The sequence below is a fragment of the Nomascus leucogenys genome, chromosome 22a (assembly GCF_006542625.1).
Source record: "Nomascus leucogenys isolate Asia chromosome 22a, Asia_NLE_v1, whole genome shotgun sequence".
In the NCBI taxonomy this organism is placed as follows: Eukaryota; Metazoa; Chordata; class Mammalia; order Primates; family Hylobatidae; genus Nomascus; species Nomascus leucogenys.
In genome coordinates this window covers 89,778,382-89,850,470 of record NC_044402.1, presented here as the reverse complement: position 1 = coordinate 89,850,470, position 72,089 = coordinate 89,778,382, and the positions used below count along the sequence as shown (strand labels likewise).

At 38.5% G+C, this 72,089-nt stretch overlaps 1 protein-coding gene across 2 annotated transcripts; it reads right to left on the bottom strand.

Annotated features, from left to right (window-relative positions):
- Positions 1–16,666: 16,666 nt before the first annotated feature.
- On the bottom strand, positions 16,667–50,441 carry WDR75 (WD repeat domain 75). 2 transcript variants are annotated; one of them, XM_003253841.4, is made up of 21 exons: positions 50,296–50,441; positions 43,451–43,580; positions 40,979–41,044; positions 40,053–40,143; positions 36,763–36,887; positions 34,831–34,901; positions 33,344–33,463; positions 32,792–32,880; positions 29,547–29,705; positions 28,436–28,495; positions 28,228–28,343; positions 26,954–27,129; positions 25,627–25,784; positions 24,557–24,737; positions 23,632–23,726; positions 22,763–22,858; positions 21,973–22,142; positions 21,346–21,405; positions 17,899–18,045; positions 17,420–17,511; positions 16,667–17,015 (listed from the first exon to the last, which is right to left on the bottom strand). In XM_003253841.4, exons 1-21 carry the CDS (start codon positions 50,379–50,381, stop codon positions 16,811–16,813), a joined length of 2,493 nt encoding a protein of 830 aa, XP_003253889.2. In that variant the 5' UTR covers positions 50,382–50,441; the 3' UTR covers positions 16,667–16,810. The 2 variants fall into 2 exon arrangements, with proteins under 2 accessions (XP_003253889.2, XP_030658871.1); XM_030803011.1 differs by having other exon boundaries at positions 43,490–43,580; positions 50,296–50,382.
- Positions 50,442–72,089: the final 21,648 nt, after the last annotated feature.

Here is a 72,089-nt window from a genome sequence, read left to right as displayed (position 1 = left end):
ATATGCTTCCAAGATGCCTTATCAGGTGGCCCTTAGTGAGAGGACTCAATTCCTCACCATGTTGGACCTTCCACAGACCTGCTTACAACATGGCAATGGGTTTCTCTCAAACCGAGTCATCTGAGAGAGAAATCGAGGGGAGAGAGTAAGAGAGGGCTCAAGACAGAAGTAGCAGTGCCTTTTATAACCTAATCTCAGAGGTGACCTACTGTCGTTTCCGCTGTATACTGCTGTTCACACAGACCAAGTCTGGCACAATGTGGAAGGAGACTATGCAAGGATCTGAATACTAGGAAGAGAGGATCATTGGGGACCATGTTGGAGGCTGGCTCCCACTATAACCAGCACTGCTTCAGCACATTTAAAATATCTGCAAACTCTGGAAACTCTGGAGGGATTTGCATTTCTAACTTTTGATTTCTTTATTTCTCTCTTAGGTAGATAAACTCCAACTTTTTTTTTTTTTTTTTTTTTTTTTGAGACAGAGTCTCCCTGTGTCACCCAGGTTGGAGTGTATTGGCGCCAATCTCAGCTCACTGCAACCTCTGCCTCCCAGGTTCAGGCAATTCTCCTGCCTCAGCCTCCCAAGTAGCTGGGATTACAGGCACATGCCACAACGCCCAGCTAGTTTTTATAATTTTAGCAGAGAAGGGTTTTCACCATGTTGGCCAGGCTGGTCTAAAACTCTTGGCCTCAAGCCATCCACCCACCTCGACCTCCCAAATTGCTAGGATTACAGGCATAAGCAGCTGCACCCAACCAAATTACTTAAAAAAAAAAAAAAAAGTGAGATGGGAGAATTAGAGGGTATGTGAAAGCCTGACTTTAAAAAAATCGTAGAAAATGTTATGTTTGAGGCTCATGTTCTTCATGCTCAAAAAATACTTTTAATTCAACGTGGAGAGCATGCAGTTGAAGGTAGAAGGCTCTCAGAACTCTCACTCTCTGGGGTAGATACACCCAGCTCTGCACTCCTGAAGTCAGCATTAATGTGATAGCTGAAAACCTCTGCCCAGGAAAGCAATTTGTCACTCTACCATTTCCTTACTTTCTCCTTTTTCTCCTGCCAATTAAGTTCCTAAGGGTTTTTTCAACCACTCTAATGTGAAGATACAATTGCATGGCTAGCCAATAATCATTCCTTTCTTGCTTGCTGTCAGGGTACCAGTTTTGTTTGGAATTAGGTGATAGATTGGATCTATGTTCCCAATCCATTCCCATTCTACAACTGAATTATACATATACACCTCTTGACATGCGACTTTGTAGCACTTTCCAATGGCGTATACAGAGTATGTCTCCTCACCCCATTTATGTTGGACTTAGCCAGGTGATTTGTCTGGCAAAGGGAATGTTACTGGATATCACATGAACAGAGACTGTAAATGTATTTGTGTGCTTTTATCTGACTTCTTGCACATCTCCCATTTTCCATGAGAAGAACATGCTATGAGTGGCCAGTAGTGTCATAATGAACATATATGTGGAGTTGGCTGGGCATGGTGACTCCTGCCTGTAATCCCAGCACTTTGGGAAGCCAAGATGGGAGGATCTCTTGAGCCTAGGAGTTTGAGACCAGCCTGGGGAATAGAGCGAAACCCTGTTTCTACAAAAAGTACAAAAATTAGCCAGACATGATGGCTTGCACCTAAAGTCAAGTCCTAGCTACTTTGGAGGCTGAGATGAGAGAATTGCTTGAGCACAGGAGGTTGAGGCTGCAGTGAGCTGTGATCATGCCACTGCTCTCCAGCCTGGATGACAGAGCAAGACCATGTCTCAAAAAAAAAAAAAAAATATATATATATATATATATGCAGGGCAGACACAAAAACATACACATCTCATACATGTCCTGGATCCAAGCCCAGTCAGTCCTGACCAAACCTAGCAGAGTCATAAATGACCTACATGTCCATAAGCGGGGAACAAGTGCTTGTTCTTATAAACCACAAAGATTTTGGGGTTTACGAAGCACAGTATTACAGGCAGCAATCTGCCCAGTTCCAGAGGATGCACTATAACCAGTCTATAATCCTGTTGTTCTTTTTCTTTTCCAGACACTTGATTTCTAGATTATCTTGGCCAAATGACTCAATCTTAGCCAATGAATATATAAAGATTCTGCTGTAGACTTCCAGAAATGCTTTTGCTTCCCTGATAAAAATCTATCAGCACTATTTTCCAACAGAACGTGGCCACTTCATGTCTCTATGTCACATTTTGGTAATTCCCACAATATTTCAAATTTTTCATTATTATATGTATTATGATGATCTGTAATCAATGATCTTTGATGTTACTGTTGTAATAGTTTTTGGGTGCCATGAACCACGCTTATAGAAAAAGGTGAACTTAATCGGTAAATGTGTTCTGACTAATCTACCGACCAGACATTCCCCTGTCTGTACAGGTATGTACATTTTTATTAGGTGTAATATTATTGTGCACTTAATAGGTGACAGTAGAGTTTAAACATAACTTTTGTATGTACTGAGAAACCAAAAATATGTCTGACACACTTTATTGCAATAATTGATTTTATTGCAGTTGTCTGGAACTAAACCCTCAATATCTCTGAGGTATGCCTGTATACGGTATAACCTATTGCTCCTAGGATACAAACCTGTACAGCATGTTGCTGTACTTAATACTGTAAACAATTGTAACTCTATGCAAGGGTCTGTGATCTAAACATAGAAGAGGTACAGTTAAAATATGGTATAAAAGATTAGAAATATACTTTATTTATTTATTATTTTTTTGCGATGGAGTTTTGCTCTTGTTGCCCAGGCAGGAGTGCAATGGCTTGATCTTGGTTCACGGCAACCTCCACCTCCCAGGTTCAAGTGATTCTCCTGCCTCAGCCTCCTGAGTAGCTGGGATTACAGGCATGCGCCACCTTGCCCGGGTAATTTGGTATTTTTAGTAGAGACGGAGTTTCTCCATGCTGGTCAGGCTGATCTTGAACTCCTGACCTCAGGTGATGCACCTGCCTCGGCCTCCCAAAGTACTGGGATTACAGGTGTGAGCCACCACACCTGGCTAAAAGTACATTTTGTTAGACCAAGGTGGGAGGATCACTTGAGCCCAGGAGTTTGAGACCAGCCTGGACAACTTTAGTGAGACCCTGTCTCTACAAACAATTTTTTACAAAATTAACCAGGCCTGGTGGTGCATGCCTGGTGGTGTGCCTGTAGTCCCAGCTACTTGGGAGGCTGAAGTAGGAGGATTGCTTGAGGCTGGGAGATCAAGGCTGCAATGAACCATGATCACACCCCTGCACTCCAGCCCGACAGAGTGAGACCCTGTCTCAAAATAAATAAATGATAGATAGATAGATAGATAGATAGACAGACAGACAGATAGATAAAAAAATACTATACCTGTGGATAGGGCACTTACCATGAGTGGAGCTCACCCATTGGAAGTGCTCTGAGTGCATCAGTGAGTGAGTGGTGATTGAATTCGAAGGCCTAGGACATTACTATACACTACTGTAGACTTTACAAACACCGTACACTTAGGCTACACTAAATTCAAAAATTTTATCTTTCTCAATAATAAATTAACCTTAGCTTACTGTAACTTTTTCACTTTATAAACTTTTTAATTTTTTAACTTTTTGATTTTTTGTAATAGCACAGCTTAAAATGTAAACACATGCTACAAAAATATTTCCTTTATATTCTATTTTATAAGCTGTTTTCTACTTTTTTTTTTTTTTTTTTTTTTTTTTTGAGACGGAGTCTCGCTCTGTCGCCCAGGCTGGAGTGCAGTGGCGCAATCTCGGCTCACTGCAAGCTCCGCCTCCCGGGTTCACGCCATTCTCCTGCCTTAGCCTCTCCGAGTAGCTGGGACTACAGGCGCCCGCCACCACACCCGGCTAATTTTTTTGTATTTTTAGTAGAGACGGGGTTTCACGGTGGTCTCGATCTCCTGACCTCGTGATCCACCCGCCTCGGCCTCCCAAAGTGCTGGGATTACAAGCGTGAGCCACCGCGCCCGGCCGCTGTTTTCTACTTTTAAACTTTTAAAAACTCTTACTTTTTTGGTTAAAAACTAAGATATACACATTAGCCTAGGCCCACATATTGATGATGGGATCACCAATATTACTGTCTTCCACCTCTACATCTTGTCCCCCTGGAAGGTCTTCAGGGACAATAACATACATGGAGTTGTCATCTCCTGTGATAACAATGCTTTCTTTTTGAATACTTCCCAAAGGACCTTCCTGAGGCTTTTTTGTAGGAATTTTTTTTAAGTAAGTAGAAAAAGTATATTCTAAAATAACAAAACGTACACTATAGTAAATACATAAACCAGTAATGTAGTCGTTTATTATTATCAAATATAATTGCTATATGTAATAATTGTATTGCTATACTTTTAGATGACTGGTAGCACTGTCATATAAAAGTTTATATGATGATTCCTGGAAAATCTCTCCATGCTGTTGGAGACTGTTCGTTTTGTAAGAGCAAAATGTGGAATAAAGGCAGATTGTTTCTGTTCAAATAGGCAATCCAAGCTCTTAACAAAGCCAATCTCAAAGGAAGACATAAAGCAGACTTCCATAGTCGGAGAAAAACCTACTGTTGGTACAATGCTCCAGCAGAATTCCTCAGTGTTGGCACAGCAGCCATGGGCGGAGATGTAGCCTCCAAGCCAGCCAGAGGAACAAAGTCTGCCTGTCCAGCCAGCATATCTGCTTTAAACTGGCTGACTGACCTAACCGGTGGGAATGTCAACAAGACAAACAAAGACAGAAAATGGACTCAAGAATACACCAAAAATCCTTGATGACATCTGTGCTTCTTTAGTGGGAAACAAAATGTCCTCTGATTTAGCTAAGCAGCCTCAGGGACTGATGACAAGCCAGCATGCTGACACTCCTCATACCTGGCCATAAGATAATTGCCTGCTATGTTTGCAAGATCCCAACAGGAGCAATTGGAATGTGTTCAGGGAGTGATGGAAATAGGGCAGCCAGTGAGGGTTTGTGGGGTGCATCATCAATTAAATGGTGAACCTTGGAAGCCTAATCCTTCACCAAAGAGTTTGGGGATATGGAAGTCAACATAGTTAATGGCAGGACCTAATGAAATGATCACAGAAGCCACAGTAGACTTCTAGAGTGGGTTTGAAGTTATTCCAAATAGCTTTAAAATGAAAAATAATGATGTGGAAACTTAAGGACTAGCCACGAGGAGAAGATTTTAGATATATGATCCTTTCCAAGTTTGATGATCTGATTGCCAACATTCCATTGCCTGAGCACACTTGAGTACACAAAATGAGATGGCAAACTAAATTTGTTCTCTAGACTGCCAAACTACTTTGGCCAGATCTGGTTCTGAAGATATATAATGCTTACAGGCTAATTAGAGATTGGAAATATGGAGCCTCAAGTCTCTATTTAGATATATCTGGTGGAGCCAATGTTATGGTCTATGTGGAAATTTCCAAACGGTAGTGTGACCATGAAGAACTCCTTAAAACTATCCAAGATGGAATGCTGACGAACTCACAACAAACTCAAGAAAACCCAGCAGGCTGGGCGTGGTGGCTCACACCTGTAATCCCAGAACTTTGGGAAGCCAAGGTGGGTGGATGGCTGAGCCCAGGAATTCAAGACTAGTCTGGGCAAAACTCCATCGCTAACAAAAAATAACGAAATTAGCTGGGTGTGGTGGTGTGCATCTGTGGTCCCAGCTACTCGAGAGGCTGAAGCAGGATGGCTTGAGCCAAGGAGGTCGAGGCTGCAGCGAGCTGTGTTTGTGCCACTGCACTCCAGCCTGAGCAACAGAGTGAGACCCTTTCTCAAAAAAAAGAAAAGAAAAGAAAAGAAAGAAGGAAGGAAGGAAGAAAAGAAAAGAAAGAAAAAAGAAAATCCAGCAGACCATGATCTTATTTGTGATCAGAGCTGGCATTTAGACAGATCACTAAGAAAGCATCTTCATGAAGAGTATGGAGGTCAAGGCTGAGCTATTATATAATTTCTCAGAGCATCAGTGTTTATCACAGCAGGAACTCCACATCAGGCCCATAACTTATATAGTGGTATCAAAATGACTGAAAATTTTGTTTCTCTAGAGCACGTTAAACAATGCTCCTGGTTTACTCAGGAATTCCGTTATCTGTCACAGATTCATACCAATCGCAAAGATGTATTACAGGTGAAATATGTTATCTACCATGCATTGAAAGATGTTGCTGCTATACTAAAAACCAGTGGATCCAGTTTTGTTAAAGTCTGTCAGAGATGCCTCTACCCACACACAAATGGAAGTGAAATATTAGCAGCTACTCAAACTCTTCAGGCGAGATTCTGGTGGACTTCGAGAATCATGTTACCTCATCTTTTATTTTATTTTTCAACTGTATTGACTGGCAAGAGTACTCTGTTTAATAGATATTTATGGTGTTTACAGATAATAAGTATGTATAAGTAGTAACTACAGAATATGGAGCTTTAAATTGCGACTTCTCATCTAGTGCAGAACTTTTACTAAGCTCTAAAAACAAAACTTCTTTGCAGCTCTGGAACAATACCTGCAGTTAACCCCCAGCTATTTGGTTGGACAACTGAGTCAAAATGTACTTGCAACTATTAGGAGTCACTCTGGGCAATTAATTTGAGTTGCATTTTGTTTCGTGTTTGTCTAGTAGCCCTCTCCCACTCCTTTGGAACAGGTTCAGAAGAGCAATGGAGAAAATAAACAGCCATGATGCAGTTCTTATTGTATTGCATAGGCTCGACATTGTATAGCAGAAGTCAACTACTATACAATTCTCAGAGTTAACCATTTTTAGTTAAATGAAGTTTTAATTTAAATGAAATTTTGCTAATTTTAAGGGTTAAACATTTTGCACTCAAGCGTTCATATAATAAAGTGTTTATAAAATACCCTTGTTAAAACAAAGTGATATCATCTTAGATTATCACACAATTAGCCCACTTACTAACATCAGTTCCTAGTATTAGAGTTGTGACATATGGTAAAAAGTGGGGCTTCAATTTATGTACATATTTTTATGGCCAAAAATTCAATGCCATTCAATTCTCATACAATTTTTTAAGCTGGTCTGTTTTAAAAAGGTTTGACATCTTAATTTCCTAAGAAGTAGAATGAGAATAACAACTATTTCAATAATTAACCTTGTATTATTAACATTACTGAGGGTCTACATAGAACAAAGGAAGTGGAGAGAATTCTAGTTTTGTAGTCAAAAGGTCTGGATTAGGATTTGAATTCTATCAGTTATTCATCATTTGACTTTGGGGAAGTAACAGCTTCTGTGCTATGTAACTCTTCTCTCTATAGTTACTGAGATTGATGAGATATTCAATGCGCATTGCATTTTGTAAACTGCAGAGGAGTCTGGATAGACAAGTTTCTTTTAATAGTACACGCCCCCAGAACAGCTGGGCGCAGTGACAGTGAGGCAGCAATTTTCATGGGGTTATTTGAAGGCAGGACATCTGGTTAGAATCTTCTCTTGCTATTTAACATTAAGCCTGCCTATCTGTGATGATGGTGGGCCTACTCTGAAACTGAGGAAGGCATAGTTTCAGGTATCAGGGGCTTATAACCAATTGACCATATAGACTGTTGCAACTTAAGGATAGAAGCTGGATCTTGTGCACTTTTATGCAAAGTATAAACTCAAAAACTTGTTGAAAAAAATTGAACATTTGTATCCTAGAAATTTCTAGGCACTGCTTGGTATGATTAGGACGTTGTGGTTATTTGAGGGAAAAAAAAGCTTCCCTGGATTTCTTAATTTCCTGTAATAAACCCTAGCCTCCTGACACTCTTCACATATCATGAGAATTAGATCTATGTCCACTTGTCTAATTAACTGCTCCAATCTGGGCTGGCCCAGTGGCTCATGCCTGTAATCCCAGCACTTTGGGAGGCTGAGGCGGGTGGATCACGAGGTCAGGGTTTTGAGACCAGCCTGGCCAACATGGTGAAACCCCGTCTCTACTAAAAATACAAAAATTAGCTGGGTGTGGTGGCACACACCTGTAGTCCCAGCTATTTGGGAGGCTGAGGCAGGAGAATCACTTGAACTCGGGAGGCAGAGGTTGCAGTGAGCCTAGACTGCACATTGCACTCCAGCCTGGTGACAGAGCAAGACTCCGTCTCAAAAAAAAAAAAAACAAACATAACAACAACAAAAAAACTGCTCCTATTTGAACTGATTGTGCGATTTCTCTTATATCCTTCAGAGAGCCAAATAATACAGACAAGGTCCCTGAGTTAGTCTACCTTTAGAGAACCCTGACAAATACAGTTCCTAAATTAAGCCCGGAGGGGCCAGGAAGATGATAGTGCTGTCTCAGGATGAAACACAGGCCTGGGAGATATCTCTAGACCATAAAAGCTGAGCCGTGTGAGGCTATCTGGCCCCTGGAAACATTTTGTTTACATAAGGAGCAAGTAATCTGGGACTTCAAGCCCCAGATGACGATGAGGGCCATCCAGCAGGAAGGGATCAGAGTCAGTTCCGGGATGAGGAAGGTAATCCCGGAGATGAGCACCAGGTGAGTCCATGGACTCCTTGTCCTCCACACAGGTATTGTGCCAGGCTGTGCAGAGGCAGCCCAGCTGGTCCAGCAGTGCCACAGGGAGGGTGGTGATACAGGGTATAGGCAGCCTGCAGCTTCTTGGGCAGCACCGGCAGCAAGGCCTGCACTGCATTTGAATGGTGCTCTGTACCAGGCACATACCCACAGCCCTTTTCACACCAGCTGAGATGGCAGCAGTGCTGTTGCCCAGGCAGGCATTCACCTTCCACAGAGGAAGAGTCCAGGCTTTCATTCACCCACCTGAGCAGCTTCAGGATGATGCCTGGGATCTGCAGAGCAGCTGGGGCTGTGGTAAGATTGAGAGGAGGTACAAAGGAGACCAAACGGCCTCCAGTGGGTGGGGACGGTGGCGTAGGCAGACATCATTCAACGATGGCCCGAGGCCAGGTGGGGCAGAGACCGGTTCTACGTGGGTGTCACTGCAGTTCTATGCCGGGAGAAGATGTCCATGCCTCCCTTTTTAGTTGTATAAAAAATTTTGTGCAACATAATAAGATTCTCTATTCTATTACCATATTCTACAATGAATTATCATCAATGCATTAATTACTCTCTTCATTACAAAAAGTATTACGTAGTACACTTGCAATCAAGGACTATCAGAGTTGGAAGGCCCCTGAGGTGCCTCAGCCTCCTCTTGCTTCACTGATGAGGAAAGGGATGTCCATGGAAGTTTGAGTGTTTTTCCCAGTAAGTCAGCAGAGCCACTGTGGCTGAGGTGGGGTTGAGCTACATTTTCTTTGCACTCCAAAAGCACCCTGGGGGTAAATTCCATAACATCCTGAAGAGTAAATGTGGACCGAGTGACAGCTGTGCAAATTTCTTCTGCTGTAGATATTCTCCAAAAACAAGCAGACATTTTCAGAGTAGTCCAGTTTCCCACTAAAAGAGGAAGTTAGATGAGTCAGGAAGAAGGCAAAGGCAAATATAACACAGGAATTTCTTGTCCTTGTCTCAAGATATTCCCAATTCTGGCACATACCAACAAAGATGTGTTCTCTGAGTTGTTCAGTTTTCAGTAGCCAGTGATGCTTCTCTCTGCCCCTTTATCTAAAAGACCTGGACATATGTGGTATATCTTGTGGTGTTCAGTGTTCCCTTTAGCTTGTTTTACATAGTCAAGAGGATATTTTCTGCCAAGGTCATGAATTAGGGGGATGAGATAAGAGTGTTACACAGGTTGGACACAGCAGAGGGATGGAGTGGAATGAAGTCAGACATACTTAGTTGGCGGTTCCAAAAATCCCTTCACTGCCTAAAATTCATGAAATCCTTGCTCATGTTGCAGAATATATCACTCTTCAGTGGCTTAAGGGGGTACTTGGAGCCTGGGAAAAAGATTTGCGTATAAAGAGCAAGCGTTGGCCCTTCATTTCACCTTGACTGTTGAGTTTAACAAACCTAGCTGCTCTTATCTTGTTCATTCTATGGCCATCTTCATTCAACAAATAGGAGAGCTCCTTGTGTGTCCTACAGCCTGCTCCCCTATTTCATGTTTTATTAAGCCCTGTGGGGGCAGCCTGCCCCTGGGAGCTGTATTAAATACTTAGCTCATAGTTTCTCTGGAGATGTTGCTAATGGGAGTTCTGACTCCAAGCCTATTCTCTGGGGTAAAGTCTAAAGAGATTCAGGCAAAGGATACCTCAAGCCTTCTGTCGTTAGTGCAGGATCTTCTCTCTTATTCAGAAATGTAGTCTTTTCTCTTCTGTCCAGCACCAAGGTTGCAATTAAGTAGCAAGGCCCTACATATATTTTTGGATAGGGCTAACAGAGTTCTGGGCATTTTGGAGAATCACAATTTGAGAGTTAACAAAGGGGCTCAGAAGACCATCTAATGAAACCCAGGCTTCGTAGAGATTAAAACCATAAGACCTCAAATAACTTAAGAGAGGTTCAAATCTAGGCAGAGGCAGAACTGGAGCCAGTAATCTTCTGACTCCTAGACCAGTGCTCTTTCTAGCAGAGACACCAAATTGAGCTGGGCTAGTGGACTCAATTTCACAACTGCAGACAGGCATTTCCGAAAGAATACGAATTTAACTTACATTCCTATGTGAGCTAGAGCATAATATCAATATTTGCATTTAAAGTGCTTGTTTTCAGAACACTTATATTCATCCTTCCGTTAAAGTAGACAACCACTGAGTAACAAGGATTATCAAAACTCAACAAAACAATGACAGGAACTGGGGCACTTTCATGTCTGATTATTGCATTTTGTGAACCAAGTGCTCTGATCTCCCAGGGAGTTTCTAAGCCAGGGGTATGTCATGCCTGAAGATGGAAAACTAAGATAGCCATCTCTCCACCTATTTATATACATGCACCAAAAATGTAATACTTGCAAGACCAGTTTCTTGGCATTTTGAGGCATGGGATGGGATGTGGGGCCTATGCTGCAATATTCTGGTATCTAAGTTTTGATGTCACAGAATATCAGAGCTGGAAGGGTCACTTTGTCTAATTCTGCAATTTAGATGAAGGAACTGAGACTCAAGAGATTTCAGAGATTAAGTGGTTTGCTCATGGTTTTTGAAAAACAAAGCAATTTGCGCAACATAATTATTGACTGCATCTCTGTGCATCTGTGAGTGGTTCATTTTCATTCTAGTCTACTCACCTCCTGTTGTCATAGTATTACTACTATCAAATCCCAGTTACTTTCATTTCTATTTTGTTTTAATCTCAAAGGTATTCATCAGGAATAAATAAGCTACTTGGGATCCAAAATCCTTCCCAGGTCTTTTCCCATTTCTATGAAGATTGTGTGGTGACAGAATTATGACTTTGGTGTCTTAAGGTGATTTTGTCATTTTTGTTGCTATCGAGAAACACAACTAACAGAGGAAGCACAATTTCTAGAAGTAGTAGGTTAGATAGAGCAGCTTCAAAGAAAAATTGGTGCTATTTACAAGATTTAGTTAGTTTTAACCAGATAGTTATGTTAATAGGTTTCTGTTAAAGGCTCCATTATAGTCATAGTACAAAGAACTGAAATTATTTAAAACACATTATCGACAACATTTCAACATATTCTATCATTTCTATATTGGGTGCTAGTCTATGATAGGAGAAAAAAACCGAAGAGGAATGTTGTTTCAGCACATTAACAACGAAGCTATTTTAATCAATATGCATTCAATTAGTAGACTTTTCATTAAAATTTCATATATACTCAAGTGTATAATCTTGTACAATATTCAAAATTTACACACATTTTCTACGTGTGCAATATAATATTAGTTAGGTAAAAAAAAACCATTTGCATGGGCAAGAGCACATTTTACTGATGAGGGGATTTAAGCTCAGACAGTTTAAAGGATTATAGCCAGGTCACAGAGCTAGCTAGCTCATTTACAGCTGAGATTAGCTCTAGATCTGGGCTATTTTGATTCTTATCATAATTCCTCCCCAATTATAGATCCCTCTGTAATGCTAATTAGCTGCTTTAAGTGTCTGGTAGACAATATGTTATTCTAGAAGTGCATAAGATTTGGGATTTGATAGGCAGAGGTCCTGTTTTAGCCCCACCTGATAGCTCAGTGACCTAAATAGGATTTACTTAATCTCTCTGAAACCAGTTTCCTCATATGTTAAATTGGGGTAACACCTGACACATGATATTATAGACAAAGTATGATGTGTGTGAAATGCATAGCACATAGTTGGTGATTAACATGCGGTCCATTCCCCAGTGAAGTTGAGATTATGTATTTCCTGAATTATAGGCTATGCCTTTCATTATGGACATACCAGCGAGAGCACCAAGTGTAGCAGTTCATGTCTTGATAGATAAATGAAATGAACAATGAGGAAGGATAGAAGGTGAGTAGTCTTTATGGATTCATCTTCTATGACCGGACCAGTTTCCAGTAGGAAAGGAACTGAGGGACAGCATTATAGAACAGCTAGATGAAAGTCCAGGTTTTAAGAAATCAAGCAGCCATTTCCCTATTATTTGTATAGTATTCTTTGAAAAAAGAACTGTTAATATTGAAGGAGGAATTAAAATAATCTTCCCTGGCAACATTTTGGTGTAAGACTGATCAAAGTTTTAGAAAAAGTAATTAAGTCCACACTTACACAGTGATTTTTCAGGTTATATAGTAACCACTATTTTAAAAAGACATGTCTTGAATTTAAGTAATTTGATTTGAAAGTATAAAGTCTTTCATGTACAACTGCAAAAAATAAATATTTCTTGCACTTGGAAGTACCACGTCAGTGTCTGCATAGGGCAAAATAATAATAAAATTTATTTGTAATTATGTTAATATGCCCCACTCTCCTAAAGGAAGAGGGAGACGCTGAAAAGATCAAAATTAATGTTGACACAATCTTTCTTGTTTTACTTAAAATTTCCAAGTAAATCTGATCAAGCTTCCAGATTTGTGCTGTCCAAAACCACAGCCACTAGGTGCAGGTAGCTAATTGAGTACTGGCAATGTGGCTAGTTCAAATGGAAATGTGCTCTAAGTATAAAATACACACTGAGTTTTGAAGGTAATATGGAAAACAACATAAAATTTCCCAATAAATCATTTGAAACTTGGTTATAGGTTGAAATGTTTTAGATATATGGAATTTAATAAAACATATCATTTATTGTAGGGTTTTAGAAAATGTATCATTAACATTAATTTCATTTGGTTATTTTTACTTTTTTATTGTGACTATTAGAGAATTTAAAGTTATACATAGGACTTGCATTATAGTTCTATTGCATAGTGCTACTCTAGATACAACTACCAATATACAGAGGGTCATGTTAAAAGCCATGAAAGCAATCTGCAAAATCCGTGAGGAACTCACAGGGCAAACCTGGTTTTTTTCAACAAATTGTGTACAGAAAGAAATAAGAAAAAAAGGGAAAAAAAAGAAGAGGCAAAGAAGAAAATATAAACTGAGACTTGAGAGGTCTACTTCAATGGCAGTCTGAGATCCATGGACCTGCTCCTCAGAACAACTGTAATCAGTAAAAGTTACTTTAAAAACCCTAGCCATTTAAAGTCTCCAGAAATTGGCTGGGCGCAGTGGCTGAGGCCTGTAATCCCAGCACTTTGGGAGGCCCAGGTGGGCGGATCACTTGAGGTTAGGAGTTCGACACCAGCCTTGCCAACATGGTGAAACCCCATCTCTACTAAAAACACAAAATTAGCCGGGTGTGGTGGCTGGTGCCTATAGTCCCAGATACTCGGGAGACTGAGGCAGAAGAATCGCTTGAACCTGGGAGGCGGAGGTGGCAGTGAGCTGAGATTGCGCCACTGTACTCCAGCCTGGGCAACAGAGGGAGACTCTGTCTCAAAAATAAATAAATAAAGTCTTCAGAAATTGTTTTAAGGGTATATAGCAAATGAAGAAACATTTATTCAAGAAATTCTAATAAATCTAGGTGGCAAGAACAGTGACACTCAAGTCACAAAGCTCTCCTTCCTCCTCAACTCAGCCAGCATGATAGAAACTCCATTCTGGGCAGCCGTGGCCAAAAAGACAGAGCAGCTTCCTCTCCCCTCAGCTGTGAGCATTTCTCACTGCCTCCAACTCTGTTGCAGAGACTAAATTCCAGGCCAGAGGTTGGAATCTCTCTTCCTTCACCAAGCCCCTACTCACAGAGTGGAGCCTCTACTCCAAGGATGGTAGGCTAAGAATACAGGAGCTCTGGTCGCCACTGCCCCGGCTTGCTTGTAGGCTACTGCCTCTGCCCAGTTTGTAAAGCAGAGGTGTCACTCTTGAGAGAACTGGGCCTTTGTGCTTACCCATGGTTCTGGAGCAGTGGCTCAGAGATCTTGCCCAGGGGCAAGAGGCAATCCATAAGAGTACAGTTCTGACATAAGCCTCAAAAACAATGGGGATTTTGGTGTAAGCAATTAAGAGGAGGCTGGTAGCTCCATTAGAACAACAAGCTAAACCATAAACCAGCTAGTTTACCAGAAACAAAGAAAACAAGAGACAGCTAAAATGGGTCCTCTTGGGATCAGAACAAACCTCAAAGACTGGCCTCAAAAACGAACACTGCATTTTGATGGCAGTGAAAATACTCGTGTAATACTATACTGATGGATACATATTATTATATGTTGCATAAACCCATAGAATTACACCAAGACTGAACCCTAATTCAAATTAGACTTTGGGTGATTATGATGAGTTGAGGTAGGTTCTTCGATTGTAACACTCTGCTGCACCAGAGATATTGATAATGGGGTAGGCTATTGCATGCGTTGGGAAAGAGGATATATGGGAAATCTCCGTACTTTCAATTTTCTTGACCTAAAACTACTCTAAAAAAATAGACTTAAAACAACAAAAGCACCCCTGAAAGGGATCTCAATTTTTTTTTTTTTAATTTCCACCTTCCATCCCACCACCAGTGGAAGGGGACTCAATTTAATGGATGACTGTGGGGCAATTTATGTGCCATAATGTAAATAATGTAAAATGCTGCAGCTGATATGTAAGGTCTGGTGGTTCTTCAAAAGGTTAAACATAGTTACCAAATAACCCAGTAATTCCACTCATAGGTATACTCACAAAAGTGAAAATAAAAAGGAATGGAGTACTGATATATCTACAACATGGATGCTAAATGAAAGCAGCCAGTTACAAAAGATCACATACTGTATGAGTCCATTTACATGAAATGTCCAGAATAGGCAAATTTACAGAGATAGGATGTTGTTGTTGCATTGTTGGTGAGGTGAGGGAGGTTGAGGGAAATGGCTAGTTTTGGGGTGATGAAAATGTTCTAAAATTGATTGTGGTGATGGTGTGCAACCCTGAATGTATTAAAACCCACTAAATTATCCTCTTTAAATGCATGAATTGTATGGTTTGTGAGTTACATCTCAAATCTCAATGTAGCTTATTTTTAAAAAATGTAGCCAAGGTCGGAGGATCACTTGAGGCCAAAGAGTTCGAGACCAGCCTGGGTAACATAGCAAGACATCTCTACAAAAAATTTAAAAAACAGCCAGGTGTGGTGGTGAGTGCCTGTAGTCCCAGCTACTTAGGAGTCTGAGGTGGGGGTTGGGGACTTGAAAAAAAAATGTTAAGATTTTACATAAATAGTGATTTAAAAACACTTTGTCTGTTTAGGATGCTACCTACAGACTGGCTTATAAACAGAAACTTATGTCTCAGTTCCAGAAGTCAGAAAGTCTAACAAAAAGGCACCAGATTTGCTGTTTGGTGAGGCCCCACTTAATAATTCACAGATGGTTTTCTTCTTGCTGTATCCCCACGTGTTCAAGGGGCAAAGAAGCTCTCCAGGATCTCTTTTATAACAGCATTTATCCTATTCACAAAGGCTCCAGTCTCATGACCTAATGATCTCCCAAAGGCCCCATCTCCAAATACCACACCGAGGATTAGATTCCAACATTTGAATTTTAGGGGGGCACAACAAACATCTGGTCTACAGCACAAACTAAAAAGCCATTTGCAGCAATTTTTGTGAACACTCATTGAGATGTGCTCTTACAAATGCTTTGTTTTTGTGCTAACTTCTAAATATAAATTTTACAAAAGTACATTAGGGAAGTGGAAAACTCAAAATGCTAGGTGGTTAAGATGTAGCAGCTTCACTGCTTTAACATAAAACAGGGGACCTGGATCATTTTCTACTAGCAACGGGACTTTGGGTCAGATGATCTGAATTCAGAATTTTAGGCAGCCCATATTATTACATAATATCCTCAGTGAGGTTTGTGGAACACCACATAATCAACTCGTCTTCTCTGCGAGAAATAAATACACTAAGAGGAATAAATCAGGACTAAAGAAACCTCACTCCAGCTCAGGTCACATTTGGCCACCAAATGAATTTCAGTGTTAAACTTAAAACAATTATGTCAACAAAGCCTTTTAATTTTCAAAATTTTTTGTATCTCCAAACCGCAGCTAAGGGGACATATGCTGTACAGTTCAAGTCTCAGTTCTGCTGTATCACCTGTGAAGAAAATACCTACTTGTTTTATAAGGCTGATGTGTGATTCAAAATAAAAAAATGAAATGATGTGGTATATCAATGATCCAGTAACTGTAAAGCATGATGCAAATACATGTTCATATTATCAGTTTTTTAAAAAAGCAAAGCTTGTTAATATTTATTATCTTATTTTTAGAACAGAAGTAACATTAAAATAGATGTTTTTGGAATATCAACATACCATCAAAAACACAAAGTCCAAGGATCCTCCCCATCTCCAAGGCCTAAAGGGCAGCTATCCAGCTGTAGTCTATTTTCCTAAATTTTCTCAGTTCTTTTTCTTCAGATTTTGACAACTGATGTATAATGTCTTCTCCTAAACCTGTGTTACTTGTATCCTGGACCTTTTCGGTAAAATCATTTTCTTCCTCTGAATCTTCACTTTCTTTTTCTTCTTCCATATCTACATCTTCAGGAATTTCCTTAGCACTTTAACAATAACAGAATAAAATATAAACACTATTAAATGTTTGTAAACAGTAACTTTCTAATTTGACACCTATGTAGAAATATAATCATACAAAGTAAATGAAGAATTTTGTTACTAAGTACACTTTAAAAATTATGGGTTATTTATAAAAGAGCAGGTGAATTTACAAAAATGTAATTTTAAATTATGTACCAAGCCCTTAAAACACACACATAAAAGATCTTTTTTGAAACTTATTTTCAATGTATTTTACTTGACTTAATAATCCTATAGCCTTTAAATCTATTTTAAAGCTTATGAAATAAAAACAAATACAGTGGAAGAATACTCTAAAAAAGGATAAACACAAACGATCCTGTTTCCCAAAAGAGAGTATCTAAACCTGTCTTAAGAACTGCTTTACCTCTTAGTCTCTTTAGACAGCAGCAATGAATTTACAAACATGGAGCACAGGAAAGCAGCAGATGGCAGGACATGGGCTGGAGTGTGAAGAAGCTGGAGTCAAACAGAAAACAGGGTTGCAATTAAAAACCTTATCCTCCACCGCAGTCTGTTCCTACAGTGTCCTCACGGAGTCCCTTTTATTGTAAATGCCAAGAGTGAAACATGAAAAGGCTTTCCCTATACAAAAGCCAAACCAAAGAAAAATACATTTCTACCTTCCTACATTTATGCCAACAACCACCCCATCCCTACCCCCGGTCCAGGACAAAACAATCCCAGATCACAAGGTTAAGTTATTCAGTTTGTTGTTAGTTATTTAGTTTGGGTATTAAAGTTGTACAGCAAACAAATTACAGATTGACTGTGTCAAAACTCCAATTTCAGGTGCTTTAAGTGCATTTAATCTGTTTCACATAGTTTGTTTTCATAATTACTTACCTCATTAATTGCGGGTATGTTTTCTGTTAGGGGTAGTTGTACCAGCTCATTCTCTAAAGTTTCATTTGGTTTTTCATCCTGCTGTTGCCTGTGTTTTCCCAATATGAAATAAAATGGGGTTGTGGGAAGACTTTCTTCTGCTAGCAGCTATAAGGATTTAAGACAAAGAGAAATTATTTCAGAAAAAAGGAAGAACTGTGTTTGACTTAACAGTAAGTACTACAGAATCATAAAAAGTCTGGGATGAAAGGAATTTTACAAATTATCCAGCTAGTATGATTCTCTCATTTCACAGAGAAAGCAGCTGAGGCCTAGCATCCCACTTACGAGAAGAGCTAACAGTGGACACTTAGATGACAGAATAATACATGCATTTACCACTGCTTCTTCACCAAATCCCACAAAAATGACAGCAAAAGGGTTTTCAAAGAGCACATACTCACAATGATAGAAAATGAGGGAAAAGGCCTTAACAATAACATGTTGGAAGCTGGAGAGCAGGCTGAAGGATGGTATTGAACTTAGTAGACCTGAAAAAGCACAATTCTAAGCTGGCTGTAGGGAAAGCCAAGAAGCATCCCAATTCATACTACAGAATCCTGCAAATGCTCAGGAGTTGGTAATAATAGTAACTCTGGATGTGGGGTGAAAATGGGACTAGACAAACCAGATGGGCTGGTGGAAAGTCTATTTAGAAAGCACCCCACAGCTCCTCCTCAGCCCCAGCAGAGGGCTCTACCACTTTAGGCTAGGTATGGATAGCAGTGGTGGTGGTGGTGGTATCTTCATATCTAGGCAGTTGCACTTCATGTAGGGGGTTCTCAGAACACTGACAGGTAGGTCTGAATCCTTTAGGCAAGAACGCATAAGAATTTTGTATGGTTAATTTGACCAGCCTAAGTAAGACCTAAAGATACAGCTGACCTTGGAATAACAAGGGTTTGAATAACACGTCTATGTGGAGTTTCTTCTATTTCTGCCAGACCTGAGATGGCAAGATCAACCCCTTCTCTTCCTTACCTACTCTGTGTGAAGATGAGGATGAAGACCTTTGTGATGATCTATTTCCACTTAACGAATAAATATATTTTTCTCTTCCTTATAATTTTTTTTTTTTTTTGAGATGGAGTCTTGTTCTGTCACCCAGGCTGGAGTACAGTGGTGTGACCCAGGCTCACCGCAACCTCCACCTCCTAGGTTCAAGTGATTCTCCTGCCTCAGCCCCCGAGTAGGTGGGATTACAGGCGTGCACCAACATGCTTGGCTAATGTTTGTATTTTTAGTAGAGATGGGGTTTTGCCATGTTGGCCAGGCTGGTCTCGAACTCCTGACCTCAAGTGATCTACCTGCCTTGGCCTCCCAAAGGGTGGGATTACAGGCAAGAACCACTGTGCCCGGCCTCCTTATGATTTTCTTAACTTTTTTTTTCTCTAGCTTACTTTATTGTAAGAATACAGTATATAATACATATAATACAAATAACTGTTATCAGTAAGGCTTCAGGTTAAGTTTCGGGAAGTCAAAAGTTATATATAGGTTTTCAATCTCTACATTGTTCAAGGGTCAATTGTAATGACATTTGAGATTGTCTCAATAAATTAGCTCAGACAGTGGAAGCCAGGGGATAAGTTCTGCACAGGCAGAGAACTTCCAAGTGGCTTTTTAACCCACTTTCAAATCCAAAGACAGCCAAGAATCATCAGACTCTGATGAAAACCTCTAGATGAAAGGCAGCAACCAAGACAAACCAAAAACAAAAAAAAAAATTTGATGGAAACAGACCATGAAAAAGAAAAAAAGATTTGATGATAAAGATGAGGAAATCTTCCAGAAAACAAACAAAAAATAGGCAAAACAATAAGAATAATAGAGAACCATTCTAGAAAGTCCAGCACTAAATAATAGGAGTTCTAGAAAAAGAATAGAGAAAGAAGTAATTAGCTCCTCCTTAGTTCTCTACTCAAAACTCTCCAAGGGGCCCTATATGTAACTCCGAGAAAAAGTCATAATCTTTTCAATAAGGCCTACCTAGACTTCCCTGTTTAAAATTACAAGCTGTATCCCATGCATGCCATCTTTTCGTCTATCCTCTATCCCACCACAATTCTTACCACCTTCTCTACTCCATATTTTACTTAACACATGTTGTTTACTGTCTCTATCTTCTGGTGGACTGTGAATACCGCGAGTTTAGAGACTTGACTACTTTTCTCACTACTGTATCCCAAGTGTCTACAATGGTCCCTGGCATACAGTAAATAATTAACAAAAAATTATTGAATTAATCCAATGAGTTTTAAAGGAAAATAAACAAGCCAAGTTACAGATAAAGGAACAAGAATAAGAATGGTATTGGACTTCTAGTAATACTGGAAATTATAAAATAATAGGACAATAATGTCAAAGTTCTGAGAGAATGATTTTCAACCTACAACTTTATAATAATCAAGTGAAAGAGAATAAAAACATTTCCAAACATGCAAGGTCTTAAATTGACCTCCAATGCACTAAAAGAATGCTTCACCAAAACAGGGGGGTGACCAAAGAAAGAGAAAAACTACGCCACTAATAGAGGTCAAACAAATCCCCAAAATGATGGTGATTATAGATCCTAGGATGACTACTATGTAGCAGGTTTCCAGAGCAATCAGTCCAGACTGAAGACAGTCAGAAGGCTCTTGGAAATAATCCTTTATGACCTGAAAGAATACTTAACATATCTGAAAACACTGAGAGAAGACTTACACAACTTGAGCAGAATTTGGGGTTGAATTACATGAGAATAGAAAACTAAGCAAATGAAATAAAAAGGCAATCATTAACTCCAGAGAAAATAAAAACTTGGTCACAAAAGGAAAAACAATCTGCCTATTACTACATGGCTTGGCTATGAATTGTGTTAACACAGCTATGACAATGACTACTGAACTAAACAATTTAACATTTACCCATATGGGGAAAATTGGGGGACAAGTAGGGAAAGTGTGTGTTGTGTATATGCAGGGAGTGCTGATGTGAAAAACGGCTAAAAATTCAGCTTCAACAGATCAGAGTTAACAGATAATACCTAAATCTGAAAAACCTATAATTAGAAATACAAACATTTCTTAAGAGATTTCTTAGAGATTCAGAGTTAAATAAAAACTTCAGCTAAAAGATTTGAGAGTGATTGTGGGTAATGGTAGTGGTGTTGGAGAAGTTTTTTCTGAAGAGCCTTGTAAAAATATTTGACTCTTTAAATCAGAAGCATGTATTACTGGTATTATAAATTAAAATAATTTTAAAAGAGCACTAGAACTTTCAAGAGACACATATCAGTTTATAGGTATATGGCTTTTAATTCTTTTTTAGGGCCAAGTGAAATATTTTTCTCATAGCTGACTTCTAAAAGGTAATTGTATCCTTTTAGGGAGGCAATGCATCCTGCTATGAATGGCTAAAACATACCTGTTTGCTTGTTGGTGTGAGTTTTTCTTCTGGAGACTTTGTACTGAATGTCAATAAACTCTGAAAAGAGAATTAATGATGCAAAAGACAAACTGTAGAGTGCAAATCTAAACGAGGTGTTACAGGGTGTTAAAAAATGAGAAGGTCAAATTTTTCATTTTGATATATATATCTGACAATGGAAAAGGAATAAATGATTTAAACCTATTTAATAACCACTATGAGAGTTACAAGATTATGTCTGAGAGATACTTAAGAAATGGTAATGAATAAAAAATATAACTGACAGACCAAACTCAAGCCACCATTTTAAAAATTGCAAATCAAACACTGAAAAAAAAAAAAGAAAAAAGAATCATGCAATTTGAAGTATTTTAGTTGTCTTCTGCTTTTTTGCTGTCACAGAGCTAATGCAAGCAATACCTAAGGAACCTCAAAGGTGTGGGGTAAAACGGTAATACATTTACATTAATAATACTGCTGTGCTGAGCATATTAGATAATTTTTTGGGAAATAATCCTTTAATGAAGCTATTTCACCTAGAAACAAACTCACACCAATAGTCATGGCCTATTAGTCTAAAATTCCATGTACAAAGTGATTGCCTTTTTTGAGGGAGGCAGTTACCTGTGATTTTGTTAGGAAGTAAAACTGGGATCTATTTAGCCACTGGTAAGCTTCTGAGGTGAAGGATTCAGGGACATCTCGTGGAACAAACACTCCCCACTGGACTTCCTCTCTGGAGATACCCTTTTGAATATACAATGGCCTTGGCTCACTAGGTTTAAATACAAACACTAGAGGGAAAAAACAAAAAGACAATAACATTTAGCCTGAAAAGGTTAGTTCTAGCCTCAGACTGGCAGATCACATTAATCCTGGGACTCACCCCATTGAGTAACTGGCCCAAGTCATGACTGTTTTAGGCTTTGATTCAAGAGGTATCTACTGTGTGCCTACTATGGGCCAGGCAGGTTAGGAATGAGGGCTATGAGGATAAAAAAGAGAAACAATTCCTGCTCCAGAGGCCAGGGCCTACTGCAGAAGACAGAAACCAAAATGTTATTACAGTAGTATTTTGTCTGTAAGTACTAGAAATGAGGTATGTAGAAACTGCTTCAAGAACATAGAGGATGACCAATTAAAGCTTCTCGGGGCAGTTGGAAATATGTCAAAGTGGTGAAATCTCTTGAATTTTAAAGACTGAGTACGAATTGGCTTGTGGAAAAATAAGAAACATATTGGAGCTCTCCTAGAACTAAGTATGGACGCACACAAGTTGGAGCAAAGAAGGGCCGTGCCTCAAGCAAAATGGCTTCCAATTAACATCTGATTTGAAGGCCAGTTTGACTCAAATTATATTAAGAAAACATAGGTCATAGATGTTCTCTTACTACAAAGTGTGGTTTGTACTTACAGTCTGAACCCACTGAAGACTGAGAGATTGCAGCAATATTCTCTGAATTAGGATCAGGTTCCATAACTCTAACATTTAATTTTGCATTCCACTCCACTGAGGGGAAAAAAAAAGTGATTCACTTCTAAGGAAAGATTTACCAAAAGCTTTAAAAAACTTCTCTTATTCTTAGGAAGAGGAATCTTATGCTTCCAACTAACACACATGGAGACACACCGAAATGGTCTGTAGAAGGCTGCACCAAAGTGACAGGCCAAAAGAAAAACATAGTGGAACTGTAGCACTCCTTGTACAAACTATGAAAAGATTATTATTTCATTGAAATTTATGTCTAGCGTTTTTCTGATGCTGCTAAATGCAGACAGTATGTTAACCAGAGTTAACTGTAAAGAATACTGAAAAAAGTTACCATACACATTCATTAATAAGCAACTACCATGCCTTCCAAACATACACTCAGATGGGTAAAATGCCACTAAGTTCACATTTGTTAGGACTGTGATAGACTACATTTGAATTTAAGCTGTCAGGGATCATGCAGATTAGTAAGCATTAAAAATGAGCAGAAAACATTATTCAAATTGTTATGAGGATGGGGAATATGGAGGGCATCAGAAAGTCACACACACTGAAAACAGTAGAAAAAGGTAAGGATAATGGAAGCTGACTTATCAACAATTATGCAGTTAATAAATAATGTCTATTACAGGCCCAGTATTCCAAATTTTGGTGGTATCATATGTCACATAAAAAACTGACTATTCCAAGTACAGACCTGATGATATGATCCCTAAGTCCTTAAATGCCAAAGTTTAATGTCAACTCCCTATGCGCTTTGCCAGATCACCTTAGAGTAAAAAATATCTTACATGCACAGCTCAGCAGATTCCAACAGCAAAGAATGCCATTTTCAGTAGCACCAAGTAGATACTTTGAACATGTCAATCTCCCAAAGCAAAGATGCCTAGATTAAAACCACAAGGAAGTTATCAACAGTCAGTTCTAGCAAATTCAGTTACAAAGAACTGCAGGCTTCCAGTGACTGTATTAGTTCTATGTAATGCAGATTTTTATATAGACACATATGTTTTTGTTTATAATTATCCTGAAGAAAAAAGTGTCTAAGGAGTACAAAAGGAAGGGTTTATTTAGCTATTTCTTTAGGAAAACAGATCGGATGACCAATTCTTTAACACACTGTGCAGTATACCAATTAACATGTAACAGAGAAGATACATGAAATGTATAGTCATCTGACAAAAATCCTATTTACCGACAAGAAGAAAACTTGCAATTTCAATTGTGAAGAAAGTTTTACAAAGTAAATTCAGAATCAGACATGCTGGGAATTAGAGACGATCTCATTGGGCATCTGATTCTGTCCTCAGGCCCAACTACCTGAAGCAGGACCTGAAAATGCTGCTGCTACTTTCCCCTGCGCCTCTCGGAAACAATGAGGTTGGCGCATAGCACGGTTTTTATGGGAATACACAGAAAATAAGAAGGTTTGGATCCCCTGAGGCTTATGTATAGCTTCTGTTACCATTCAGCACATCCATGAAAGTATTCTAAAGAAAAAATATGTAGGCCAAGAGTTAAATGTTAACCTGAATTTCAGAAATGTTGGCACAGTTTGTGGACTCAGAATTTTTGGCTTTCCAGCATTCTGATTAGCTGCTTGCCCCACTGACCTTTAGGCTACTTTTGGAGAGGGCATAAATGACTACTAGAGTTTTAAGATTTGTTTAAATAAGTTAAAAAATAGTACTACATACTTCCCAAAGATCTACCTACCTTATTTTCCCAGCTCGTTGGCAAAATGTACATTTAAGTTCCCATGTTACAGAATCCCATATTGTGACTATTTCCTCAAAACCAACTGCTAGTAAAGAACCATCTTCGGAGAAACAACAGTTAGTTGCTTGATACTTATGATAACTACCAACAAAATCACAGGTCCAGCCAACAGCTTTTTCTGTGGAAATATAAGCCATAATGTTCAGAAGTTGTGTAAATGCTAGAGAATGCTACAGTAGTTCCCCATAGTTTCCCATTATCTGAGGGTTCACTTTCTGTGGTTTCAGTTCCCAGGGGTCAACTGAGGTCTGAAAATAGCTGCGTATAGTAAAAAAAGATGTTTTGAAAGAGAGAGAAAGGCAGAGACAGAGCATGCACATATTCACTTAACTTTTATTACAGTATATTATTGTAATTATTCTATTATTAGTTATTAACCTCTTACTGTGCCTAATTTACAAATTAAACTTTATCTCAGGTATGCATGTATAGGAAAAAAACAGTATATATAGGGTTTGGTACTATCTGCGGTTTAAGCCATCAACTGGGGCGGGGGGGTCTTGGAATATATCCCCCACTGTTAAAGGGAGACTGCTAAACGAGGGACATTATAAGCAGTAGGGATTAAGAAACAAAGACACACATACAAATAACAAATAAAATAAAAAAGAAACAAAGACACAAAACAAGAAAACCTGTTCCCCACAACTTCTTTAAGTCAGAATTGCTACAAAATACTGACTGTTCTGAAATTTATGCCCTCTCCTGGAGACCTTGACCTCCCTCTAGTGGAGGAGTGAAAGGACTCTTGGTAAAAGCCCCCTTTACTTTACCCTAAAAAAACAGAATAATCAGCACATGATTAATCAAGAATGCCATTTAAAAGGAACAGATTTGAGGAAAAAGGCATGTAAAATGTAATCTCTTAAATCTATTAAAATTAAGCAATATCCTGTAGAATTCAATAAAGTAGAAAATGTCCTCCCAGGATGGATACAAGTCATGAGAAAAAGAAATTAATTCCTAAAATTGCGCACACTTTAAACATAACATATTTAATAACTTACTGTATATATCAGAGTCATCTGTTAATATCCACACTTTGAAGTAACCATCTTTGCTAGCTGTAACCAAGGTGGGCTGTTCAGATTTTTCTGCATTACAGAAACAGAGAGCTGTAATGCAGTCTTCGTGTGGCATGTTAATTTTAGTGTTAAGAATAAACCTAGCGGGAAGCAAACCACAAATTTATTCTTGTATGAGGACAAAGTGATGTATATAAGAATTTCTGACATGCTGTACATTTTACAATAGCATCTTGAACAACAGGCAACTGATAATCACATAGAATGACAAACAATTGAGTGCTCTACCTCTAACGGCCAGAGGATGCAAAGAGTTCTAATATATCACCTTTGCCCTTGTGTGACATTAGAGAACGTTATGTGTAGTAGTCAACCCACTACTACATTGGTACAAAATAAGGATAAAACAGGTCACCAATCAATGATACTCAAAAGCCTACTGTATCAAACTCTGCAGGAAACTTGTATAGAACCCAGATTCCTGCCTACTTTTGAAAATAAAAAATGGAATGGCCGTGAAACGCCCCACTTGGGGCAAGGAAAAATAGACAGGAAACTACTTAGTCAAACTGGCTGGTCATTATTTACTATTTTTAGTCACCTAAATGACTTCTTAAAGCTTGTTTCGAGCTTAGAGGGCAACGCTGTGAATGAAAGACAACTAGGACTGTGTTCTTAAAAGAACATCAAGGCAGCATAGGGTTGTGATTTTATAAAAGCACAAGTTATAACAACAGTGACTAGGGACAACCACTTATCTCTCTGGGCCTGTTTCTTCACCTATAAAATATAGACAACAGGCTTATCTTACAGTGTTCTTTTGAAGAGTAAGATAATGGGTACAAAGCTCTAAGCCAAGTTCTTGGCACAGAGCAAAGATCTGATATGTGGTTATTATAGCCACAGTATGAGAGTGGATTCCTTATCTAATCACAACATCCATGCTACACTATACTATGCTACACTTCTACCTACACTCCCTCTTTTCAAAAGGCAGTATGCTGTTAACGGAAGAGCAAGGGAACATTTGGATTCTAATCCTGGATTTGCCTAGAATTTGGTATTATGCCCTTGAGGAGGTGTCACTTTTCCATGTTTCTTTCTTCATTATGAGATGACATTATGACTTAGAGGACATCAATGCCTTCTCAGAGCAGAAAGCTTAAAGGTTTTATTAGAATAAAACCTCTCCCATATCTCTAAATCTAAACCTTGTCAAGATGAAACATCTTAAAGACAATTGAAACTGTAAAATGGGAAGTGAAATATTTTATACTTTGAAATTAAGTGGCTACACAGATAGTATTACCCTTGTGTTTTCTTATTATACATCCACAGTTTCATTTGCAATTCAAGCTCAGTTTCCTTTTCTTGCCGCTGTTCCACTGTTGCAAGCCAGTTACCAAAGCAGCCAAACGCAGCCTTTGTTAGTTCAATTTGGATCAGACCATAATCATTAATATATTCTTGCTGTATAATATCTAACTGATGAGTAAAAAAAACCAAAATGTTTATTAACATGAATACACAAATGTTACAGCATTCAAGAAATGATAATTAACTACATCCAAGACAACTTCCGTACTCTATAGTAATAGATTTTTAAATAAAGGTAAAAATGAACTAATTGTTACTATGGACACCAAAATTGCCATTAAAAAAGGGAACACATTATATAGTATCGATTTGGTGGTAATTATTCTTCAATGACCTTGAATATTAGAGATTACTAACACCCACTATATGATACAACACAACCGTTAATTTATAGTAGTGCTTTCTTTTGTTTCTAAGAACAAACAGCTTTACATCATCTCAAGGCTAGATTCTCCATCACTAGAAACAAGCAGAACAGAAATAAACCTACAATCTTTAAGAAATGAAAAAAGATAGCCAATGTAAGTAGGCCAGCATTTATTTATGGTTGTTTTAAAAAAAATCCCATTTCCTTGCCTATACTAATAAAATGCCTACTATTAAGTGTACTAAATGCTTACAATTCACAGGCATTATACTTGAGATAAACATAAAAAGATTAATATGCTTCCTTTTTTTAAGGGGCCTAAAGGCCACGGTGAAAAAGAGCTAGTGTCACAGTTGCTATGACAGATCTGTAAAGAGTACTGTGGCGCACAAGAAAAGTGGGATATCTGGATCAGACTTATCAGGATTGGAAGAAGTGTTCCTCTCTAATCTACACTGAAAATTTTATCTTCAATATGTGAATATGATAGTGTCACCATGAAGCAAATACAAATTTGTATTGTCAATCTACCTATTTTTGTTTCTTTATCCTTGTGACTCAAAAGCACAGATGTATGGGATAGCTAATAGGAGGGCATTCTGAAACAAAAGACAGAGACAGCATGTACAGGAGTGCCAACTGGCTTACATGTAATCTGCAACTGTGGCCTCAATGGAATTAGGCTCTGAACAACTGAACTAAGTAACCACGGATAATACTATGTTCAAGAAAACATATGCACAGGATCTTGTTTTAAAAGTTACTAAACAAATTGCTTGACTCCAGTGGTATTGTAAAGAGCTTTCATTAATTTCAAGGCTAATGAATCAAAATCTTACATTGTATAACTGTTTATCACTCTGGAGAGAATAAAACTGCAGGTGGCCAGGTTTTCCATTCAAAACCAAAGCTTTAGTTCTTGGATCAACCATCAAACCAGTGAAGATACTCCTATCTGCAGAAGTAGTGAAAAGTAACAGGTGAAGTAAGAGAAATATGCACTCTTTAAAATGTTCATGATTCCAAATCCACTGAGTTCTGCAATACCTTTCACTAGGCCTTGAATTACTGCAGATGCTTCAAGGTTTCGGTGAATAATTATTATCTCTGTGGGTAGAAAAAAATAGGTATTTAAATATCAATAGGTTAGAGAAAGCTTGTCCAACTTGTGGCTCAGGGTGGCTTTTTATGCAGCCTAACACAAATTCATAAACTCTCTGAAAATATTATTATTATTATTATTTTTAGCTCATCGGCTATCATTAGTGTTAGTATATTTTATGTCTGGCCCAAGACAATTCTTTTTCCAATGTGGCTCACGGAAGCCAAAAGATTGGACACCCCTGGGTTAGAGTTTCAAGGTGAAGGAGTCACCTGAGTTTATACCGTTCTGAAATATATCAGAATACAAAACCCAGTAGGTTCAATGAACTCAGAGTACTACTAGAAAATCAGGAATATATTTTGTGATTTAGTGGAAAATCTAGGGGTGGGGATAGGGGCTTTTCTGTTGGAGTCTTTAAGTTTTTATCAGTTGTGCCTATGAACACATTTTAAGTGTTAATGCAAAATCTATAAAGAGTATATCTAATAAAGATAGTTTAACTTTTTCATGCCACTAAATGGGCTGCTCACAGTATTGTTCTTTTTTTAAAGAAAAGGAAGTGGATTTACAAAGATACCCTAGTCTAGGCTGAGTAGTCACTGGATGAACAAAGTTCTGGAGAAATACAAGACTGCCTCTATTTCTATCAAATCTATAGGACTCTTGCCCCGAGGTAAGAACTGTATCAAGAGAATCTTGCAGTATTCTTTTGAAAACGCCAGGTTTATGAAAGCACTAATGTCCACTTCCAAACCTTCCCTTTACTTCCCCATGTCATCCCATACTAAAAGACTTTGAAAATGTAAGTGGCACATCAATAACCAAATACACTTAGCCTTCCATTTTATAAAAATAATTCTCAAAAATGTTGAATTCTGGTGGTGCCTGGGGGTAGAGAGGGGTGGATAAGAGAGGAGTAATGCAAGGAAAAGAAGGCTCATTAAATCTCATACGCTACTCTTAGTTTTAGGTCTCTTTATTCTCTGTTCCCTACAGATGCTAGCTAATTTATGGTGTTTATATATTTCCTCACAACAAAAAATTTAGACTTACTATTATCAGAGTGAGAAGTGCAGAATAAATCTCCGGCAGGCGAGACTGAGATATGTTCAATAGTAGCTCCTAAACGCGGGAGAAACTCCTTATTCTTCTCTGTTGCATTGCGCCACTCTACAAGTACAGATTCACGACCGCCACTCAGCAGACTTGTGCCTTCATATCCATTCAAAGAAATTAAAAGGACGGTGTTTTGAGGAAAAAAGAGAAAGAAAAATATAATTAACACTTTTATTTTTCCTACCGTACTAGAGAAATAAACTCATTTAAAGCTATAAAAAGTGTCTTCATATCTTTTAATATACTCTGAAGACAAATGATCACTGGTTCAGGAATTTTTTTTCCAGTGATATCTGATTAGTTTGTTGCTGACCAACTCCTCTGTTGATAACTAGAAAAGCTGGACAAACAAACATCTTTTAGGCCAAGATAGCTTCACTGATAAATTTTTCTAAACATTTAAATACTATACCAAAAATATTATATATATAAAAAAATACAAGCCAATTTCACAACAGATGAAAATTCTTAAGCAAAATACTATACCAATGATATATTAAAGGGATATCATGTCATCGCAGAGTTTACCGCAAGAATGAGATTACTTTAACAGCTGAAAAATAAATTAATGTAACCCCACTTACAGAACAAAAGGAAAAAAATCATGATTATTTGAATAGATGCAGAAAAAGCAAATGACAGAATTCTATACGCATTCATGATAATACCTCTCAGAAACTCAGGAATGGATGGGACCCTTTGAATCTCATCAAGAGTACTTGGATAACATCTATAGCAAACACCACACTAAAAGTTAAACTATTGAAAACTTTCCCTTTGTGATTAAGAATACTATTACTATTTTGATTCAACGTTAACTGGATGTCTAGTGCACTGAAATGAAACCAGAAAGGCTTAAGGATTGGAAAGAAGGAAATAATCACTTCCATGTTCACAGACAGCATGACTACATCAAGGCATAGCCAAAATAGTTTACAGATAAACTTACGGAATAAGCAAATTTAGCTGATTGTAAGAGAAATATACAACAATCAATTTTATTTTTAAATACTAGCAAGTCAATTAGAACACAGAGTAAAAAATACTATCAAAAGACCATCAAATGTCTAGTGAAAAATATATATGAGAACCATACAGAAAAAAAATCCTAACTCATGGATATAAAGACCTAAAAAGTGGAAAAGTATTTATTATGATTACAAATTCAAATGCTCAATACTATAAAAACATCAGTTCTCCTCAAATTGATCAACAGCTGTATTGTCAACACGGTAGCCACCAGTCAAATGCGGCCAATTAAATCTAATGGTTTGAAAACAAAAGCCTGCAAGAGACTATCTTAATGACTAAATGGATAAATAGGACGCTGTTTCAGACTGTTTTCTCAAAAGTATTCCATCAAATAACCATTTTTCATTCTTTCATGAATCTAAAACGACTGGTTTTAAAGATCACTGGTTTACAATGGGGTTTTTATCAAATTCTCTAAAGCTGCAAGCTGATAAAATCTAGCTAAACAGAAGACTAAAGGTATGTAGTTGTGATGTACACGAACAAAATTAACAAGTTTAATCTGATATATACACATATATGATACATTGTGCATATAGTTCATATGTGCCTCAAAAGTTCTCAAAAACAACTAAAATTTGTATTTCTTTTACATTTACACAGCTATTTTTTTCTTTTTCTAATAACTCACACCCCCACAGTTAGTAAGGACATTTCACTGACAACTACATACTGTAACCATTATTTCTCATTTAAAAATATTCATGCTACTTGAAATATAACATCAACAATTCAAATTGCGGCCGGGCACGGTAGCTCACGCCTGTAATCCCAGCACTTTGGGAGGTGGAGGCTGGGGGGATCGCCTGAGGTCAGGAGTTTGAGACCAGCCTGGCAACATGGTGAAACCCCGTCTCTACAAAAAATACAAATAATTAGCTGGGTCTGGTGGTACGTGCCTGTAGTCCTAGCTACTTAGGCGGCTGAGGTGGGAGGACTGCTTGAGCCCAAGAAGTCGAGGTTGCAGTGAGCCAAGATGGTGCCACTGCACTCCAGCTTGGGTGACAAAGTGAGACCTTGTCTTAAAAAAAAAAAAAACCCTGCCTGGAACATATACAGACACGTACATATGGATACCAAGCACTCACTAGTATTTTGAAGGTGTGGAGTGGGAAGGAGGGTAGAGAATACAAATGAGCAGCCTACGTTGTCTCCATACACTAGTCATTAGTCCCCAAACCATAATTGGGTTGAAGGTGCCTCCTATTTCCCGGGGCTTCTGGGCATTAAACCCAAGTAAGCCTCTAAGGATACCACAGCATATGGTACCATCTAAGACTTGTCCTGTCAGTCTCCAGGAAGACTTGCAGAAAGAAAAATCACTTTTCCTGGCTTCTCATTTTTTAGGCACACAATCTTCTCTAGTATGTAGCAACTTTCTTACAGGACCAGTCAAATAAACTGACCTAACTTTCACCACATGGGACCAGTCAAATAAACTGATGTAACTTTCACCACATGGATCTTTGTAAACAAAGACAAGATGTACTTCCCTGTATTTCTGTTGAAGACCACCTTACTTTAAAGGTATTTTTACTTGCTATAGCTACACTACACAAAGCTGTGACAGAAGTCATGCAGCTTAATGAAACAATGATGGAGATTAATTTAAAATAGCTAATGTCAAATAAGGCCATGTAACAAACAGTTAAAAACAAGAGCTCTAAAATCAGAACCAGGTCCAAACCCACCTACTCGCCATGTGATGTTAGGCAAGTTAATTATCAACTCCAAATCCTACTTCCTTTATGTGTAAAATGAGTATCGTGCCACTCATTTCCTAGGATCAATGATTAAATCAGATAACGGATGTAGTGTTAGAATAGTTACTTGCACCTGATAAGCTACAGTTATGGACCACACACACTTAGTTATGTAGACAGACATACCTTCAAAAAGTCATATAATTTAAATAGGTTACGTCAACAACAGAGATTTTTATCACAAATGTACACTTTAGAACTTTGAAGGGCTTCAAAACTTAAAACATATTGTGCTGAGCAAAGCCCAAAATACAGGGGTAATACACAAGTGTTTGGAATTCATTTGGCCCATGCAGTTTTAAATCTTCCAAACTAAAAATACAGTGAATTAAAACACTTGACACATATACTTCAAAAGTTCATTTTAATAATTAAACCTGCACTTACCTGTCACTGAAAAAGCCAAATCCATAACCATATCATGGTGCCAATGTAAACATGTGTACGTATATTTCTTATCATCATAAAAATTCCTCCTATTGGAGAAAAACAAAACTCTTATTTTGACCGCAGGTTTAAGTTAGGAAAATAATGGCATGCCAAATACAATAAACATAATATATACCAAACATAATCAATCATAATATGAAGGCTTCTGGTCTTAATGTGCACACTTTCTATTTCTAACCAGAGTGACTGACTTCTATAAATAATATGCCATCTGTGGTACCCTCCTAGATATTCACTATTGTCAGTCTTTCCTTTTTGGATAAAGGCAAACAAAAAGTTTTCTTCAATAAAATGATTATAGGCAACAAAAAATTTTTCACTCGCTTTATAAGCCCAAGGCTAGAAATTCTAAAACAGTAAGTATGAAATGAAAGGCACACAAAAAAGGAAAGGGAGGCTGTTTCCTTGGACCCAGAGATAGCCCTGTTCTACAGGACTAACGTAAAATAGTACATAAATGATCGCCATGCTCTTCATGAGTAAACTGACCAAAGACGAATTTTGCCATCCATGTGACCAGATGCGATGCAGTCTTCCGTTGGGTGACATGCTACACATGTAAAATTGTTCTTAGCATGCTTCTTATTTCTTGATGATGATAAAGTAAACCTAGGAGAAAAAAAAAACAAATTCTCTTAATTATTAAAGTCTCTTGATAAGTGGTGACGTAGTTAAGTAAAAGAGAGTTCCCAGCAATAACAACCAAAATTGTAGAGCTCAGAATTCAATAAATATAACTGCAGGATTTTTTTCAAAAAGAAAATTTTGATCAAGAATCAAGCATTCTGTTTTGTAAACATACATCAACATACAATATGAACTTCATGTAACTAATATTCTACCATAATAATTTATCTATGGAAGCCACTGACATTTAAGTAAAGATTTTAGTGATTTTTTTTTGGCCTGGGCAAAGCTTGTTCAAATTTCTCACTGAACCTACATTTTAGCATGAGGCATAATCAAACCTGAGACATTAGATCCGAGACAAATGGCTAATACATCAGAAAGGACAAATCCAAAGGGATCAATCTACTTGTTATAATATCTAGCCTATTTCCTATTCTTTGGATGGATACTTGTCAATCTTCAGGCTCTGAAGAAGTCAGGATCAATATTATACTAAAAAGAAAGCAACTGGCTGGGCACAGTGGCTCACGCCTGTAATCCCAGCACTTTCGGAGGCTGAGGCGGGTGGATTACCTGAGGTCAGGAATTCAAGACCAGCCTGACCAATATGGTGAAACCCCGTCTCTACTAAAAATACAAAAATTTGCCAGCCTGGTGGCAGATGCCTGTAGTCCCAGCTACTCAGGAGGCTGAGACAGGACAATCACTTGAACCTGGGAGGTGGAGGTTATAGTGAGCCGAGAACACACCATTGCACCAGCCTGGGCGACAAAGCAAGACTCTGTCTCAAAAAAAAAAAAAAAGCAATCTTGGCAGGGTAAAAGGGAAGAGGTAGTTATTACTTTCGAATAGTAACTACTCAATACTTAGCACTAGCTGCTCTAAATATGTCACCTTATTCATCATTACAACTCTGTTAGGTAGATAGTATCTCCATTTTAAGTATGTTTTAAATTGAGGTGTAGTGGGCATCAAATAGACTAAATCTGATCCAATTAAAACTTACATATCCCAAAGCCTACATTCATTCCTACATCCATAAAATGACAATGAGAATCATGTGGTGAAACCCTGTCAAACTACATCCAACTTTGACTCCAAGAATGCAGACTAGAATTTAGGTGTATAGGGCTTTTGGCTGGAAAAAGCTTCCTAGGTTTTGGTGACTAATAGTATGCTTAAAAACTATATGGTATGGTTAAAAACTATACCTCCATACTTCACAGTCTTACACTCCCTTGCAACATAAAACTAGGAATAGCTTTGGATTATAGGTATTAGGAAGAAATAAAATTACAAAGAACTCTTGAGCAAATAAAATAAAGCTAATAAAAAATAATTCTTACCTTGATGTTGTTTTCTTTTTGAAAAAATAAACAGACAAGTAAAATTCCCGTACTGCAGCAACATATACTCCCTGGTATTTCAAAAAGAAGATAAACATTCACTAAAACAGTCAACACTCTTTTTTTTTTTCTCTTTTTTTTTTTGAGACAAAGTCTCGCTCTTGTCCCCCAGGCTGAAGTGCGATGGTGAGATCTCGGCTCACTGCAAACTCTGCCTCCTGAGTTCAAGTGATTCTCCTGCCTCAGCCTCCCAAGTAGCTGGGATTACAGGAGCCTACCACCACGCCTGGCTAATTTTTGTATTTCTAGTAGAGATGGGGTTTCACCATGTTGGCCAGGCTGATCTCATACTCCTGACCTTAGGTGATCCGCGCGCCTCGGCCTCCCAAAGTGCTGGGATTACAGGAGTGAGCCACTGCGCCTGGCCCAACACTGTTTAAAAAGAAACATTCCCCCACAAAAGTTAACAGTAACTTTGTTCAGCTGATAAGAGTATATTAATATGATATATTCCACTTTGGCTGTAGAAAGAATAATCATACTATTAAAACAATGATAGAAAATTAAAAGATGAACTTAGGTCCTAAATCCTAAAACTAGACTCTCAAGCTTAAAGTACAATGACTAGAATTTTTTTCCATTAGGAATAATTTATATACACTAAAATGCAATGTTTGATATACATGTACATCTACATAACCACTGCCACGAACAGGATCTAGAACATTTCCTTCCTCAGAAATGCCCCCTCCTCCCTCTTTACAGTCATTCCTCAATGTTCCCATCCCACCTATCTGTTTCGATCACCATAGCTTATTTCTCGGCTGGTTGTAGAATTTCACATTCATGGAATGGTAAAATATACACTCTTTTCTGCTTGTCCTCTGTGGCTCAACATCGTCCATCATCTTTTTGAATTTAATCTACATTCTCATGTGTGTCATTAGCTCCTTTTTATTGCTGAGCGGCATTCCACTGTATGCATATCACATTTGTTTATTCTCTTGCTGATGAATATTTGGGTTAATTTACATTTTGGAGCTACTATGAATAATCACTCTTGTACACATCATTTTGTGGTTATGTTTTCATTTCTCTCTATGTAGGAATGGAATTGCTAGGTAAATGTATTTAACTTTGCTCTATATCCTGTCAACATTAGCTATTCTAGTGGACTTAAAAGTGGTATGTTGCTATGGTTTTAATTCGTATTTATTTGATGACTAACAATGCTGAAGAATGCTGACATTAATGATGTTAAAAAAGTTTACTCTGAGAAATTAACTCTTTTCAGAATAATGCCAAAATAATGCTACAAAACTTAAGACTAAAGAAGCATGCCGCTACAGTGATGTCCAGAGGCTTTTCATAGCATTTGATTTTAAAATAGTAAAGTAACTGTTAACAGGGAATGACTGAAGAAATCACAGTATAAACATCAGTTATAATTTATGAAAAACATGTTAGTATACACACATGCTGCAATGTTAAGTGAAAAAAAGATGAAAAGACTTCTGATCTTAATTCTTTTTGGGAAGTTATTTTATGAATGTTAAGAAAAAAGCCTAGAAAGAGATTCTTCAATTATCACTGGTGAGATTATAGGTTTTATTTCCTCATTATATTTTTCTGTGGTTTCCAAATTTTCTATAATGGGCATATTAATTATGAACAGGGAGGCCATAATTTCTAAAGACACATAGTCTAAGAGAGTTTACAAAGGCATTAGGACAGAATACACAAAAATAAGGATAGTCCTAAAAAATCTATACCATAAATACATGCTAAAGCAATGAAGAGGCTTCTTAGTTACTAATACAAATATAGTAATTCAATGGAATATAAAATCACTGTAACATAAAATGCTCAGCAAAGAGATTGCAGGAAAGAAATTGTAGGTACAAAACAGAAAACGAACAAAACATAATTTACCTCGTTTCCAAAGGCAATGCACTTGGGTGACTGGTTTATGTAATCCAAAACAAAGGACAGCTCCTTGGCTTCTACTTCCTGGCTTGATGATTTTGGAAGTTTCACTGAAACCAGCTGAAATATATCTAGCCAAAGGAAGCTATATTAATATAAAGCTTCTCCAGAGAGAGCAAACATGTGCAAGGAATTTATTCATATAATTTTTGTTTTGAGACGAAGTCTCACTCTGTCGCCCAGGCTGGAGTGCAGTGGCGTGATCTCGGCTCACTGCAACCTCTGCCTCCCAGGTTCAAGCAATTCTCCTGCCTCAGCCTCCCGAGTAGCTGGGACTACAGGCATGTGCCATCAAGCCTGGCTAATTTTTATATTTTTAGTAGAGATGGGGTTCCACCATGTTGGCCAGGCTGGTCTCGAACTCCTGACCTTAAGTGATCCACCTATCTTGCCTCCCAAATTGCTGTGATTATAGGTGTGAGCCACTGTGCCTGGCCCTATGAAACTGCTAATCAGTACTCTAGAATTTATTTGATGCAAGATAATAATTCTAGGCTAATCTTGAACAAAACATACCTTAAAGCTGGACTCTTTGTTTGAATGAGCAAGTTTTAAATGGAAGTCTAATTCCATAACTCATGTATATAAATGCCCCAAATATACAGAAATACAAATCAACTTGTATTTTACTGGTGCATTTTACTTACCAAGTATTAAGCTGGGTGTTAAAATGGAAAAAGAATATGAATGTTGGTGAACTGAGTAACCAAAAGCAACAAACCATCTGAGAGTTTTCAGAAATGCTATGATGGGCCTGCCATAATATTAGGGTAAAATCTCCTTTTCTGTAATACTGACATATTCTTCTCCTTATATCCCTTTAAAAAATATCTCCTTAAGGGTATTCTTTTTACTCAGAGTAAAAGCAAAAGTCCTTCCAATAGCCTACGATGCTAAATATAATCTATTCTCCACTGGCTCACTCCCACCCACCTCCCTTCTCCAATATAGCTGCACAGCCCTTCTTCCTCTCATTTAATATTTACTCCTCCTATGTTGCCCATTTCCCTCCCCTGCTTTATTTTTCTCTAGACCACCTTTCATCTTACCGTATCATATTAACTAATCCAGTCAGTTTACTACTGGGACTTAGAAGTGTTTTGTTTTGTGCAATCATAACAGTATTTAGCACACGGTGGGTGCTCAATTAGGTGCTGAATGACTATATGACACATAGTCAAGAAGTAATACCATCAAAAATAACATGTAAATAAAAGGCTAATTTGTTTTTAAACCAGAGAAGTAACTGCAACACAATTTATTCAATTTTCTATCAGAGAGTCTGGTTTTGGGCTGTGGAACATAGATAATACAGAAAGGGTACACATATATGTATAATATGTTTTTGTATTTGAGTTTGAGAGGCCAATGATGCAGTAAGCAAGCCAGCTAGCACAGGGGATCTTTTCAAGCCTGACTGACATTTTTATGTAGCAGCTATCCAGATTTTCTTATGCTGGGTGCCCATTATATGCCAAGTACTGAAGACTAATAATAGATCTCATTATGAGAAGAATTTAGATTATGACACAAGATCATTACTTTAGATCAGTCGTTTTCCACCCTGTCTTGCATATTAGACACAACTGGGAAATTTTTCAGTAAACTAGGCCCCAGCACACAGAATCTTATTAAGTTCTTCACGTGATTCTTATGTGCAGTCAGTGTTTAGAATCATGGGTAAAAAGTTTTGCTACAGCTATTGGCAACCACTTTTCCAAGTGAGGAATCATGGAGTGAGTACAGGAAGTTGTTACCAAATATGAATGATGAGCAGAATCACCTGGGACGATATTGAAAATGCAGATTCCTAAAGTACATCCCAAACCTAGTGATCAACTGCCTGTCAGGAAGATTAGGAACCTGAATTTTTTGTAAACATGTGAACTGTTATCAGAAATCCATGTATTCAATATACAAAACCGAACTTAAGTATCAAAAAGAGTGCTATGTTTGAAGTAGTCATCTGGCAAGATGACTTAATTATTTTTAAGAATGTTGCCATCTCCAGAACATTATTTGAAATGTCCTTTGGAGGTGGTTTAGTGATCCTCCCACCTCGGCCTCCTGGGTAGCTAGGACTGTAGCCACCACATGTAACTTACTTTTCTTTCTTTTTTTCTTTTTAGAGACAGGGTCATGGTATATGTTGCCTAGGCTGGTCTCAAACTCCTGACCTCAAGCAACCCTCCTGCCCTGGCCTCCCAAAGCGCTGGGATTACAGTTGTCAGCCATCATGCCCGGCCCCACTATCATCTTAAACCTGCTTCATATTCTTCATTCTGAACACAACTGTATTTTATGGAGGACACCACAGGATACAGTGGCATTCTTGAATTTGGGGATCAGAAAATTTCTTTAGATGTGCCCTCAAGTCAGTGTTCTGTTTTATCAAATTCTACGATAAGGGACAATTATTTGTAATCACTGAGAATATCCTAGGAATTCCTAAAATGCTGATGCATGGCAGTTTCAGTGGACCAATGTTCCAAAGACAGTGAAAATGTAATTAATAATAACTTAGTCACATTATTGGTTCTTAATATCAACCAATTTTTTTTGTTTTTTTGGAGACAGAGTCTCGCTCTGTCACCCAGGCTGGAGTGCAGTGGCGCCATCTCGGCTCACTGCAAGCTCCACCTCCTGGATTCACGCCATTCTCCTGCCTCAGCCTCCCGAGTAGCTGGGACTACAGGAGCCCGCCACCATATCCAGCTAATTTTTTGTATTTTGTTTAGTAGAGATGGAGTTTCACCGTGTTAGCCAGGATGGTCTAGATCTCCTGACCTTGTGATCTGCCCACCTCGGCCTCCCAAAGTGCTGGGATTACAGGCGTGAGCCAATAAGCATGGCCAATATCAACCAATTTTCTATGCCATTTCCACCCCGACTCAAGAAAGTAAGAAGTGTTCAATGATACATAAAATGATAGTGATGCTTAATAACAGATTTAAGTTCAGTAGAAAGACAAATTCTATCCACCTTTGTAAAGCAGATTTAAAATTTGAGGTCTGCAGTCTACTATTACAACTACATAAAAAATAACCCCTCCCTCACAGCATATTTCAGAATTCATACAAAGCATCTCCAAATGAACACAATAATGACAAAAGCAATTTAAATGTCCATTCTAAAAACTGTTGGCGTCAGATTAAAACCAAAATGTTAAATTTTGAGGAACTGTAAAATGTAAAGAGCCACTCAATGCCATATATAATAAGTTAATTATACCGTACCTGGTTTTTCTTTATTTACTATAACAAAGACAGAATCCTCAGCTTGGGCAAGAGTAAAGAGGGCATGAAGTTTACATCCAACTATGAAAGTCTGAAAGATAAAGAGCACCACAGTGTTTACTGTCTGTTCCCTCCAGTGGAACATAAGATCCATTAAGGCAGGGATTTTTATGTATTTTGCTCATTGCTGTATTCCCAACATAAGGAGAGTACCTGGCTTACAGAAGACAACTAATACATATTTGTTAAATACCCTTTCAAGTTTCCTACATATAGATCTGAAATGGTATTGTATTGAATGTATCATAATTTTAACTGACATCAAGGTCATATTTAACTTTTTTCCTACCATAAACAACGCTATAAGGACTTTGCGTACAGGCCATTATTCCGAGGTGAGACTGCTGTAGCAAAACGTGTTTATTGATTTTCAGTTTTAACTCTCATTGGGTAAAAAAGTGCCTGTTTCTCTATACCTATCGCTAGATTTTTTTTCAATCTACAATTTGGCTAAATTTATGAAGGGAAATATTGTGTCATTTGTTTTAATTTAGATTTCTTTATTAATGAGTTTAAGCATCTCTTCATATTTATTAGCTACTTGTATTTCTTTTCTGTGAATTCACATATTCCTACTTTATGCCAATTTCTTCTACCAGGCTATTAGTTTTTCCTTATTGGTTTTTGGGAAGATTTTTGTATATTTGGAATAATATCTTTTGTAAATATCTTCTTCCAGCTTTAACTTGTCTTCTATAAGTGGAAAATTTTTATATAGTCAAATTAATTTTTTGATGTTATTTTGTAACTTGTTTAGGAAGTCTATTTAAATATTTGGCCTTATAGAAAGAAACAGTACATCTACCATTAAATTACATTGCCTTTTTTTTTTTCACACAAGAAAAAGTAAAGATCAATCCACATACCTTTATTAAGATGCCATCTATATAGTCCCACAGTTTAATTGTGCCATCAAGGGAACAAGAATACAGCTAAAAGGGTAAAACAATACAAAATTGATTAAAAAAAAGAAATTCATCAAGATATCGAATGAATAATTAAATGTTGATCAGGGGCATTTTCTATTCATTAATTCACTGTTAACCTTAAAGAGGTAGAGTCATTTATTTATATTGCTTCTGCAAAACAAGCTTTTCACAGCTTTCTGCAAGAAGCAGATCCATCCATTTCAAGTTTTAACTAAGAGAGAGAGGAAAAAAGTCAACTTTCTATCTTGAAGAGGGAGATGGTAAGGTTTTGAATGAGATATGAAAAGCACCTAGGTGCAGTGGCTGACACCTGTAATCTCAACACTTTGGGAGGCCCAGGCAGGTGCACCACTTGAGGCCAGGAGTTCGAGACCAGCCTGGCCAACATGACGAAACCCCTACAAAAATTAGCCAGGCGTGGTGGCACATCCCTGTAATCCTAGCTACTCGGGAGGCTGAGGTTGCAGTGAGCTGAGATCACGTCGCTGTACTCCAGCCTGGGAGACAGAATGAGACTCTCCAAAAAAAAAAAAAACAAAAAAACAAAAAACAACAAACAAACAAAAAAAAACACCCACACAAGAGCTTGTTGCTCTTCCTGCCAGAACTGTTTACTCAGTTTTATTAGCCAAACTCCTTTCACCTTATATGAGTATTAAGGGAGTGCTTCTCAAGTGACTGAAGAATATTCTGCTTAAAAAAAATTTCTTCCAATCCATCAAGGACCAATACTTTCACAAAATACAATAGAAATTATAATGTGCTTGGATGCTGTGGCAGTGTCAACGTGTTTTGTGACACTCACATTCTGTACTCTCATACAGAATGGTAACTAACGGTTTAGGACACTGGTCTGTGGACCATACTTTGATAGCACCAGAAGACCTTACTAACACATAGGTTTATTTTTGTCCTAGTGTACTTAGTTTTATTCATACTAAGTTTCCGCTAGATTTTTTGTTTGTCGTTGTTATAGGAAAATACTTTGCTTATAATGTTTACAAAGAATTTTAATATTTTTAAAGAAAGTGGCAATTTTAGGATTTCTGCAAATGGAGACATGGACTCAGAGAAGAGGAATGTAAAAATGTTGGAGTAAAACCATATTATCTATCCAAGTCAAAAAATTATACAAACTAGGAAATTTCTATCACAATTACTGCATATGAGAATCATAAATATGGACTAGTAAAATGTAACAAGTCAAACATATAATTACTGTCAAAACAAAGGTTAATACACAATACTGTGACTCCTAAGTCCAGAACTGCTGCCCCTGCACCTCAACCAAATCTACTGATAAAACTGCCCTTCTCTAATTTTATTCACTTTCAGTCATCTGAAACAAAGCTTTTATGAATTGTGTATACGTTTTTTTGGCTATAAAACTTAGTATATGGACTTCACAAATTTCAATTTTAACAAAATAATAGTTTTGCTATTAAAAACTTTCAAATACTACACACAGCGATAAACTTTTGTCAAACCCTCAGAGGACGGCAAGCATAAAATATATACTTGGATCCCGCAGAAAAGTTATTTAACTTTGATTTTTAGAAGTAGCTCATTTAATTTTCGAAAGAAAAGATTGGTGCTACTTTATTTCCTTTGGAATAAAAGTGAATGGCAATGCAAATCCATCCTTAATCAGTAACTTTGAAGTTGGCTGTGACTAATCCAGGAAAATGGAATTGGATTAAAAATGAGAGCAAGAACAAAATATTGTTGAGATAAAATTTTAGTAGATGTGCCGAAACTTAAGAACAGAATTAACATGACTATTTCATTATTCTTAAATACTGAGAAAGAAGGGCTGCTTTGTGGGGGACATGGGAAAATCTGGACTAAATTAAATTCCCCAATTTGTCTTGAAACTAACTAGTTGAGCCACTCACCAAACAAATTTTCTTATCTAGACACTGGTCTTAAGACTAGGCAATATCTAGAGTAAGCCAGAGCCTTACTTCTAAAGGAACATATCTACCAAATCAATACCTCCTGGCCAACATTTTTCAAAACGTGTTCCAGAAACCAAACGGTTCACAAGTCAAGTAAGTTTGAGAAACACCAAATACTACATACCACTTTTGGATATTCGCAATGCATATAAGGGAACCTAAGAAGACCTACAATCAACAAATACATTTAACTGTGCCTAGCCCTGAATTTCAGAAACTCATACAGCCAAGAATATCCTTCTCAAGTAACACCTATTAGCATTCTGTGGAACAAATGGTTCACAGAATACGCTATACGCAATGTAATTTAGCAAGTGAAAAATACCCTACAACTGAAAATAAGCAAATATTTTACTTATAACCTGGAAAGTTTCTCAGTCAAATTCAATTCAAATTTTTCTGTCAAGAACAAAGCCAATCTTAAAGTATTCAGATATAAACTGTTTGACACCTGTAGATGGTTGTTGGGGTTAAGTTGGATTCCAGTCACCAGATTTCTGTGTCCATGCAGTATGTGTACACACTCTTCTGTAACTGTGCTATAAACTTTAACAAAGTCTCCAGAGACACAGAAGATATACCTGGAAAAAAAAGAAAGAAAAGTAAGTTTTACATACTGTATTAGCCTGTTTTCACACTGCTGAAAAAGACATTTTTCATCATTGTTTCAGTGGTCTTGAACTCCTGGCCTCAAGTGATACACCTGCCTGGCCTCCCAAAATGCTGAGATTAAGGTGGGAGCCATTGCACCTAGGTGCTTTTCGTATCTCATTCAAAACCTTACCATCTCCCTCTTCAAATTTATAAAGGAAAGACATTTAATGGACTCACAGTTCCATGTGGCTGGGGAGGCTTCACAATCATGGTAGAAGGCGAAAGGCATGTCTTACACGGTGGCAGGCAAAAACAGAACTTGTACAGGGGAGCTCTCCTTTATAAATCCATCAGCTCTCGTGAGACTTATTCACTACCACAAGAACAGTATGGGGAAACTGCCCCCATGATTCAGTTATCTCCAATTGGGTCCCACAAGATGTGGACATTATGGGAGCTACAATTCAAAATGAGATTTGGGTAGGGACACAGCCAAATCATATCACATACTCAGTAGGTAGTAGGATCTTTTTACTGTCCATGATAAAAATGCAACAGACATTTCTTTTGGCATAGTTTAAGAATTGTATACTCAAATTTGTGTGCCTTTTGTCTATGGGGACATCTATGACCCATCAGTTCATTAACTCAGAAGAGATTATTAACTCAGAAAAGATTAATGATGCCAGTATCACATCTCTTGCCTGTTTGTAGACAGAGGCTATAAATGGAATTATCCTGCAAAAACAGCCAACTTAACCAAGTTGCCTGCTTATTAAATGGATGCAGACACTGTGCTAGTCACTATCAACTATTACTCTTCAATAGTACTGCCAACAGCAGTGTTTTTCCATGTCCCCAACATCTCCATGGTTCACTGGCAACACCAGCTTACAAATGGTAAGTGAAAGGTTCTGCTCCAGTTGGTGAGGTCTGTACCTTTTGTACAGAAAAATACAAAGACTTTATTCCATTTTTGTTTCTTGTTGCTGAAATGCTGGCTTTGCTTTGTCTTTCTGGATTTGTGGATTTCTTCCATGTAGCAGCAGCTACTAAATTACTAAAAGCAGTTAAGCTATTTGGGGCACTGTTTGACTACTCTCATGATATTATCACAGAACAAGGTGCAGAAATATAAATCTTCTTGTATCTTCCAAGTAAAAAATATTTGCTCCGTGCCTATTATATTTATAGCAGTACTCTCTTATTTATGGTTTCACTTTCCCTGGTTTTAATTACCTACAGTCAAGATCAATCTGAAAATATTAAATGGAAAATTCCAGAAACAATTCATAAGTTTAAAATTGTATGCCATTCTCAGTAGTGATGAATTCCTTTGTCTCACCTGAGACATGAATCATTCCTTTTTCCAGCATTCTCGCTGTAGACACACCTGCCCGTTAGTCATGTAGAAACTGTCTAGGTTATCCTATCCACTATTGCTGTACTGAAGTACTTATGTTCAAGTAACCCTTACTTTACTTAATAATGGCCCCAAAGTATAAGAGTAGTGATGCTGACATATTGTTCTAATTGTTCTATTTTATTAGTTATTGATGTTAATCTGTGCCTAATTTATAACTTAAACTTTATCATAGGTATGTATGTATAGGAAAACACTTACTATATAGAGCGTCTGGTATTACCTGTGGTTCTAGGCATCTGCTGAGGGTCCTGGAACATATCCTCTGTGGACAAGGGAGAGCTACTGTATTACAACACACTAAAAGTGAATTTGTTGCAAACTGGGGCCACTACTATCCTATTTTATTAGTTCAAGACACTTGATTTTCACATGTTCATCTCTTTGAAATTAGGATGCATCTTATAATCAATGGAATCTTGTAGGTGCTATCAGCCAGGAGGCATGGTTGTATGAAATGGTATAAGATCAAGAATGTATGAGCAACAAAGCATTTGCGATATATAACCTGCCCTTTGGCTGGAGCCTCTTCTCCATTCCCACGAGTACTTCAGTTCAGAGGCTTAACATCTCCATCCTGGACCACTCTTCAGGGCTTCCTACAGTCTCCAGGTACAGTCCTTCAATGCAGCTTTCATAGTCACACCAGACTAATTTTGCAAATTTGACCATATTACTTCCTCAGATAAAGTTAAAATCCTTCAATGTTTTCCCTCTGCCTTTAGGAAATGATCCAAATTCTTAAGGCTTTGGTAGTCTGATGCCAGTCTAACTTGAACTACTTTTTCACTTAACGCTGTGCTCTACTAAAATAGTTCATAACTCCAACAATTTCCCCCATCCCCCAGACACACCCTATCAATATGAAGAGGTCCTTTAGATATGGCTTCCTTGAGACAGTAGTGGGTAGGGGGCTACTGTTGGCCAAGAAAACTTTACCTAATTGATTCTGATAAGCTTCCTCAGAAAAAAGGAATGTCCTCTCTTCTTGTTTCTCAGCATAGAACAATGGCTTCAATTGCTTAAATGCAACCCTTCAAAGTCAACTTTCTCTCCATGATTTTGCACTCTCTGCTATCTACATAGAACACGTTTTTTAATTACTTTATTTCCTAAGAGTAGGCTTATTTAACCTTTAATTTTGAAATAATTTTAGATTTACAGAAGAATTACAGAGTTCCTGTATACACTTCACCTAGCTTCCACAAATGTTAGCACCTTACATAAGCACAGCACGTTAGTCAAAACTAAGATATTAACACTGGTACATGACTATTGACTACATAATTTATTTGGAGTTCTTCACTTTTTCCATTAATGTCTTTCTTATGTTCCTAGACCCCAATCCAGCATACCACATAAGCTGTCATGTCTTCTCAGAACCTTCCAATCAGTGACAGTTTTTCAGTCTTTCCCATTTCTCAGAACTCTTGACTACTGCTTTAAGATTCAGCTCAGAATTTTCTCCCGGAAGCCCTTCCTCATCTTCTCATTCTAGATCAGCACCCGTCCTAATGTGCTTCTACATGACAGTGGGCTTAGCTCCATCTAAGAACTTACCACAAGGCATTAAGACTGTCTGTGTACTATGTTTCTCCTCTACCAGATTGTGAGTCTTTGAGGTGAGACACTGTGTTTTCACTTATTAGAAGCAATAATAAGTCAAACACAAATGGATTCAAATGCCAGCTTTATTATGCATTAGCTGAATGGGGGAGAATTTACTTAACCTCTTTAAACTTCACATCTCCACTTACAGTTAGCCACTGTAAAATGCAAATAACACGTTCTCATAGAGTTTGAGTGAAACATTGCATGCAAATACAAGCTTAGCATACACAGTAAGCACTCACTAAATAGGGATAATACCTTAACCTTGTAGACTGGAAGGTGTGTAATGCACCCACCACAACACCTGTCGCACAGGATTCACCTTTGTTGAGAAAGTGAAGAAGTAAGAAAGTAGGGATGTTTCAAGTCGGAACCAAGATTTAAACTAGACTCTGAAGGATGTATGATTTAAGGGGTGGGAAGAAAAAATAGCAACATAAGCAAAAGCAAGGAAATAGTATGATTATGTACAAGACATAGATAATGTACTTATCTGACAAGCAAAGTGTCTATAATGGGTAGTATCAGGAAACAGTTGGGTAGGAAGAGTTGAGCTATATCAGAGAAGGGACTGAAAGCCACATAGAGGAGCTATAGTTAAGGCGGCAACAAAAAACTGTTACAAAGTTCTGAGCAAGACTAGGAATAAGAGTTAGAGTAATAATGTTATAACAGTAACAACTTAGGAAAATTGTTACAGCAGCAATACTCAGAATGATCTGTAAGGGAAAAATACTGAGTTTGGGTCATTAGCTTGTGGGCAATTTAGGAAAGTGAAAGGCACGGATGACTCATTGTTTCAGTTTTCTCTACCCTAACAACCCCAGTGCAATAATTCGTAGCACCATATAACTGTGGGATGCCGTAGAATGGGATGCAAACAGAACTGGACTGAGAGTCAGTAATATCTAATACGGGAACACCAGGAACTTACATGTATACCCACATGCCCCTCAGAACAACCTCCTCAAGTACCCAGAACAGAGTTTTTGTTCTAGTTTCAAGAGGAAGCCACCAAAATTCCACAAGTCTGTCTTTTTATGATTTTGGCTTTCTTGATAAGCACCTTGAGGTAAAATACAAAATTATTCCTCTTTGTATAAGGCAGCCAACCCCTTGTGGTACCTTGTAGATAATATTCAAATCTTTGCTGAGTTCATTAAAATCCTGTCATTTGTTAGATAAATGGTTTTAATTATTAGCTCATATATAGATGACAAAAAAAAAATCTCTAAATCTTGACCAAGCTCTCCAAACTTCAGTCCTGAATTTCTACCTACTACTAGCTATATCCACCTGGTTGTTTTACAGGTACCTTAGAGTTAATAATCCCCAAACTGAACTCTATCTCCCCATTGACACTGACTGTAAAATCACTCTAAAACCCTGTCTCTTTTCTCTATGTTCAATATTAGTTTGGGCAAAAGTGATTTCTTGCTTGGATGCCTGCACTGGTCTTCTAACCCCTGGTCTCTATTCTTCCAGAGTCTTTTCCTGCCATCTCTTATACCCTATGCTGCAATTACACTGACTTTACATAGAAGGCTCAATCCCCCCAGTTTTCAAGGCCCCCAGATTTCAAGCTTGTTTGCCTGGCATTCCATCCCCCAGTATCAATGGCGAGGCAAACTCTTGCCATTGCTGCAAGAACAACTATGAAGGGAAAACTGACTATGTAACTCCCTCTTCTATGCCATCACTGTACTTTGAGTACACCAGCCTACCCAGCTCTCATTTCTCCACTCACCAACATGTATCATAGAGTTTTACAGTTTTCAGGTTAACATTATTGAAGAAACACAATCAAATTACAACTGATTACTGCTGTCCGCTTAAAGAATTAAAAAACCATTCTCTTTGGTCCATACAACAACCAACAACTGGCTGCATGTGTCCTTTCCAACCTCATTTCCCACTACCTCCCTTAATATATACCATTCTTACTAGCTAACTGTACCAGCCTGTTCAACAGAAATCACTTCTTTCTTGCTTACATTGTCCTCCCCACCTGAAATGTCTTCTGTCCATATTCCCCACTTAAAATATCATCTAGGCCTAGCACGAATGTCATTTGCTCAGCAATCTTCTCCATCCTTCTTAGTTTGGGAAGTAATCTCTTCTTATGAGCTCCTTCCTACAGTACCACAGTAAGAAAAATCTGTTACTGAGTATTCCTTTTCCTCACTAGACTGTAAGCTCCTCAAAGGCAGGATCAATATTAAAATTATCTTAGTTTTTGTCATTGCAGCATGTTATACATAATATACAGTTGACAAGTACTTAAAAAATGAATTGTTGGGCTTAGCAAATCAAACACACAATGGACCTCATTATAATGAATAAGGTATAGGAACAGTACACTGAAGAAACTGGTTACATGGATATGAGTCCGAAGTGTCACAGTGTGACAGCCTCTTAAAGCCTGTTTCTTCCTTTGATTCATCAGATCAATGTCAACAAAGCCAAAGGACTCTTTTTTTTTTTTTGGCTTCTAAGGCAATTTATGAAAGCTCTTTCATAAATTGCTCACTGTAATCGCCTCACTTTGGGAGGTTCAGGTGGGCAGATCACTTGAGGCCAGGAGTTCCAGGGCAGCCTGGCCAACATGGCGAAACCCTCTCTCTACTAAAAATATAAAAATTAGCGGGCGTGGTGGCCCGTGCTTATAATACTTGCTACTCAGGAGGCCGAGGCACCAGAATTGCTTGGAACCAGGGAGAAGGAAGTTGCAATGAGCCTAGATCGAGCCACTACACTCCAGCCTGGGTGACAGAGTGAGACTGTATCAAAAAAAAAAAAAAAAAAAGAATATTGTGGAGGCTACAAACTTTCATAAAACACTATCTCTACTCTTCTAACACAGAAAGGGTTTTTTGATTTTATTGTCACTCTACCTGAAGTTATTTGAAAACCTGACAATACAGTAGTAATGATTACAGCTACATACATTGAGCCATTATGTGCCGGGCACTGTTGTCTGTAGTTTTAACATATTGAGGCATTTAATCCTCCCAATAACCACGTGAGATGAACTAAATATTATCCCCCTTTACAGATGATGGCAACTGAGGCAAAGATTAAGAAACTTACAAAGGTTTCATAATGTAAGAAGTGGATTTTGAAGCCAGGGAGTGGTTTGGTTTCCAACCACACTGAGAAAAGAGACCAAGTCTTAGCGTATTTTTATCTCATAAAGAATCTAACATCTGTTTTCATGTAAAGTTCCAAAAAGACTGCACTATGCTCTATGCACTATGCTTCAGGGGTGAGGAGTGGGTAGAAAAAGCGGAATAGTTTTAGGTTTTAGTCACTCTAAAACATGATTCTGTACGAAAGAGTAGGTACTGCAAAGGTACTGGCATACACATCCACGCCTGGGCCATTTTCCAGCCGCCCGAGCACCTTCCAGATCCTCAACACGGAGACCGGCTCCAGGGCCTTTCAATCTACCTGCAGGTAAACTGTCCAGAAATCGGGGGGCGCACCCCAACCTGCAGTGCTAACCGGACCTCCCAGGTACCCTGGAGATACCCCACAGGCGCGTGCTCTACCCAAAGCCGATATCCGCCAGACGGGCGAGTCCGAACGCGGCTGACAGTTCCTTCTCCCCGACCCTCGAGACACTCACGCCCCACCCCTTAGCCGACAAAGCGCGGTGCCCCTCATACTTAGAATCTGCAGAGAACACAGCTCTCCTAAAGTTCAACTCGCTGCCGCCGCAACGAACCACGCGGATGTTCTCCTCTTCCACCATCTTTGCGCAGTCGCAGAATGGCCAATCTCTGGTCCCGCCCTGAACTTCCTATGCTGAGCCGGGTAATAAGGCTGTTCCCAGCCCACAGAACCCACCCACGGGCCCTTCTAGGCCTGAGACTCCGTGGTAGGACTCCGCTTCCGTGCAGCCATCTTTTGTGTGGGCAATGTCAAACTAAGACACTTGTAAGAAAAGGTGAAAGCAAAACAGAGACTTAGAGACAATCAGTTTTTATTGTATACCTATACACAATTATTTAATACAGGCATATTTCTCTCAGGCCTTGTCAACCTGACTCTATGGCTTTTTCCGCCAGAAGGGAAAGGTGGCGAACAGTGTACCACGTGACCTCCAGTCGTCCCACCGGAGGCGTCGCTTTCTAGTGTCTGTGGTCTCGGCGCTGCAGGATGACGCGAGCCCTTCGCGTCCCTGGTTTTCTTGGTCGCCGAGTTGAGTTATTGGGTGGAAAGGTAGCTTTCTCTTCCTTGTACAGCTTTTTGTTCCTCTCATGAGCCGTTCTTCTGTTCTTGTGAGCATCGCTTAGGTTCCTACAGAATCTCCACAGTCCTAGGGCCTAGCTTTCTTCCTTTGGAAATCTGGCTTCTACCCCGGGATTCTGGTGCATCTTCCCCAGCGTTCAGTGTAGCTGCTCGGGCTAATCGGACATTCGGCCAGACCCGCCAGGTTTCAGGGCGCTGCTCTCTGGTTTCCTGAGTTTTACCTTTTCCCATTAGCGGATAGAGTCTGTGGGTTAGGAACCCCTAAAATCCGAGCATGTTTATTTTTGCCAGTTTATGTCCAGTTTTCGTTTGTAAACTTACACGTATCATATTCTTGAACTCTGTTTATTATGTTGCCTATTTTGATTTCGCTTCTTGATTTGTTGATTTACCACAAAATTACCAAGGTCCCAAGTATAGTCACATGTCACATAAGGATTTTTCAGTCAATGCATATAACATGGTGATTCCGTAAGATTATAATACTGTGTTTTTACTGTACCTTTTATGTGTTTAAATACACAAATACTATTCTGTTACAATTGCCTGCAATATTGAGTACAGTAACATGTTGTTCAGATTTGTAGCCTAGGAGCAATCAGCTATAACGTACAGCGTAGGTGTGTAGTAGGCTGTACCATCTAGGTTTGTGTAGGTACACTCTATGATATTCACACAATGATGAAATCACCTAAAATGCATTTCTTAGAACATATCCCCATCATTAAGCCACACATGATTATGCCCATAAGTTTATTTATCGTGGAGAAATACAATATTCGCAAAGGTCAAGACATATCCTGGGACAGCACCACTGTAAAATCCAGGGATAAATTTACTTTTTACTGAGGAGTCTAGCTTATTAAAGTGCTCAAAACTTTATTATTTGAGGAGCCAGAACTAGAAAGGGAGATATTTAATAATTTTGGTTTATCTCAAGCTGTAACCAGCTTTCTCTTTCATGACTGTGATACCCTTTGTCACAGTGGATGGAGCGTAAAATATCACTTTTGATTCTGCAGCCTTAACCTCTTTTTGTTCAGTCTCTTGATGTCTGCACAATAAATCTTTTAAAGACTTTGTTGGGTACTTTGTAACCTGATACAGGCTTTTCCTTAGGGCCTGAGTCAAGAAACAAAATAAATATTTTCACTCAAATTAGTGTGACTTTAGTTGTATGTTACTGTATGGTAACTTTAGATTTTTCAGAAAAGAATCAGAAATCCTGATATGGACAAAAACTAGCTGGATTGATAAACCTGTAGGAGGATTATTTTACACAGGGTTTTAATTCACTGAAGTGCCCAGAAAATAAGTCATTTGTATTTTGATTTCTTTTTACATAATTTTTAAGGAACCAATGCCACCTACAGCTGTTTAATTAATAGTGCCTTGTCTTTATCATATAACGAAGGCTGAGGTAGGCAGAATAGGGCTAGTGCAGTGAATCATTCATGCCACCAGGGACCTGTGCTTTCTCTACTTTGTTCTTTGCATTTATTTTCCTTAACCATATTGGTTTTGTCCTTATGCTCACAGTTCATGTTCCTTTCAGTTAGAATAAATAAGGGAATAGCAAGAAAGAGCATAGCCTATACACAGAAGGAAAAGGATTTTCCACAAACACTTAATCTTGCATCTTCCATCCAGGAAATATTTACTAAGTGCCTAGTATATGCAAGACATTCTTTCAGGCTCTGGGAATACTGGAGTGAGAAAAATAGTAAACAAAATCCGTGTGTTACTGGACCTTACCTTATCATGGGAAGAAACAAAAAAACTTATACTTTTGATGTATTTATGTGCCAAGGGGAAACTCAAAGTAGAAAAGAAAGTGATTATAAGGGTTTGATCGCATTTAGAATGGGTTTTCAGGGAAAGCCTTACTGAGAAGGTAACATTTGAAATAACCTGAAAAGGTTGAGAGCGTGAATAAGCATGGAGCTGTTTGGTGAAAGAGTCAGCCAGAGGAAAGAGTATTCCTTTCCAGTTCGAGATAAGTCAAGAGGCCAGTGTGGCTGGAAAATAATCATCAAGGGGGTATAGTAAAAGATGGGGTCAGAGAGGTAATAAGAGGCCAGTTCATAGGGTCTCCTAGATCATTGTAACAGCTTTGGGTTTTACTCTGAAATTGGAAGACAGTGTAGCCTTTGTGTTAAAAAGTGAAACGATTAGGCTAATTTTAAAAATTTACAGACAATAAAATCTGCTTTCTTTGATATCTATGATGCACAAATTATTGTATCCACCATCACAAATAGGATACAGAAGAATTCCAGCACCTCAAAGAATTCCCCAGTGCTTCCCCTTCCCCTCCCCAAGACCTATCCCCTGGCAACCACTAATGTTCTCCATCCCTAGAGTTTTGCCTTTTCCAGAAAGCCATATACAAATGATATCATATAGTATGTAACCTTTGCAGTCTACCCTCTTTCACTTAGCATATTGCATTTATGTTATGTGCATCAGTGCTTTATATTGCTGAGTGGTATTCCATTGTATGGCTGTTTCACAGTTTATTTGTTGAATGTATTTTACCCCCAGATTTTAGAAATTATGAATAATACTTCTCTAAACATTCATATGTAGGTTTATGTGTGAACATAAGTTTTTTATTTTTCTAGGATAAATACCAGCAAATGAGATTGCTCAAATCATAAGTGTATGTTTATTTAAGAAATTGCCAAGCTTTTTTTTCCCGAGTTACTGTACTATTTTTGCATTTCCATAAGTAATGTATAAAAGTTTTAGTTACTTTACACCCTTGTCAGGACTTGGTATTGTCAAGTTTTTTTTTTTATTTTAGCCATCATAATAAGTTTGTAGTGGTATTTCCTTGAGGTTTTAATTTTCACTTCCCTAATGACTAATGCTGAACATCATTTTATATCCTCTTTGGTGAAGTGTCATCAAGTCCTTCATGCATTGCTTTATTGGTTATCTTCTTGCTGAGTTTTGAGCATTCTCTTTTAAAATTTTTATTTTTATTTATTTTTTATTTAATAAAATTTTAAAAAGCTTTCCCATTACTGAGAAGGATTTAGTCACATTTTTACTGCTTAGTATCTTCATGTATGTTTCTGTTCCCTTCAACAGATAATAAACACCATGTACAGTATTTCACACCACTACCCTGCATAATGTACATAGGAGACATCTTCAAGCAGATTACATTAATTTTGTATTAATGTCATGAATTACTTAGTGATAGTCCCTTAGGCTCTGCTGTGTTTCCTCATTCTCTAATGATGGTGCAATTTTTATCTCTTCTTAGGTTTCCTATGATACTGAAATCCTTATCTATCCTAAATATTTTTCATTCCGCACTTTCTCTCTTGTATACCTCTGCCCTAGGAACCTCAGGCAGTTAAGTGTATTAGTGATGATTAACACAAGTGGGTTATGTTCCATTTAAGGCTAACAGTTCTCATGGTTATAATTACACCTTTTCTGTTTTGGCTATGATTAAACCCATAGATTGAAATTGTATGATCTCTTGTACCCAGTGGCTAAAGCGAAATTTTAGAATGGCTTGAAATGGTGTTGCACAAAGTGTGGTCCATGGACCGGCAACAGCAGTGTCACCTGGGAGCTCGTTAGAAATGCAGAAACTCATGCCCTACCCAGATATGTGCGATCAGAATCTGCATTCTAACAAGATCTGCAGGTGATTCCTATGCATATTTAAGTTTGAGAAGTACTACTTTAAAAAATAATCTAATGGCAGCTCTATATACAAATGGTTGTCAGTTGGTGCCTCCCATGGGCCAACCACATGCTTGATGCTTCATGTATTTCTGATTATCTCAACAGCCCTGGAGGTGGTATTTCTGTTTTATAGGTGAAAAACCTGAGACTTACCATGCTAACTTACCCCAGATCTTGGAACACAGACAGCAGTGTCTGCTTCAAAGACTTATCTCTTTCAGACTTTCTCTCTTTTTTTTTTTTAATCAACTTTTATTTTAAGTTCCAGGGTACATGTGCAGGATGTGCAGGTTTGTTATATAGGTAAATGTGTGCCATGGTGGTTTGCTGAACAGATCAACCCATGACCTAGGTACTAAGTCTGGCATCAAATTAACTATTCCTGATGCTCTCCCTCCACCCGGCCACCCCTGCAACAGGCCCCAGTGTGTGTTGTTCCCCTTCATATGTTTATGTATTCTCATCACCAGCTCCCGCTTATAAGTGAGAACATGTGGTGTTTTTTTTTTTTTTTTTGTTTCCGTGTTAGTTTGCTGAGGATAATGGCTTCCAGCTCCATACATGTCCCTGCAAAGGACATGATCTTGTTCCTTTTTATGGCCGCATAGTATTCCATAGTGTATATGTACCATATTTTCTTCATCCAGTCTGTCATTGATGGGCATTTAGGTTGATTCCACATCTTCAGTATTTTAAATAGTGCTACAGTGAACATACACATGCATGTATCTTTTTTTATTATTATTATACTTTAAGTTCTAGGGTACATGTGCACAATGTGCAGGTTTGTTACATATGTATACATGTGCCATGTTGGTGTGCTACACCCATTAACTCGTCATTTACATTAGGTATCTCTCCTAATGCTATCCCTCCCCCCTCCCTCTACCCCACAACAGGCCCCTTGTGTGTGATGTTCCCCTTCCTGTGTCCAAGTGTTCTCACTGTTCAATTCCCACCTATGAGTGAGAACATGCGGTGTTTGGTTTTTTGTCTTTGTGATAGTTTGCTGGGAATGATGGTTTCCAGCTTCATCCATGTCCCTACAAAGGACATGAATTCATCCTTTTTTATGGCTGCATAGTATTCCATGGTGTATATGTGCCACATTTTCTTATCCAGTCTATCATTGATGGACATTTGGGTTGGTTCCAAGTCTTTGCTATTGTGAATAGTGCCACAGTAAACATATGTGTACATGTGTCTTTATAGCAGCATGGTTTATAATCCTTTGGGTATATACCTAGTAATGGGATGGCTGGGTCAAATGGTATTTCTAGTTCTAGATCCCTGAGGAATCACCACACTGTCTTACACAATGGTTGAACTAGTTTACAGTCCCACCAACAGTGTAAAAGTGTTCCTACTTCTCCACATCCTCTCCAGCACCTGTTGTTTCCTGACTTTTTCATGATGACCATTCTAACTGGTGTGAGATGGTATCTCATTGTGGTTTTGCATTTCTCTCATGGCCAGTGATGGTGAGCATTTTTTCATGTGTCGGTTGGCTGCATAAATGTCTTCTTTTGAGAAGTGTCTGTTCATATCCTTTGCCCACTTTTTGATGGGGTTGTTTGTTTTTTTCTTGTAAATTTGTTTGAGTTCATTGTAGATTCTGGATATTAGCCCTTTGTCAGATGGGTAGATTGCAAAAATGTTCTCCCATTCTGTAGGTTGCCTGTTCACTCTGATGGTAGTTTCTTTTGCTGTGCAGAAGCTCTTTAGTTTAATTAGATCCCATTTGTCAATTTTGGTTTTTGTTGCCATTGCTTTTGGTGTTTTAGTCATGAAGTCCTTGCCCATGCCTATGTCCTGAATGGTATTGCCTAGGTTTTCTTCTAGGGTTTTTATGGTTTTAGGTCTAACATGTAAGTCTTTAATCCATCTTGAATTAATTTTTGTATAAGGTTTAAGGAAGGGATCCAGTTTCAGCTGTCTACATATGGCTAGCCAGTTTTCCCAGCACCATTTTTAAAATAGGGAATCCTTTCCCCATTTCTTGTTTCTGTCAGGTTTGTCAAAGATCAGATGGTTGTAGACGTGTGGTGTTATTTCTGAGCCTCTGTTCTGTTCCATTGGTCTATATCTCTGTTTTGGTAACAGTACCATGCTGTTTAATTACTGTAGCCTTGTAGTATAGTTTGAAGTCAGGTAGCATCATGCCCCCAGCTTTGTTCTTTTGGCTTAGGATTGTCTTGGCAATGCGGGCTCTTTTTTGGTTCCATATGAACTTTAAAGTAGTTTTTTCCAATTCTGTGAAGAAAGTCATTGGTAGCTTGATGGGGATGGCATTGAATCTATAAATTACCTTGGGCATTATGGCTATTTTCACAATATTGATTCTTCCTCTCCATGAGCATGGAAAGGTTTTCCATTTGCTTGTGTCTTCTTTTATTTTGTTTAGCAGTGACTTGTAGTTCTCCTTGAAGAGGTCCTTCACATCCCCTGTAAGTTGGATTCCTAGGTATTTTATTCTCTTTGAAGCAATTGTGAATGGGAGTGCACTCATGATTTGGCTCTCTGTCTGTTATTGGTGTATAGGAATCCTCGTGATTTTTGCACATTGATTTTGTATCCTGAGACTTTGCTGAAGTTGCTTATCAGCTTAAGGAGATTTTGGGCTGAGACGATGGGGTTTTCTGGATACACAATCATGTCATCTGCAAACAGGGACAATTTGACTTCCTCTTTTCCTAATCGAATACCCTTTATTTCTTTTTTTCTCTTTTTTTATGTTTTTTCTTCTTTTTTTATTATTATACTTTAGGTTTTAGGGTACATGTGCACAATGTGCAGGTTTGTTACATATGTATCCATGTGCCATGTTGGTTTGCTGCACCCATTAACTCGTCATTTAGCATTAGGTATATCTGCTAATGCTGTCCCTCCCCCCTCCCCCCACCCCACAACAGTCCCTGGAGTGTGATGTTCCCCTTCCTGTGTCCATGTGTTCTCATTGTTCAATTCCCACCTATGAGTGAGAACATGCAGTGTTTGGTTTTTTGTCCTTGCGATAGTTTACTGAGAATGATGGTTTCCAGTTTCATCCATGTCCCTACAAAGGACATGAACTTATCAAATCAAAACCACAATGAGATACCATCTCACACCAGTTAGAATGGTCATCATTAAAATGTCAGGAAACAACAGGTGCTGGAGGGGATGTGGAGAAATAGGAACACTTTTACACTGTTGGTGGGACTGTAAACTAGTTCAACCATTGTGGAAGTCACTGTGGTGATTTCCCAGGGATCTAGAACTAGAACTACCATTTGACCCAGCCATCCCATTACTGGGTATATACCCAAAGGACTATAAATTATGCGGCTATAAAGACACATGTACACGTGTGTTTATTGTGGCACTATTCACAATAGCAAAGACTTGGAACCAACCCAAATGTCCAACAATGATAGACTGGATTAAGAAAATGTGGCACATATACCCTTTATTTCTTTCTCCTGCCTGATTGCCCTGGGCAGAACTTCCAACACTATGTTGAATAGGAGTGGTGAGAGAGGGCATCCCTGTCTTGTGCCAGTTTTCAAAGGGAATGCTTCCAGCTTTTGCCCATTCAGTATGATATTGGCTGTGGGTTTGTCATAAATAGCTCTTATTATTTTGAGATACGTCCCATCAATACCTAATTTATTGAGAGTTTTTAGCATGAAGGGCTGTTGAATTTTTTCGAAGGCCTTTTCTGCATCTATTGAGATAATTGTGGTTTTTGTCATTGGTTCTATTTATGTGATGGATTAAGTTTATAGATTTGCGTATGTTGAACCAGCCTTGCATCCCAGGGATGAAGCCAACTTGATCATGGCAGATAAGCTTTTTGATGTGCTGCTGGATTCGGTTTGCCAGTATTTTATTGAGGATTTTTGCATTGATGTTTATCAGGGATATTAGTCTAAAATTCTCTTTTTTTGTTGTGCCTCTGCCAGGATTTGGTATCAGGATGATGCTGGCCTCATAAAATGTGTTAGGGAGGATTCCCTCTTTTTCTATTGATTGGAATCGTTTCAGAAGGAATGGTACCAGCTCCTCTTTGTACCTCTGGTAGAATTCGACTGTGAATCCATCTGGTCCTGGACTTTTTTTGGTTGGTAAGCTATTAATTATTGCCTCAATTTCAGAGCCTGTTATTGGTCTATTCAGAGATTCAACTTCTTCCTGGTTTAGTCTTGGGAGGGTGTATGTGTCCAGGAATTTGTCCATTTCTTCTAGATTTTCTAGTTTATTTGCGTAGAGTTGTTTATAGTATTCTCTGATGGTAGTTTGTATTTCTGTGGGATTGGTGGTGATATCCCCTTTATCATTTTTTATTGCATCTGTTTGATTCTTCTCTCTTTTCTTCTTTATTAGTCTTGCTAGTGGTCTATCAATTTTGTTGATCTTTTCAGAAAACCAGCTCCTGGATTCATTGATTTTTTGAAGGGTTTTTTGTGTCTTTATCTCTTTCAGTTCTGCTCTGATCTTAGTTATTTCTTGCCTTCTGCTAGCTTTTGAATTTGTTTGTTCTTGCTTCTCTAGTTCTTTTAATTGTGATGTTAGGGTGTCGATTTTAGATCTTTCCTGCTTTCTCTTGTGGGCATTTAGTGCTATAAATTTCCCTCTACACACTGCTTTAAATGTGTCCCCGAGATTCTGGTACATTGTATCTTTGTTCTCATTGGTTTCAAAGAACATCTTTATTTCTGCCTTAATTTTGTTATTTACCTAGTAGTCATTCAGGAGCAGGTTGTTCAATTTCCATGTAGTTGCACAGTTTTGAGTGAGTTTCTTAATCCTGAGTTCTAATTTGATTGCACTGTGGTCTGAGAGACCATTTGTTGTGATTTCTGTTCTTTTACATTTGGTGAGGAGTGCTTTACTTCCAATTATGTGGTCAGTTTTAGAATAAGTGTGATGTGGTGCTGAGAATAATGTATATTCTGTTGATCTGGAGTGGAGAGTTCTGTAGATGTCTATTAGGTCCACTTGGTGCAGAGCTGAGTTCAATTCCTGGATATCCTTGTTAACTTTCTGTCTCATTGATCTGTCTAATATTGAGAGTGGGGTGTTAAAGTCTCCCATTATTATTGTGTGGGAGTCTAAGTCTCTTTGTAGGACTTGCTTTATGAATCTGGGTGATCCTGTATTATGTGCAGATGTATTTAGGATAGTTAGCTCTTCTTTTTGAATTGATCCCTTTACCATTATGTAATGGCCATTTTTGTCTCTTTTAATATTTGCTGGTTTAAAGTCTGTTTTACCAGAGACTAGGATTGCAACCCCTACTTTTTTTGCTTTCCATTTGCTTGGTAGGTCTTCCTCCATCCCTTTATTTTGAGCCTATTTGTGTCTCTGCATGTGAGATGGGTCTCCTGAATGCAGCACACTTATGGGTCTTGACTCTTTATCCAATTTGCCAGTCTGTGTCTTTTCATTGGAATATTTAGCCCATTTACATTTAAGGTTAATATTATTATGTGTGAATTTGATCCTGTCATTATGATATTAGCTGGTTATTTTGCCTGTTAATTGATGCAGTTTCTTCCTAGCATTGATGGTCTTTACAGTTTGGCATGTTTTTGCAGTGGCTAGTACTGGTTTAGTTCTTCCTTCAGGAGCTTTGTAGGACAGGCCTGGTGGTGACAGAATCTCTCAGCATTTGCTTGTCGGTAAAGGATTTCATTTCTCCTTCACTTATGAAGCTTAGTTTGGCTAGATATGAAATTCTGGGTTGAAAATTCTTTTCTTTAAGAATGTTGAATACTGTCGCCCACTCTCTTCTGGCTTGTAGGGTTTCTGCTGAGATATCTGCTGTTAGTCTGATGGGCTTCCCTTTGTGGGTAACCTGAACTTTCTCTCTGGCTGCCCTTAACATTTTTTCCTTCATTTCCACCTTGGTGAATCTGACAATTATGTGTCTTGGGGTTGCTCTTCTCGAAGAGTATCTTTGTGGTGTTCTCTGTATTTCCTGAATTTGAATGTTGGCCTGCCTTGCCAGGTTGGGGAAGTTCTCCTGGATAATATCCTGAAGAGTGCTTTCCAACTTGGTTCCATTCTCCCCATCACTTTCAGTTACACCAATCAGATGTAGATTTGGTCTTTTCACATAGTCCCATATTTCTTGGAGGCTTTGTTCGTTTCTTTTTATTCTTTTTTTCTCTAACCTTGTCTTCTCACTTTATTTCATTAATTTGATCTTCAATCACTGATACCCTTTCTTCCACTTGATTGAATCAGCTATTGAAGCTTGTGCATGTGTCATGAAGTTCTCGTGCCATGGTTTTCAGCTCTGTCAGGTCATTTAAGGTCTTCTCTACATTGTTTATTCTAGTTAGCCATTCATCTAACCTTTTTTCAAGGTTTTTAGCTTTTTCTGTGGTGGGTTAAAACATGCTCCTTTAGATCGGTGAGGTGTGTTATTACTGACCTCTTGAAGCCTAGTTTTGTTGACTCATCAAAGTCTTTCTCTGTCCAGCTTTGTTCCATTGCTGGTGAGGAGCTGCGATCCTTTGGAGGAGAAGAGGCACTCTGGTTTTTAGAATTTTCAGTTTTTCAGCTCTTGTTTCTTCCCATCTTTGTGGTTTTATCTACCTTTGGTCTTTGATGTTGGTGACCTACAGATGGGGTTTTGGTGTAGATATCCTTCTTGTTGATGTTGATGCTATTCCTTTCTGTTTGTTAGTTTTCCTTCTAATAGGTCCCTCAGCTGCAGGTCTGTTGAAGTTTGCTGGAGGTCCACTCCAGACCCTGTTTGCCTGGGTATCACCAGCAGAGGCTGCAGAACAGTAAATATTGCAGAATAGCAAATATTGCTGCCTGATCCTTCCTCTGGAAGCTTTGTCCCATAGGGGCACCCACCTATATGAGGTATCTGTCGGCCCCTACTGGGAGATGTCTCCCAGTCTACACAGCGGTCAGGGACCCACTTGAGGCAGTCTGTCCGTTCTCAGAGCTCAAACACCATGCTGGGAGAACCACTGCTCTCTTCAGAGCTGCCAGATTGCAGAAGTTGTCTGCTTCCTTTTGTTCAGCTATGCCTTGCCCACAGAAGTGGAGTCTATAGAGGCAGTAGGCCTTGCTGAGCTGTGGTGGGCTCCACCCAGTTCAAGCTTTCTGGCTGCTTTGTTTACCTACTCAAGCCTCAGCAATGGAGGATGCCCCTCCCCCAGCCAGGCTGCCACCTTGCAGTTTGATCTCAGACTGCTGCGCTAGCAGTGAGCAATGCTCTGTGGGTGTGGGACCCGCGGAGCCAGGCGCAGGAGAGAATCTCCTTGTCTGACAGTTGCTAAGACCTTGGGACAAGCACAGTATTTGGGCAGGAGTGTCCTGTTTCTCCAGGTACAGTCTGTCATGGCTTCCCTTGGCTAGGAAAGGGAAATCCCCCAACCCCTTGCACTTCCTGGGTGAGGTGACCTCAGGCCCTAACATCTTTGTTAGTCCTGGGTATCTTTTCCTCTCACTCATGTAGCTGTATCTCCTTTTAGTTTAGCTTCCTTTGTTTCACACCTCTTCTTTTGAACCCCTCCATTAGATGAGTATCTATATCTCAACTGTGAATAGGGATAGTTTTTTTTCTATAGGACTTAAGAGTCCTGTGCAATTTGTGATATTTCTGGATAATCAAGACATTCCCTAAACATTCTTGGGCAGGAGAATTGGGAGGTAGGTGCAGTGCAAGGGAGAGGAGGTGGCCTAACTCCACTAATATGCCGTGGCCCATGTTTTACTTCTTTGAGAGCAACTTCAAAGCAAATCTGTGAATGCCAGTAAATACATTGAAGAACTAACTGTGGGGGAGAGTTAGTAAAAATTAATAAAGCCTTTTCCTTTTGTACCTTAAGAATGTGAGCTTTACTTAATTTTCTCTCTGTTCCACTGGAAATCAGATGAAGATAGAATGTCAACTATGTTACAGTCAGTATTGCCTACAGTAATATTATCCCTGAATGATAAATTGCAACTAAAGAAGGAGGAATTATAAATGTTCCATAAATACCTGAAGCTAGAGTGTCAACTATGTTACAGTTAGTATTGTCTACAGTAATATTATCCCTGAATGATAAATTGCAACCAAACAGGAAGGAATTATAAATGTCCCATAAATACCTGAAGATAGAATGTCAACTATGTTACAGTCAATATTGCCTATGGTAATATCATCCCTGATTGATAAATTGCAACTAAACACGGAGGAATTATAAATGTCCCATAAATATCTGGTGAGAGTGCTGTAATTTGGGCTTCCCTGAGTGTGTTAACTCTTGTAATTGGGTATGTCTGTCATGTGAATCCTGGAAGCCTGTGGAGTTGTTACAAGAGATATAGTGTCTTGTGGGACATGAGACTCTTAAGTAGGGCAAACCCCGAACCTACCAGATGAGAAGTAAATGAAATAAGCAATGAAGGTGAAACTGAAGTTATACTTTTAAAATCTCATACCCCCAGGCATCATCTTAGAGTCAACCTTCTTTGAAACCGCTGTCTCAGAGAAATCCCTCCAAGACACAGGTAATTAGAGAGGGTATGTGAAGCAAGGAGTCAATCAAATTCTCCTGCATAAGAATTCGGGACACAGAAGATGAAGCTGAGGACCACAAGGATTTAGATACTGATGCTGTAAGTTATGTTTCTTTTTTTTTTAATTTAACAGTTTTAAAAAATTGACAGATAAAATTATATGTATTCAGTATGTACAACACGATGACTTGAAGCACATATACCTTGTGGAGTGGTTAAATCTACCTAATTAATATATATGTATCAACTCACATGGTTATTATTTTTGTGTTGAGAACACTTAACATTGACTCTCTTAGCATTCCTCAAGAGTGCAACATATTGCCATTTATTATGGTCCCTATGCTGTACAATAGCCCTCTTGAATTTATTCTTCCGGCCTGATAGTAATTTTGTGTTCTTTGACCAAAATCTCCATAACCACCACTCCCACAATCACTGCAGCCTCTGGTAACCACCATTCTACTTTCTATTTTTTGACATTGACTTTTTGAATTGCCTCATTATGAGTGAGATCATGTGGTGTATTAGTCCATTCTTGTGCTGCTATAAAGAAATAGCTGGTACTGGATAATTTATAAAGAAAATAGGTTTAATTGGCTCATGGTTCTGCAGGCTGTACAGGAAGCATAATTCTGGCACCTGCTCAGCTTCTGGGGAGGTCTCAGAAACTTGCAATCATGGCAGAAGGCAAAGGGAGAGTGAGACATCTTACATGGCAAAAGCAGGACTGAGAGATGGGGGAAGTGCTTCATACTATTTTTTTTTTTTTTTCCAGATGGAGTCTCACTCTGTCACTGAGGCTGGAGTGCAGTGGCACAGTCTTGGCTCACTGCAACCTCCACCTCCTGGGTTCCAGCAATTCTCCTGCCTCAGCCTTCCAAGTAGTTGTGACTACAGGCGCGTGCCACCACACCCAGCTAATTTTTGTATTTTTAGTAGAGATGGGGTTTCACTATGTTGGCCAGGCTGGTCTCAAACTCCTGACCTTGTGATCCACCCGCCTTGGCCACCCAAAGTGCTGGGATTACAGGCATGAGCCACCATGCCTGGCCCACACTTTTAAACAACCAGGTCTCATGAGAACTCTATCATGTGAATGGCACTAGGGGTATAGGGCTAAATAATTCATGAGAAACCACCCCCATGATTCAGTCACCTTCTGCCTCCAGCATTGGGGATTACATTTCAACATGAAATTTGGGCACGTACACACACCAAACCATATCATTTCACCCTGCCTCTTCCCAAATCTCATGCCCCTCTCACATTTCAAAATACAATCATGCTTTCCCAACAATGGCCCAAAGTCTTAACTCAGTCTAGCACTAACTCAAAAGTCCACAGTCCAAAGTCTCCTTTGAGGCAAGACTAGTCCCTTCTGGCTATGAGCCTGTAGAATACAAAACAAGCTAGTTTCTTTCAAGATACAATGGGGGTAGAGGCATTGGGTAAATGCTTTCATTCCAAATGTAAGAAATTGGCCAAAACCAAGGGGCTACAGGCCCCGTGCAAGTCTGAAACTCGGCAGGGCAGGCATTGGGTAATTACTTCTATTCCAAGGGAGAAATCAGCCAAAGAAAGAGTCTACAGGCCTGTGCAAGTCAGCAGGGGTTTGAGAGCTTAAAGTAGTTAAATCTTAACGCTCCAAAATAATGTCTTTTGACTCCTTGTCCCACACTCAGGGCATGCTGGTGCAAAACGTGGGCTCCCAAAGCCTTGGGAAGCTCTGCCCCTGTGGCTTTTCAGGGTTCATCCCCTGTGGCTGCTCTCATGGGCTGGCATTGAATGTCTGTGGCTTTTCCAGGTGCATGATACAAGCTGTTGGTGGAGCTACAATTCTGGGGTCTGAAGGATGGTGGTCCTCTTCTCATAGCTCCACTAGTCAGTGCCCCATTGGGGATTCCGTGTGGGGGCTCCAACCCCACATTTTCCCTCTGCATTGTCCTAGTAAAGGGTCTCCGTGAGGGCTGTGCACCTGCAGCTGGCTTCTGCCTGGACATTCAGGCTATTCCATACATTTTCTAAAATCTAGGCAGAGGCTCCTAAGCCTCAACTCTTGGACTCTTTGCACCTACACGTTTAACACCATATGGAAGCTACCAAGGTTTACAACTTGCACCCTCTGAAGCAGCAGCCTGAGGTGTACCTGAGCCCCTTTGAGCTACAGCTGGAGCTGGAGTGGCTAGGATGTAGGGAACAGTTTCCTGAGGCTGCATGGGGCAGAGGGGCCCTGGGCCTGGCCCAATAAACCATTCTTCCCTCCTAGACATCTGGGCCTGTTGATGGGAGGGGCTGTCATGAGGGTCTCTGAAATGCCTTTGAGGTCTTTCTCCCATTGTCTTGGCTATCAGCGCTTGCCTTCCTTTTAGTTAAGCAGCAGTTCTGCAGGCTGCTTCAATTCCTCCCCTGAAAATGGGCTTTTCTTTTGTACTACATGGCAAGGCTGTAAATTTTCCAAACTTTTACACTTTGCTTCCCTTTTAGATAAAAGTTTCAGTTTTAGGTCATTTCTTTGCTCATGCATAGAAGCATAGGTTGTTAGAGGTAGCCAGGTCACATCTTGAATGAATGTTTTGCTGCTTAGAAATTTCTTCTGTCAGATACACTAAATCATCCCTTTTAAGTTCAAAGTTCCACGCATCCCTAGAGCAGGGCACAATACAGCCAGATTCTTTGCTAAAGCATAGGAAAAGTGACCTTTACTGAAGTTTATGAACTTGAAAATTGGAGACAGGTCTCAGTTAATTTAGAAAGTTTATTTTGCCAAGGTTGAGGACACATGCTCATTACACAGCCTCAGGAGGTCCTGATGACATGTGCCCAAGGTGGTTAGAGCACAGTTTGGCTTTATACATTTATGGAGACATGAGACATCAATCAACCTATGTAAGATGAACAGTGGTTCCATCTGAAAAGATGGGAAAACTCGAAGCAAAGATGGTAAGACTTTAAGCAGAGAGGGGGCTTCCAGGTCATAGGCAGATAAGAGACAAATGGTTGCATTCTTTTAGTTTCTGATTAGCCTCTCCAAAGGATGCAATTAGAAATGTATTTATCTCAGTGAGCAGAGGGGTGACTTTGAATAGAATGGGAGGCAGTCCTAAGCAGTTCCCAGCTTGACTTTTCCCTTTAGCTTAGTAAGTTCCTAATTTCTGTCTGAGACCTCCTCAGTCTGGAATTCCTTGTCCATATCACTATCAGCATTTGGGTCATAACGACTTATCAAGTCTCTAGGAAGTTCCAAACTTTCCCTTGTCTTCCTGTCTTCTTCTGAGCCCTCCAAACTCTTCCAACCTGCCCATTACCCAGTTTCAAAGTCATTTCCACATTATCAGGTATCTTTATAGCAATGCCTCACTCTTGAGTACCAATTTTCTGTATTTACTGCTATAAGGAAATATCTGAGACTGGGTGATTTATAAAGAAAAGAAATTTAATTGGCTCAGGATTCCACAGGCTTTACAGGAAGCATGATTCTGGCATCTGCTCAGATTCTGGGGAGGCCTCAGGAAATGTGCAATTATAGCAGAAGGCAAAGGGGGAGTGAGGCATCTTACATGGCAGGAGCAGGACCAAGAATGGGAGGGAGGTGCTACACACTTTTAAACAACCGGATCTCATGAGAACTCTGTTACGAGAACAGCACCGGGGGATGGTGTAAACCATTCATGAGAAACTGCCCCCATGATTCAAGCACCTTCCACAAGGCCCCACCATCAGCACTGGGGATTACATTTCAACATAAGATTGGGGTGGGGACACAGATTCAAATTGTATCACGTGGTATTTGTCTTTCTGCACCTGTTTTATTTCACTTTGCATAATGTCCTCCAGGTTTATCCGTGTTCTATTAAATGACAGAATTTCATTCTTATTTTATGGCTGAATAGTATTTCATTGTATATATATACCACTTTAAAAAATTCTATTCATCTGTTTATGGATACTTAAATTGATTCCATATCTTAGCTATGTTGCTTGCAATAAACACGAGAGTGCAGATATCTCTTTGACATATTGATTTCATTGTCTTTGGCTATATACCCAGTAGTGGGATTGCTTGATCATATAGTAGTTTCATTTTTTTATTTTTTGAGGAAACTCCATATTTTCTATAGTGGTTGTATTAATTTGCATTCCCACCAACAGTGTGCAAGAGTTCCCTTTTCTTCACATCTTTGCCAACTTTTGTTATCTTTTGTCTTTTCGATAATAGTCATTCTAACAGAAGTGAGATGATACCTCCTTGTGGTTTTGCATGTGCTGTGAGATAAGAGTCCAGTTTCCTTCTTTGCATGAGGATATCCATTTTTCCCAATACAATTTATTGAAGAGACTGTCCTTTCCCCACTTTTTGTAGTTTGTCAAAAATAAGTTGGCTGCAAATGAGCATCTTTATTTCTGGGCTATTTTGTTCCATTGGTATGTATATCTGTTTTTATGTTAGTACCATGGCTGTTGGGTTACTAGAGCTTTGTAATATATCTTGAAGTCAGGTAGTGTGATGCCTCTAGCTTTGGTCTTTTTGCTCAAGATTATTTTGGCTAATTGGGTCTTTTTTTGTTATACACCAATTTTAGAATGTTTTTTTCACTTTATGTAAAGAATGCCATTGCTATTTTGATAAAGATTGCATTGAATATATTTGGGTAGTGTGGACATTGTAACAATATTAGTTATTTCAGTCCATGAATACAAGTACCTTTCTGTTTATTTATGCCTTCTTCAATTTATCTCATAAATGTTTTATGATTTTCAGTGTAGATTTCGTTCATCTCCATGGTTAAATTTATTTCTAAGTATTTTATTTCTTTTGTAGCTACTATAAGTGGAATTGTTTCCTTGATTTCCCTTTCAAGTAGATTGCTGAAGCACCACTGACTTTTGTATGTTGACTTTGTATCCTGCATCTTTACTGAATTTGTTTATTAATTATAACAATTATTTGGAGAATTTTTTAGTTTTTTAAAAAAGTGCATAAAATCATGTCATCTGCAAATAGAGACAACTTCTTTCTTACTAATTTGGATGGCTTTTATTTCTTTCCTTTGCCTAACTGCTCGTTAGGACTTCCAGTACTATGTTGAATAAAAGTGGTGAAAATAAGCATGTTTGTCTTGTTCCAGGTATTAAAAGAAAAGGTTTAATTTTTCCCCATTCAATATTCTGTTAGCTATGGCCTTTATTGTGTTAAGGTACATTTCTTTTGTACCTAATTTATTCACAGTTTTTTAATCATTAAAATATGTTAAATTTTGTCAAATGCTTTTTCTGAATATATTGAAATGATATAATTTTGTCTTTCATTCTGTTAATGTGGTGTATTACATTTATTGATTTGCATATGTTGAATCATCCTTGCATTTCTGGGATGAATCCCACTTGATCATGGTGAAGGATGTTTTTAAGATACTATTTAAATTGGTTTACTGGTAGTTTGTTGAGCATTTTTGCATCTTTGTTCCTCAGGGATATTGGCCGCCTGTAGCGTTTTTTTTTTTTCCCCCCTAGTCCGATTTGGTATGCTAGTCTCATAAAATATATTTAGTAGTATTCCCTCCTCTCCAATTTTTTGGAAGAGTTTGAGAAGGATTGGTATTAATTATTCTTTAAATGTTTGGTAGAATTCAGCAGTGAAGCCACCAGGTCCTGGGTTTTTCTTTGATAGGAGACATTTTATTACAAATTCAATCACTTTTCTTGTTCTTGATCTGTTCAGAATTTCCTTTTCTTTATAGTTCAATCTTGTATGTGTCAAGGAATTTATCCATTTCCTCTGTTTTACACAATTTGTTGGCATGTAATTGTGCATAATAGTCTCGTACTATCCTTTGTATTTATGTGTTGTCCACTGTGATATTTTTGGTTTCATTTCTAATTTTATTTATTTTTGTTTTCTTCTCTTTTTTCCTTAGTCTAGCTAAATGCTTTTTCTAATCTTTTCAGAATACTAACTCTTCATTAAAAAAATTTCCTATTATTTTCCTAGTTTCTATTTCATTTATTTCTTTTCTGATCTTTATTATTTCCTTCTTTCTACTAAATTTAGGCTTAATTTGTTCCTATTTTTTTAGTTCCTTAAGGTGCAATGTTAGGTTGTTTATTTGAAATTTTTATTTTCTGATGTAGGCACTTAGTGCTGAAAACTTCTCTCTTAAAACTGCTTTTGTTATATCCCATAGCTTTTGATATTGTGTTTTCATTTCCATTTGTCTCAAGATATGTTTTAATGTTCCTTTTAATTTCGTCATTGACCCATTTGTTGTTTAGCAGTATGTTTTTAAGTGTCCATTTTTTTGGGTGAGTTTTCATTTCTTTCTTTCTTTTTTTTGAGACAGAGTTTCGTTCTTGTTGCCCAGGTTGGAGTGCAATGGCACGATCTCGGCTCACCACAACCTCCGCCTCCCAGGTTCAAGCAATTCTCCTGCCTCAGCCTCCTGAGTAGCTGGGATTATAGGCGTGTGCCATCATGCCTGGCTAATTTTTGTATTTTTAGTAGAGACGGGGTTTCACCATGTTGGTCAAGCTGGTCTCGAACTCCTGACCTCGTGATTCGCTCGCCTTGGCCTACCAAAGTGCTGAAATTACAGGCGTGAGCCACCGTGCCCGGCCTTGGGTGAATTTTCTGAAGTTCCTCCTGTTATTGACTTCTAATTTTATACCCGGTGGTCAGAAAAAATGCTTGATGTGATTTCAATCTTACTGAATTTAAAACTTGTTTTGTGGCCTAACACATGATTTATACTGGAGAGTGCTCCATGTGCCATTGAGAGAATGTGTGTTCTGTATATGTCCATTAGGTTCAGTTGGCCTAAATAGTAGTTTAAGTACTATGCTTTCTTACTGATTTCCTGTCTGGATTATCTGTTCATTGCTAAAAGCAGGGTATTAAAGTCTTTGAGTTTACAAATTCTTTCTTCTGCTTGATCAATTCTGCTGTTTGAGCTCTTTATTATATTTTATATTTTGTTCATTGTATTTTTTTAGTTCCAAAATTTCTGTTTCTTAAAATATTATTTCAATCTCTGTTAAATTTTTCATTCTGGTCACTTATTGTTTTGTTAATTTCTTTGAATTATCTCTCTATATTTTCCTAAAGTTTGCTAAGTTTCCTGAAAACAGTTATTATAAATGTTTTGTAGGGCAGTTCATATGTCTCCAGCTCTTTAGGGCCAGTCACTGGCACTTTATTTTTTCTCTCTGGTGTTGTCATGTTTTCCTAAATGTTCTTGGTCATTGTGGCTATGTGATAATGCCTGCACATGTGAAGAAGTAGGTACTTATTCCAGTCTTCATAGACTGGATTTGTCTAAGAATGCCTTCCAATAGTAAGCCTGTCTAGAGATTCTGGGCAGATCATCTGGTATGGCTGCTAGTCTTGGGACCACTGTGGCCATTGCAGTTCTAGGGAGCATCATAAGCTTGGACTGCTATGGCTGGCACAATGCCAGGCTGGAATCTTGTGGTTACTGAAGCTGGTGTGGAGCTGGGATGTGCTAGAAATCCTTAGTCACAGAGGCTGGTACATTGCTAAGGCATGTGTGAAGCCCACAGCTGCTGAGGTCTGTCTCCTGTCTGCCACTGAGATTTGTCCAAGGCCCAAGGCCACTGTAGATGGTCAGTGGTGATGCAGACTGCAGATTGAGTCTGTCTTGCAGGAGCTATGGTTCCCACTTGGTCCCTGGGCAGTCACTGAGGCTAGGTCTGTGGGCACTGGCCTGGAGTCAGGGGCTGTGGGGGTCTGCATGGTAGTGATTTTTACTGTGGTGGTCCCTGTGTTAGTGTCCATGGCAAATTCCTTTACTTACTTCTTTCTCTTTCCCCCAAGCAGATGGTGGCTTTCACTGCACTGTGCTGCCTGGGGTTGGGGAAGGGGTGCTGCAGGTAACATAAAACTGTCTTTCCTGCTCTCCTCAGTGTGTCTTTTCTTATTATTATTATGCTATAACCATGTACTGTGATCTCTCACCACCTTTCCTTAGCACTTGAGAAGGTAATTTCGTGCATGGATAGTTGTTCAAATTAATGTTTTTTGTGGGGTGAGGATTGTGTGGAGAGTCCTATTCTGCCATCTTACTCTTCCCTTTCCCTGCAAGTTATGTTTCGTAAGGTGAGGTTATTTGTGAGCAGGAGAGATATAAGAAAGAAATATCCTAATTTAGTAGGTGTGTGGTGGGCCTTGTGTTTAAGTAAAGAGTATTAATACTTTAAAAAAATTGCAAGAAATAGAATGCTTATTGCCAAATTTAGCTTTTAAAGTAATTCCTGGATTAGTGAGCTCATACAGCTCTCTTTTTAAAATAAATTAATTTATTAGTGTAGTGATTATTCCACTATTTCCTCTAGTATTAAACAATAGCATTATTTTAATCACAATATTTCAAATATATTTAAATTAAAGACAAGAACAATGCTTTGTAAGTGAACAATATTTACTTGTAAAATGTTATTTTAGGTATCATTTGGTTGTAAGAAACAGAAATGTCCTTAATTGATGTTCTTAGTTGAAAGGTGGCTAGGACAAGAGATTTGGGAAATCTTATGGAAACAGACTGTAAAAAGTATAGCTGGGGCTGATCGAGGATGGGAACAGGAAAGCCCTGAGGACTAGTCTTTCTGCCTTTGGAGTAGGGTGGTCAGTCGCTGCCTCTACTGAGGGTCTGATTTCATTCATCTATCTTTGTGGCTTCTCTGATTTCATTCTTTTAAATTTATATTTTATTTTAATACTAAAATATTGTATATTTTAGTGCAGACCTATTTATCTAATTTATACATATATAAATATACATATATTTGGGGGACATATACTAAAATTATTTTAAAATTATTGGGATGCACAATTAAACGAGATTGGAGACTAGTTGCTTAAAATGATTGTGAATATGGAGAAAACTCCTGGCATCTATAATACAGTATTATTTTCATGCCTGTATTTTACCACAAATTGGCTCTCCAAAATACTGTGGGACTTCACCAGATTCTT

Bases quoted from the DNA above. Each gene is read 5' to 3' on its own strand.
- WDR75 (XM_003253841.4), bottom strand. From the start codon at position 50,381: ATGGTGGAAGAGGAGAACATCCGCGTGGTTCGTTGCGGCGGCAGCGAG. The intron at 36,888-40,052 runs GTACGGTATAAT...TCCTTTGGCTAG, and splicing joins AGTAAATAAAGAAAAACCAG to ATATATTTCAGCTGGTTTCA. The intron at 29,706-32,791 runs GTAAGTGCAGGT...ATGGATATGAAG, and splicing joins TTTGGCTTTTTCAGTGACAG to GCACAAGTCTGCTGAGTGGC.